Raw genomic sequence first — 72,089 nt, forward strand, 5'->3', positions numbered from 1 at the left:
CTTGGTAGCCTGATGGTAGACTAGAAAAGTGATAGGTAGCTCCCACTTTATCTATATAAACAAATAATATATATAAATATGGGTTAATATTCGGTGCTATTGAAGGCACCAACCTATATGAAACTATTGAACTGAAAATCTTAGGTTTAAATTTTTTTTTTAATTAAATCTTACGAATGTGATCTGCAATGTTTGTTTATGGAAAAATGAATTTTGAATCATATGGATATGGTTGAAAAATAGCATATTTTCAACCCAATTACACATAAAATATATTCGATTAGCTAATCTAAATCTGAATCTATATTTGGATCATTATAAGCTAGATCCAATAAGAATGGATTTGGTAAATGTTCGGATCTAACCCAAGTGCGAGCAGTTTACTTGTAAAGCAAGTGTCAACTGTCAACAACCGGATGGCGTATTGGGTGCAAACACATAGCACAAACATTATGCTACCCGCAACGTGTGACAAATTCATCAACAAAATTCACGACTTGTTGGGCATGTTTTGTGGGATTTCGTGTTGAAGGGAAGGGTGTCAAAATTTTGTTGGGCAACATGATTGCACCTGATCCTGAGTGACCTAACAATATCGAGTCCGGATCGGGTGCAATCACATGGCACCTAATTTAATTTTGTGCATTAAGCACCTCATCGCCCTCCATCAGGCCTTGGGCCCCACAACTGACAGACTTAGGAGGGTGATTAGGTGCTTAATGCACAAATATTTGTGCAGTCATATTGCACCTGATCTTTTCGCAACAATATCAGGGACTGCTTTCCAAAGTTAGCTACAGTTTCAGGAGACGACTTTTCTGACCGGAACACCACAAGCAACCTTGTTAAATCGGTTTACCTTATAGTGAATCCTGTTTTCTGGAAAAACGATTAAACCAATCTGAATCGAGACAAATTGAATAATTTTTTATAAAAACATTTATTTTTAAATTACTTAAGCAAATCAATTTAAGGCATAATTATCTTACTCGCAAGGCCAATTCTGCTGATTCGACCAAAAATAGGTTGATTCCAAAAGGAGGCCTAATTGATCTCATATAGTAAGTGCAAGAGCAATATATATAAATATAAATATAAATATAAATATAAAGAGAAATATTTGCTACTAACGAAGGTAAGAGACTATAAACTAGAAATCATAGGTGCAAGAATCTAACCATTTTGCTAAGGATCAAGCTTTGCATTGCTTTTTTGAAGTAAAAATGTGATCTTTTGAGTTATAAAATTTTGGTACATTGTGGGTTGTTGATTTTTGGCTTTTTTTTTAAAAACTTAATTACTTGTCATAATCACATTATTCAAAATAAGTTTTCTACTAAACAAATCATTTAAATCACATATGTAACATTTAATCTAAAAAAAAATAATTCTACTCATTTGTATCTTCAATAGTAGACAATATTTATCCTATCTCGTATAGAGAGAGAGAGAGAGAGTGGAGGGGGTTGGAGCGCTACTTGGTGGAGTTTAAGAGAATGGCACACGTCACTTTGGCTTGATTAGCGGCCGCCGTGCATTCTCGAAACTGAATCAAGTATAATCACATTGCACAAAACCAATGCGCTGCTGTAGTTCATCACCGTTCATCTTCCTAGAACCTGTAAGGCCCAACAGCTGATGGGTGGTGGTCATTATTCCCCTGGACTTGGTGGGAGGCTTACCTTACACCCCCGCAGTCGCAACCTATAAATTGATCATTCCCGGTGGCAAAGCAAAAGAAAAAAAGAGTTGGGGTCGGACGGAGGGACACACACGACGCAACCCAGAAACACAGAACATTTTTGTCCCTCCCTTCTCCATTTATCTCCCCCTTTTCCACTTTCTTCCTTTCCTCTGCTCGTCTCCTTCCTGGCTAAACCCTCATTCCTCTCTCCTCTATCTCCCTCTCTATTATTGGGAAAATCTTACCATCTCAATGATCAGAGAAACAGAGAGATCCCCTTGATGGTTTCTAGAGCATCAGTGATCATGCGATCCTGAAACGATCTCTCCACAACTCAAAGAGGTACCTAAAAGTTACTCACAGGTTTGTGCCTTCTTTCTCCTGCTTTAAAGATTAGGGCATCGATTGTTGAGTCGTTCTTTCCGCTTGAACATGCGGATGTTTTCCGATTCTGCTTCGCTGTAGGTTGTTGTCTTCAATCCTTTATCTTCTGAGATGCGTTTATCTCAAAGGAGGAAGCATCAGCTTTCTCGTCCCTGTGCTTGTGAGTGCGATCGATCCACGCCTTCCAAGAAACACAAGAAACTCTGCGACATCCATTCCAATTCTCCCCCTGGAAGACCTAGCGTTAGTTTTGGGCAGTCGGCGAGGGGGGAAAACAGGGATGGGGGTGAGGCGTCGAACGATTATGCTCTTCGTAGGAGCTCACGCCTTCGGAAGGCTGTGAACCGCGAACCTTCTGCTCCCTCACCTCCTCCACATCTGCAGAGTGCAAGATTCGATACGGAGAATACGAAGAAAGGTTTGTTGGGTAAGAGACCGATCGATTCAGGTGGTGCAAGGAAAAGAAAGCGGCTGCGGTCGCCTTCTCGTGTGGTTGATGCGGATGCTTCGGTGAATTGGGATCTGAGGCTACGATCCAGGCTTAAGCGGGTTGAGGTTGAGGAAGCAAAGGGGAGTCCTGCAAGTAGGAGCAGGGGAAGGCTGAGGCAGAGTAAAAGGAAGCTTTTGCGTGATATTGATGAATGTATCTCGAGATTGGATGAGACAAAGGACAATGGTTCTTGGGTTGAGAAATCGACCACGCAGCCAATGTATCAATCCATCATCGTTGACAATGACAAGGTTGGTGGGGATGGAAGCGACTCTGATGAATCAAGCAGTTCTGAAGACGGCGGTAGGCAGGCATTGCAACCTGATGGAGGGCGGCCCTCGGGGCCCTCGTCCATGAATAATTGTGATGTTCGCAAAAGTTCCCGTTCCTGGGAATCATCCGATGCTGAATCTAGAGATACTGGTATTGAACATAGTAAGCATTCACCCGATGCTTTAGCAGGAACTAAGGAAATTGCAGGGTCAAAACAAAAGGAGAACTGTATATCTGATGCCCGAACCCTGGTTGACTGTGACACATCGATTGGGAGAAGCGATGGCAAGGGAATCAGAGGCAAGGCACTGAGAACGGTGGGTTTGCAACAAGAACAACATGATAACGATGATGGGAAACATAAATTGAATGAATTGGGAATGCAGCAAGCTGGCGATCCTACTGTAGGAGTTGTACAGGCGCATGATTATGACAATGGGATAGTTAATTTACAGTGTGATCATGGTCTTGATGAGAGCAAGAATCAGAATACTAGTGAATTGGGATGGGATTGCCCCTCCATACAGAACAGAGATAGTTCCCTTGATAAGGCCATGGAGATACCCGAGGGTCAGGATGTGAACAAAGGAGAGCACAATGAAATAGGGAATGATACAGAAAGTTGGAACATTGGGAAGAACAAATCGGACATGATATGTTGCCTTCCTAATCTGGATAACCATTACCCAGTTGACAGATTGGTTGACATCTCTCAAGCAGATATCCAGTTTGATGCGTCTGATAATAACTTTTCATCAGATCCTTCCACAAACATGAAACAACTATTATCCTGCAATTACACTGAGATACATGCGTCATTATATTTAGATAACCATGCAGATGCTGCAAATGGAACAGAACATCAGTATGATCGGTTGCACCAGGTTGATGTTTTGGTAGAAAATCAAACAAAAGCATTGCCACTGGACAATGATTCCCAAGTTGATGAGCATAATGCTGCTTTGTCTGCCACACCTGTTGCTGGTTCAAAGGCAGACATGGTTGAAAAGGCATCAACAAACGTTGTTTTGGGTTCTAATGTTGGAACTGATTTGCTTGAGAAGGATAAAGTGGATTGCAGCATGCTGCAAAGTAATAAGCTTGAAAGACAGGGTTGGATAGAAGGCCGAAGATGTGGGCTGTGTGGTTGTGGTATTGATGGAAAACCTCCAAAGAGGTCCCAGGATTCTCCTGGGAGCGACAATGAGGCATATAGTTTATTGACTTTGGAAGAGCATAACTACAACATATGGGATGGATTTGGTGATGAACCTGGTTGGCTTGGGAGACTTTTGGGTCCTATACTTGATCGCATTGGCATTGCGGGTGTTTGGGTCCATCAACATTGTGCTGTTTGGAGTCCTGAGGTTTGTATATATCATGTTCTGTGGCTTTCATTGTTGAAGCTAAATAACTTGATATTGTGCAAAACAATGGATATATGAAAATATAACCACATGGTCTCTGCCTTTGTGCAATCTGTTGTGCCTCCAGAACATACGCATGCACTGCGTTCTTCCTTGCCTTTAGGAAAATATCTATTGGATGATTGCTACTGGTATTGCTCATGTTCTTGTGCATCTTTTCCATCCTGTAAAGCCTTTTTTTTCCCTTTTGATAGAATAGACTTTCTATTTACAGTTCACCAAAGTAATTAACTACTGGATTGCCACTGGTAGTGCTGATGATCTTATTTGGAACATATTTTCTATCCTATATACTCGATTTTTTCCTTTTCATTGAGTAGACATTCTATTTACAGCTTATTAGAATATTTCCATCTCAGAAACAAATTTTCCTTAACAAACTATGTTTTTGTTGCTTGATCTTTTTGGGCTAGTTGTGGCTGTTGTGTTTGTTTATGCTTGTCTTGTACAAAGAGGACGAAAAGTTTGTATGGACAAGTGGTCTCACCACTTTGGAAACAGTTAATATGCTTTAGAAATTCATATATTGATGAATGATGGATTCTCTTTTCTTTGAGATTGAATGGATGAATGATGAAGTGTGAACCCCTCATTTTGTCTTGGTGGAAGGTGAAAAGTACTTGTATATGTTTTTTTCATTGCCATGGGTTTGATGTGGCTCCTATAATGTGTTTCTTCCTTGTATTTAGCAACTAAAATCGATTAACTTTTCTTCAATGTCTTATACTTGATGTGGCTCTTAGATTGTGTTAGTTCCATGCATTTAGCAACTAAAAGTGGATAAACATACTTCCTTCTCTCTCTCTCTCTCTATATATATATATATATATATAGTCACCTATGTTGTTCAAGGTATTATCTCGGATAGGGTGTTTCTCAGAGAGATTTTCAAAAGTTGAAAAATCTCGGGAGTTTAAAAAATAGAAAAAATATAAATGATAACAAAAAAGATAAGAAAATAATAAGTTTTGCATTATTTTTGTTCCAAAAATATGAAGAAACAAGATTTAAAGGTTTTAAAATTATAAAAGAAACAAAAAAATAGGAAATGCAAACTTAAAATATAAAAAAAGAGTTTTCCCAAAAATATCGTGAGATATTCCCTTTAATATCGGCTACCTTAAAATATTGGTATTTCTCACGATATTTTTAAAATATTGCCGATATTGGTGACAGTGATATATATATATATATATATATATATATATATATATATATATATATATATATATATAGAGAGAGAGAGAGAGAGAGAGAGAGAGAGAGAGAGAGAGAGAGAGAGAGAGAGAGAGAGAGAGAGAGAGAGAGAGAGAGAGAGTCCACAATGCTTGATGGTCCACTCATGACTCCACTTGGACCAGTCAAGATTAGGGAATTCTCTTTATATAATGGGGCTTCTAGTCATAAGTTCCCTCTTTGTTATAAGAGGTTGTTTAGCACGTATCATATATTTGTTAGGGAGTTTGAAAAGTCAATGATATTTAGGTGAAGCCTGCAAGTGGTCTATGCTTGACTCCATAGGTATCTACTCCTTTTCGGTCACATATATATATATATATATATATATATATATATATATATATATATATATATATATATATATATATATATATATATATAGAGAGAGAGAGAGAGAGAGAGAGAGAGAGAGAGAGAGAGAGAGAGAGAGAGAGAGAGAGAGAGAGTCCACAATGCTTGATGGTCCACTCATGACTCCACTTGGACCAGTCAAGATTAGGGAATTCTCTTTATATAATGGGGCTTCTAGTCATAAGTTCCCTCTTTGTTATAAGAGGTTGTTTAGCACGTATCATATATTTGTTAGGGAGTTTGAAAAAGTCAAAGATATTTAGGTGAAGCCTGCAAGTGGTCTATGCTTGACTCCATAGGTATCTACTCCTTTTCGGTCCTGTTCATGAGCCGATATCTGCCCCATCCTGTAGTAAAATGTGTGTGTGTAGAGAGAGAGTTTATCTAACATTAAACTAGTTGTGTTTAACACTAACTGTGTTTAACTTATTGAAATGATCGAAATACCCTTAAATGCATTGTCGCTTTTTTGGACAAAGTTATTCTATTGATTTGGAGGAAAACACAAAGTTAGACAACTTTTCAAAAAAGTAAAATTGTGTACTTCACAAATTTAAATTTAAAAAAGTACAAGTTACTTTTTTGACCTCAGAAGGTGATCATGTATTTTTAAAAATACCATTGTTTATCTAACATTAAACTAGTTGTGTTTAACACTAACTGTGTTTAACTTATTGAAATGATCGAAATACACTTAAATGCATTGTCGCTTTTTTGGACAAAGTTATTCTATTGATTTGGAGGAAAACACAAAGTAGACAACTTTTCAAAAAAGTAAAATTGTGTACTTCACAAATTTAAATTTAAAAAAGTACAAGTTACTTTTTTGACCTCAGAAGGTGATCATGTATTTTTAAAAATACCATTGTTTTAAGGGTATTTTAGTCTTTTCAATTAGTTGAATGCAGCTAATGTAAAGTACAAGTTTAATGTTAGATAATATAGGTGGAGACTATCCTGTTGAAGCAATGGTGCTGCTTTATTGATTTAGAAGAGCCTTGTCTTCCATCTGTTCCAATTTGGGTGAAACTTACAATAAGGGGTTTGGTCTTTGGGGAAATTCTTTGCTCAACATAATTGCTAGGGATCCACTCGCTGCTCTCAACTGTGAGCAACACTTGTAGAAGCAAGTAGCAGCAAACAATAGTCGTTGCTAACACACCCTTAAGGGATGTTTGTTTATGCCTCATGAGATCATACAAATGAGAGACTGATTCTTATTGGCCCCATTCTCACGTCAAAACTAACATGGGAGAATTGGGCTTGAAAAAATGACTCTCATTTGCAAATCACGTTTGATTTGCAGAGCTCCATATCATATTTGATGTGGAGTTGTGCCTGGCCAGCAAACCAAACTTACAATTAGTCTTGAAGATTATTTGGAAAGCTTACTCATCACATTAGTGCAGCTTCACTACTACTATCAGTGAGATAGAAGTAGGGCATACTACTCACCTTAGAGAGTAAAATGATCAAAGTTTTATAGTAGAGGCAAACGGAATCATACCACCAGAGTGGTTAGTAGCAGAGCTCGACCATAAGGCTTCCACATTGGCAGGGGACTTTGTTCCCTCCTCAACCTCCCCTATCTTTATCGGCATAAAAAAAAGAAGGGCGTACACAACCAAGCAGTAGGGGACACCTGACCTCAAAAGAGGTACAAAATCGGTAATGCTGTGTCAGCTGTTCGACCAAGGAAGCATTTGACCATCATGCCAACTATTACAACTAATATCATAACAGGTCAGTCTCTAACACAGAAGGTTTCATGGGGATGAGGATGGAGTCTTGTGGGTTGCTTTGCTCACCACCACTCTATATATATAGATGAGCAACACATTTTTTGCTGGTCTGTTAATTTAAAAAATAAAGCAAACTGTCCTTAAAAAAAGTACCAAAAAATAACAAATAACCACTCCTTGGTAGCATGTATGTGGGATTTATGCTACTGCTCCTAGCCATTCTTCTTCTAGTTCTGGGGGCAAAGAATCAATTTGTTAATAAATGTATCGAATGCAGATACTCTTTTCAGTGCAGGTGTTGAATCAATTTCATCTATAAAGTTGGTTGGGAGAAAAGTGGATCACAGCTAAGGCTAATGAATGGTAGTGGTGTTAATTATGTAGTTACTAGTACTCATTCACGGCCATTCTCCACTGGATTTTTCATCATCCCTTCATTCTAAGGAAGCAAGAAAACACAAAACATCTATTCTGAAAACAGAATCTGGACAAAGAAGCGATACAAGGATACCATCATCTAAACCATCTCTCTCGTCACTTAGATAGATAGATATGCTTCAATTTTATCAACATCTCACAACCTTTAGTGTCCTTTAGCATGCTCATCTAATCTTTTGGCCCCTGGAAATTTTCAAATTCTATGGTAGTGCCACACATTAACCACACCTGAGTTGCCATCTTGTGGGAGCTGCCTAAATGAAAGAAGGAATGTGATTAGGCTTCCTTGAAATCTACAAAATTTGAATTTTTATTGGTTACTACATTTGTGTTGCTCGAGTGAAACGAAGGTTGCCAAACTAGGAAGCAAAAGCGGGAAACAATGTGGGAAGCGGAAGCGAGAAGTGAGGCATTTTGAAATTCATAGGAAGCGGGAAGCGAAGTATCAATTTGAAAGCAAAATATAAATAAAAAATGAAGCAATATGGTAACTGAATAGGAATCGAACAAGAAGCAAATAAAACCTAAAATAAAATTGATTATTCTTATATTTTATGACTTTTAAGTAAAAGAGTTAAATTTTTGTTAAAATCTAACAATGATAGTTACCAATTTAGAGAAAGTACATGGGAAGTGAGTGAAAGCGTGAGAGAAAATCTATGAAAAACATGAAAAGAAACGTGATAAAAGCATATAAGAAATATATACCATGTTTGTTGGAAGCATAAAGGAAGCATGGGGGAATCGAGATTCCCATGAAGTTTCGGAAGCGAGTTTTCGGGAAGCGTGCTTCCCACCAACCTAAGAAGCTTCTGGTAATGTTTCGTTTACAAGGGAAGGCCTAATGTAGATGAAAACAATTTCGGTCCTTGATATTCAAAATTTTGCTTTAGGGCACTAAACTTATCACTAATACTAGAAAGCTTCAAGATAAAATAATGGAGCTATATTTAAGAGAAGAATCACATGTTTCTGAATGCCTATTCAGTTGGGTGGTAAGAAGAGCAATAGTAAAGGCCATTTTCTTTGTTTTTTTTTTAAAATAGAGAAAAAGTTCTATTAAAAAGAAAGAGGTGATATTCAGTATCGATTCTGTTATAACCAATCAAAACTAGATGCTTTCCAAGCCATTTTACTTTTGCACACATGAGACTATCCACTTCAATTAATAGGTGTAAAGTGGTCCTTTGGGGGAGTTCTTTAAATGTTTCTCTATTCCTCTCCAACCACATGATCAGCCTGGTTGATATTAGCTACCATTTCCATGCTCCTCTCTATCTTTGGAATCTATCGAGGTTGATACTGTCACGAACCGACGGAGAAGGTGATAGATGGTTTGTTACAAGAGCAACAAGTTGAATACACGCTTTATGTCCACAAAGGAACAAAGAAACACACTAGAAATGCACTTTAAAGTGCCAATACAAGAGCCACTAAGGGCAAAAAACAAACTTTTTACATATCAAAATCCTTACAAGGTGGGCTGAAGGCCCTATTTATAGAGAAATGGGGAGGCCCATATAGCTGTTAGGCCTCCCTAACGGCTAGAAATAGAGTCGTTGGGGAGGTCCCAACGGCTCTATGGGTTTCCCTAAAAAGCCCTTTGTTAATTCCATTACAAAGGATAAAAAAGAAAAAAATAATAAAAACAGAAAAATATGCTCTTAATGAGCACAATATATATAATGGAGTGAAATGACCGAAATACCCTTGACGGGTATTTTTATTTACAAGTACATTTTAACTGATAGTTCCTAAAAAATGTCTCTTGTAGAAGATCCTGCTCTTACTATAATTGCTAGATCTGGCAAAGCAAATTTAAAAGAGTTCTTGGAAGGTGCAGAATACCATATCCAATGGTTTCTTGGTCCGTCCTTGCTGTAACACAATGCAAATGACCTGCAAGTAACAGGCCCTTATTTTAAATATTAGGCACAATATTATTTTATCAAGAGAGGTTAATCAAGCAAACACCTCATCCTGAGGTGAGAGATCCCTACTCCAAGTTGTTGCTTCTTTTCCTTCTCTCATTGTATTTTCCTCTTTTTCCTTTTTGTCTTTGAGAAGGAGACAAAATGAGGACAGCACTCTCATGGATATTGATCACAGGTCACCTTGGCTATAGTAATTTGGTTTTATCAATCCTACCATTTTTTTGTGATAATCTTTTCTCTTTTTCCTGTTACTTTATTCCTATCTTCTTCGTTTGCATATACATGATTTGTTTCTATAACTTGCCTGAATTCCTCATTAAGTTGCTGCGGACAACTGCAAGCATTTCTCTGGGTAAAATTTGTTAATGGCAAGGCATTATTTGATAAATATATGATATTAATTTCATGATAATCTTAACACTATCTGATCTTAAATTCTCCCATATTATTTCATATCAAATTTTAGTGCCTCTGTGTATTTCTCTCTTATGAACATCCACCTGTTCAATTCTGAAGGGCAACTAAGTGGTGGTTTATTACTGGAGATTCTTGGGTGATGGTTGAGAGTGGAATTGTTGGTGTGGCTGGTGATGTTACTAAAGCTATGCTAAAGGGTATGCTAACTAAGTCATGCAGTTAACCGTATAAATGCTAATTTTGCTGAATGGTGCTTCAATTCATTTGCAACAGGAGGCATTTTGTGTTGTCATATTGGTGAAAGCAACCATTAAAGCTGCACAAATTAAACCATTGGCTTCATTTTAACATTGCCAAGAACATCCTCCAAATGCAACGTTATTCTCCCATTTTGTCTTTGAAGCATTTATCTGGGACCGTCAAATGTTTTGATATATTTCTTGCTATATGCGAGCCATGTTATGCTTTTGACCTTTTACCCATCATGGCTACTTTCTTACAGGTATATTTTTCTGACGTGGGATGTCTGAAAAATGTCAGAGCAGCACTTTGCAGAGGAAGAGCATTGAAATGCAGTCGATGTGGAAGGCCAGGAGCAACTATTGGTTGTCGAGTTGATCGTTGCCCTAGAACCTACCACCTGGTTTGTATAAATTTTTTTGTTTTAGGTGTCAGCTTCCATCATGTGTTGTTCGAAATGTAGTATGCTGAGGATGCACACACATCTTCCAGTTACACATGCTGTTCCTTCTTGCAGCCTTGTGGACGAGCTGATGGGTGTGTCTTTGACCATCGTAAATTCCTTATAGCTTGTACAGATCACTGTCACCTCTTCCAGCCTCAAGGAAACCAGTACTTGGAAAGGATCAAGAAAATGAAAGCAAGAAAAATGCTGCAAGAGATGAGGAAGATGTCAACAGGTGCTTGGCGTAAGGATCTCGAGGCAGAGGAAAAGTGGCTTGAGAACTGTGGTGAAGATGAAGAGTTTCTGAAGCGTGAAGGCAAAAGGCTCCATCGAGATCTCTTAAGGATTTTACCCACATATATTGGAGGCTCTGGTGGTGAAAGCCTGTATCAAGGGTGGGAATCTGTTGCAGGTCTTGAACATGTTGTGCAGTGCATGAAAGAGGTTGTCATATTGCCTCTTCTGTATCCTGAATATTTTAGTAACCTTGGGCTGACACCTCCTAGGGGAGTTCTTTTGCATGGATATCCTGGAACAGGTAAAACACTTGTTGTACGTGCATTGGTAGGGGCATGCTCCCGTGGGGATAGAAGGATAGCCTACTTTGCTCGGAAAGGTGCAGATTGTTTAGGAAAATATGTAGGTGATGCTGAGCGACAACTGAGATTGTTATTTCATGTTGCAGAGAAATGTCAACCATCTATAATATTTTTTGACGAAATTGATGGTTTAACACCTGTACGCTCCAGGCAGCAAGATCAAACTCATAGTTCTGTTGTATCAACGCTACTTGCACTACTTGATGGCCTAAAATCTCGAGGCTCAGTTGTAGTAATTGGTGCAACCAATCGTCCTGATTCCATAGATCCTGCATTGAGACGGCCAGGGAGATTCGATAGGGAAATCTATTTCCCTCTGCCTTCATTAGAAGATCGTTCTGCTATTCTTGCTCTTCATACTCAGAAGTGGCCCAAAACTGTGTCTGGCTCTTTGCTATGGAAGATTGCTGGAGAAACTGCTGGGTTTGCTGGGGCTGATTTGCAGGCCCTTTGTACTCAAGCAGCAATGATTGCTTTGAAGAGAAACTGTCCCTTGCAGGAAATTTTAACTGCTGCTGAGAAGTACCCATATAATGGTACTCGCTTTTCTCTTCCATCATTTGCAGTGGAAGAAAAAGATTGGTTGGCTGCTCTTGCATGCGCTCCTCCTCCATGTTCTCGTAGAGAAGCAGGCATAGCTGCAAATCATGTGATCACCTCCCCTCTTCACGTTGATCTTATTCCATGTTTAATGAAGCCTTTAGTGCAGTTTCTTATATCCTTGTATCTTGATGAGTGCATTGTCTTGCCTCCTCTGCTCTGTAAGGCTGGAAAGAAGCTCAAGCATATACTTGTTTCTGCTACGGAAAAGAAAAATATTCCATCTAATTCATGGTGGTCCAGTCTTTGTTATCTGATACAAGAACCAAGTACTGCATCAGAAATTGAGAGGAATCTTTCTAAAATGGGCTTGCTTGGTGGCAATATCTTCTTTAGTGCCTCTGAAAAATTAAAATTGGATGATGATGATGATGACCTTGATACATCTGATATTTGCAAACTGAATCATGTTGATCTTCATGTATCTGGTATTTCTTCACATACCACTCACCTTTTTGGAAAGAAGAAAACAGGATTTCATGTGTTAATTGCGGGAAGTCCTAGGTCCGGTCAGAAGCATTTGGCTTCTTGTGTTCTCCACGGCTTTGAGGGCAATGTTGAAATCCACAAAGTTAATTTGGCAACAATGTCACAGGAAGGGAGAGGAGATATAGTTCAAGGGATAACAAACATTCTGTGTAAGTCTTACAGCATTTTCATTTCAGACACATAATCCCTGAATCAGTTTTCTTCTTGCTTACCTTCATGGATCCAGTTGCAGTAGCTTGAAATAATGCAAATCATGATTCTTATGTGCTTCCTGAAAACCTTCCAATTTTGAAGAAGCATTTAACACTTAAGATTCCTGCATTTGAAACAAGTTTTCTGCTAATGATCTTTCAATTTTGAGTAGGTAAGCATTTATTTCTGGTGAGACAATCAAAGATGGCCACATCCCTAAAATGCATGATAGGAGATGTCGTTGTAACGTTTTCACTTTTCTCATTATTCTCAAAAACATTTTTACTTTAGCACCATCATTTCCATTCTTGCATTAGGAATCTTGTGCATTGGTGATCTGCTAGTGTCTTGACTCTTGATAGAAAAAAAAGACAAGAAAAAGGAAACAAAAAATTGCTTTGCTACATTTGCTTGATGAAGTAAGCTTTCTTACCGCATGTTACATTTTGATGACAGTGAAATGTCAGAGGAATGGCCCATGTATACTTTACATGCCTAGAATTGATCTATGGGCAATTGACAACCACAATACTCAATCTGTTGAAAAGGAAATAGATTTCTGTTTGACTCATACAGAACCAGGAGAAACAGAAGGAATCAATGTGGAAAACAATGCCTTGAGCACATCAGAGGCATGGAATTCATTGGTGGGGCAAGTTGGCTCAATGTGTTCTACCTCATTAATTATTCTGGTATGCTTTTGCCTTGGTTTATTTACTCATGTTAGGAAATATGTAATTTTTCTTCACTATTGTTGCTTTTGTGTTTCTGATGAATATCTAAGTTAGAGACAAATACATATGCAAATAGTACATACATGTGTGCATGAATATGGGCATATATATACAAATAAAGCACCTTTGTTGATTAGTGCTTTCACATTGAATTTCATTAGGTATTCAAGTTTTATATTACAATAAATTATTTGTTGGAAAATACTGATTTTGTGATGGGTTTAGCTATTCTTCTTCTTGTGTTTCCACATAGGATAAGCTTATAAGGTACTAAACTACTTAAATTCATCATAATCAGTGGTGCAGATAATTTAACAGCAGAAATTTCAAGTGATGGGGTTATCGATGGTAGATCTATATCAATAAAAACTAACTGTGCTGCTTGTTGGTGAATGTAATTTTTTGATACTTTTTGCAAGCAGGGAAAGGGAGCATGTTTCTCCATTCTTTCCGATCTACAACTATAGCCTCAGCCATTCTACAAATTTTTATGTCCTCTTGTGACCTCGCTCTAAGTCTTCATTGGTTTTCCTCTTTTTTCAAGTTCTTTCTAATTGCACCATCTCAAGCTTTCTTATTAGTGCTATAATAGTTCTTTAAGTAATATGTTTAAAATTTAGACAATCTTAGTGTCACGGGCATAGAATTTTTCGCAAACCCGCAACGCGGCAGACTGCACAGTTTGAACAACCCAACGGCCAAAGGCCACGCCACAACACTTTTCTATGTGCTGAATTATTTTTATTGGCCCTACGCACCACCTCGTGCGTAGCTGCCTAGCGGAAGTTGATCAAGCGCATCTTCAAGCACGCATTCCATGTAGTCCATGCCGCTTAGTGCATAGCTGTCCCATACCAGCTATCACTTTCAAAAGAGGCACAAACTTTGCCTTAGACTTGCGTGCCATGAAGTATCTTGCGGCCCCATGCGCACGATATAGAAAACCCCACCACTGAAGGGACAAGACCTTGCGGCCCCCAGTCCGAAGACCAGTTGATGATTGAACACCATAGCAAAGAGCACCACCCAGACTCATTCACTGATGCCTAGGCATTCACTCGCCTAGCCCCGAGTCATCATACTCGGTTGGAATCACCTAAGGTGATTCCTGGGAGAATTAGCCCTAACCCATGCGCACCCTCGTGCATCCAACCGCTATGCGTGGGAAACTCCAAGTCGAGAGGTCTATAACAAAATCTCCAAAGACAACATCCTCTGATCCGTTGGCACTGCATATCCAACCAACGCTCTACGTTTGAGCCACCACCCAAAGGTGCACTAATGCCAATATCGTTGCTTATCGCGTGTGGCGCTATCACCGCACGTCATCGATCAAGCCAACGCATACTGCGCGCTGCTACATCGATGCGTTTACCACTCAGCAGAGCTCCGCACTGCACATGCCTCACTCCGAAGGCTCAGTCTGGGACATTCTCCCCCACCCAAACCATTGTCGTCCTCGACAATGTCGGTGCAAGTAAGAACACAGTCTTAACTGATATGCTAATTTCTCTTTAGATTCATCTTTGGTTTACTCTTTTCTTTCCCCTACTCAGTTTGTTCTGGTTTTCATCCACCATCGTCGCAACCTTTAATACGCCAAGTCTCATTCCTTAACGCGCCTCCAATTACTTAGACAGTGGTCTTTTGCTGCATCAACATCGAACATCATTTGCTTGTGGAACCCCAGTGAAGTCCCAAACTTCAAGTAGGTCATCCTCGCCCGCACGATAAACTTGTCGTCTTTATGCTCATGGTTGGGGTGCTTTCCAACCCCAGCAAGGGTAATTCCAAACCCTCCGTGGTGCACGCAGATAAGCATGACCACCAACGCGTGCCATAAAATATCAACTCTCTTAGGCGCCCACTTGCGGTTTTTCAATGATCCAAACTAGTCCTCACGTAGGGGACGCTTACTTGCGTAACACCCCAAAGCGGTTCATCCAAGCGTCTTCTTGGGCACTCGTCCACACAAAGGGCAACACCGCCCAACGTTGCAACTCTCTTCCAGAGCCAGCAAACGTTTCCACAGGAACCAAACCGACGAGCCACGAACCACAACTTTTCAGCACACACAATCCATAGAGGAACTCTCAACTCAAAGGACCAAATCAATGAGCATCTTTGCTCATCATGGGCACTCCGCTAACCCACAATCTTGGGAGAGAATCTAAAAGTTTTAATTGAGTCTCCCATGTCCTAAGGTGCAAATCCATCCAGTCGAATCCAACGTGCATTTTCTGCATGCACAAGGCAAACACCATGCTCCACCTATGAGCCTAACACATAACTGGTAGGATTCTTTGGCTCATCTACGTTCCCTTAAACAACTGAACAACAACCTTACATATTTGCTTATCATCGACAAGATGTTCCATAACATCCTTCCAACATCCTGCTTCTGTGCTCGGTCAATCACACTCCAGCTGTGCAAAATTATGTAATCAAGATAAACCATCGTTGTTCTCTTCAGTGTCACACACAATGAAAAACAAGGTCTCCGTGAATCTTTCTACTTTGATGCCAATTTGTCACGAGCATAGAATTTTTTGCAAACCCACAACGCGCTAGACTGCACAGTCTGAACAGCTCAACGGCCAAAGGCCACGCCACAACACTTTTCTATGTGCTGAATTATTTTTATTGGCCTTGCGCACCACCTCGTGCGCAGCTGCCTAGCGGAAGCTGATCAAGCGCATCTTCAAGTGCGCATTCCATGTAGTCCATGTCGCTTAGTGCATAGCCGTCCCATACCACCAATCACTTTCGAAAGAGGCACAAACTTTGCCTTAGGCTTGCGTGCCATAAAGTGTGTTGCGGCCCCATGCACACGACATAGCAAAACCCCGCCACTAAAGGGACAAGACCTTGCGCCCCCCAATTCGAAGACCAGTTGATGATTGAACACTATAGCAAAGAGCACCACCCAGACTCATTCGCCGGCGCCTAGGCATTCACTCGTCTAGCTCCGAGTCACCATACTCGGTTGGAATCACCTAAGGTGATTCCTGGGGGAATTAGCCCTAACCCACACGCACCCCCGTGCATCCAACCGCTACACGTGGGAAACTCCAAGTCGAGAGGTCCATAACAAAATCTCCAAAGGCAACATCCTCTGATCCGCTGACACTGCATATCCAACCAACGCTCTACGTTTGAGCCACCACCCAAAGGTGCACTAACGCCAATATCGTTGCTTATCGCGTGTGGCGCTATCACCGCGCGTCACCGTTCAAGCCAACGCATACTGTGCGCTGCTACACTCGATGCGTTTACCACTCAGCAGAGCTCCGCACTGCACATGCCTCATTCCGAAGGCTCAGTCCGGGACACTTAGATCACATTCTTTAATTGTTCTTTCATCAGAATTTCTAATGTTCTCCAAAAAAATAAGAAAGGAATTTCTAATCTTATCCTTTGTTATTTCATATGTTTACCTTAACATATGCATCTCTGCAACATATACTCTCTTTTTATCTTGTTTTTTAGTTGCTCAACATTTAGCGCCCTATGACAATGTTGTTCTTTCAACAATTTTATGGAGACATTCTATTAATCGTAAAGACGCTTGTTTATCATATAACATTTCTCTAGCTGGTTGTATTTCATCCAATATACACAAATCTTACTAGTGATATCCTCCTCAAATCTACCATCTTATTGTATTGTGGAGTCTATCAAAAATTTTGTTGTATTGCAGTATCTTTTACTAGATTTCTTACTAAACTTGCGATATATATATCTCAAATAATATTTTTTGTGTTTTACTAACTCACTGAATTGTGTTTGTGTCATAGATGTAGCACGTAGAGATTGTTCTTTCTTTTATCTATGTATGTATCCATTTATGTATATGTATATGTGTATGTATGTGTGTACGCGTCAAGATTGTTAGGAAACAAAATCATGAAAGCAATAAAGTGTAGAAAGAATGTCCAAACACACACTGATCATGTTTGATGTGTGCTAACCCTCGACATGTGGCTCAAAAGTCAAAATCGCATTCCAGGACATGCTTACAGTTATAAATGTAAGGAGAAACATAATGGATGCACAAAATTCATCTAGTGAACACACACATATATCACCACCAGTATTTGTGTTGGCAATATTCCAATGAGGCAAGCCCTCTTAGCTTAGTGGATATTTTTGGAATCTTGGCAAAATCTCGGTATTTAAAAGAAGAAAAACTAAAGTTAGTACAAAAGAATTGGAAACCATTGATTCTAGTAAAATCTTCACAGCATTGTAAAAATTTTGTTACTTTTATTGAAGTATAGATGTCACAGTTACAGGATATTAGGAATGGAAATAATTACAGGGTATAAGGAATGAAATTATACTGATCATAAAAAACAATTTATAAAGTTCCATAAAAATATCATGATATTTCAAGCCATTATTAATTTTGTCTAGAGAAATGATGTTTTGAAAGAATTGTGACATTTTATCTTTTAAACCCCTTTTAGTGAATCATGAAAATTTCAAAATATGGTCTCTATTTGATCACCCATGCACATGGTGTAACTGGAAATGGTTAGTGTTCAATGACGAAGGTTGCTTGTAGTCTTTGTAAGGATTTATTTATACTTGTGAAATTAGTATTCACGAGTTCTATGTGTAGATGTGTTTTTCTACCTAGTAAAGTTTTATCTTGTTATTGGCATTATATTTGGAATTCTGACATGGTTTAGAAAGCCGATGGTGTTTTAACTCCTAAGTCCTCTTTGCATTGCTAACAATTCATATCTGATGTTATATTTACTTCTTCAGTTTGGATGTAAATAATACTGGAGACTTATTTTGGAATCCCTTTATTGACAGGCTACTTGCGAGATACCCAGTCATGTCCTCCCTATCAGGGTAAGGAACCTTTTCAAAACTGACATGCTTACTGTTGCATCCCTGTTGACTTCAGCAAGGAGACTGCCACATTTTTTGGTTAACCTTAATGGAGATTTTGACTGGGATATGATATGTGATGCATCTGCTGAAAAACTATCTAGGGATTTAGTTTGTATGTATGTTCAGAAAATCCATAACAAACAACATCCCAATGTTGTGTCCATGGGATCAGAACATCTTGACACTTCAGGGGCTATTATTGCATATCACAGATGTTTGTCAGAAACTCAAAGTGTTGATGGAATTGTTCCTGCAACACATCCTGAAAGACTAGCTTCAAAGAGTAGCGAACATGATCTTGCTAAACAATGTGGGGATTGTGACAATAGGTCATCTCAATTGGTGGGATCCTCTGTCGAATCATGTATTCAAGCCCATGAAGAATCTGATTTAAGGGTTTCTTCTCAAAGGCCAACTGTCAAAATGAAGTCTGCTTTGCAACTGGCAATTGCTACATTTGGTTTTCAGATCCTAAGATACCCACATTTTGCGGAACTCTGTTGGGTTACTTCAAAACTTAAAGAAGGTCCATTTACAGACACCAATGGGCCATGGAAAGGTTGGCCATTCAATTCTTGCATAGCACGTCCTTGTGGATCACAGAAACCTGTTGCTCTAGAGGATAAATCTGCCAAACATAGAAGTGTAGAATCTAATTCTGTCGTGAGAGGCTTAGTAGCTGTTGGTTTGTTGGCTTACAGAGGTGCATACAAGACTGCGTGGGAAGTTGCTTTCGATGTTAGGAAGGTTCTTGAACTTTTTGTTGGACAGATTAAAGCCAAAATTCTTGATGGGAAAGATAGATATCGTTTCATTGGTCTTTTGTCTCAAGTGGCTTATCTGGAAGATATGGTCAACACCTGGGCATATTCTACACAGAGGTTCTCCTTTTTCATACTTTTTTTTATTCTGCATTTCATTGTGTATGTGTGCATGTGGGCGTGGGTGTGTGTGGGTGTGCGTGCATGCATGCATGTGTGTGTGTGTGTGTGTGTGGTGCATCTGCATGCACAGGAGTTGGCGTGGGTGCTTGCATGCATGCATGCATGCTTGAGTGTGTGTTTTTGGTTCATCTCTGTTACGAGATTCTTGTTATTTTGTAGGTTAGAGCTTGATGGTCAAATCTTGGACACGGATTCTCGACCATTTTCAAAAGGAAGTACTTATGTTGATACTCATGTACAAAGTAGGAGCTTGGCTAATGAAGCATGTGTTTCTAAAGTTGTTTCTGCCAACTGCCAAGATAGTCACCTGAACATAAATGAACATAGTCCCATGGAGGACGTAAAGGAATTTAGTCCTGCAAAGACCACCACTGAGGATAGTGTAGGTGCAGGGCTCAACAAGGGAGCTAATGCCAATGATGATTTCAGATCTAATATTGGAGTGTTGGCCTCGGATAAAGGGGAGATGCCTAAGGAGATGAATTGTAGAGATCCTTGTGATTCTGTTTTACCTGTTCAGAGTTCTGGTAGCAAGAATGCTTTGCAAGTCATTGAGACCACTTCAAATGAACTATCTGAGATTGATAATGTGAAACTTAGGGAAGATACTACCGCTTCTTGTGAGATGGTTACCAGTAATCTTGAATTCTCCAAACAATCAACTGTGTTAGCAACCAGTAGTTGCAGATCTGAGAATGATATTGCTAGTTGTGCTGATTTATCAATTGGGCGTACAGAATCTACCTCGAAAAACTTCAGCCCTTTCTCTGCCAGTTCCAACAAATTGTGCGTATATGAATGTTGTCCTGAGTGCTTGCATGCAGTCCATGTTTTTGTTCATGAGTTTCTAATGACTTGCTGGAAATCTGCAGTCCACTCAACTTTAGAAGATGCTCATGATATTGTTGCATCATGTTCTGCAAGTCTTCTGGCAGCGATAACAAAACTTTATGATAATGAAACTAATGATGACATGGAAGATGTCTGTGGTGCCGAAATAATGGGCCGAATCCACAGTGAATACTGTGTGTGTCAAATAGGTAGTGACATCAATTCCAAGGGGACATCAAGTTGGCCCAAAAAATTCGAAAGAGAACTTGTGCCAACTGAGTGCAGTTGCCACTTGAAAGATAACAGTTTTGTACGTACAAACGCTGATAAAGTTACTCAATGCTGGTCAGGATTTAAAGTTTTCTTTAGAGATTATGCTCTTCTACTTTCAGACTCAGGGCAAGATGTTGACTTCCACTGCAAATTTGAGCATATTTGTCTCTGCTCTTTGATTAGGCGGCTTTTAGAGATCAATAATCCATTGTGATTGTCTATGTTAGTATCAGCTGCTTAGTCATGCAAGAGAAGATGCACTCTCGCTTAATACAGTATGTGCTTTCTTTTGGAGCTTGAGGTTTCATGCTCTTTAACATGACTTATGTTTCTCATTGCATGGGCTATCTTCTGCACTAACTATTTCTTTTTTACTGTACAGATTCCTCTCATGAAAAGTTCAAAGGATTGCTGGATTAGAATTATTCTTTGCCTTGTAAGTGTCACCTGAGATTTGGAGCCCTCTCTCTATATACACCTTATTGCCTGTATGGGCATGTTCCAGTTAGGTTGTGTTTGGATGCAAAGCCGTTCCTAGGTATGAATGTTGAGCACGTTGGTGTCTAAGACAAGCTTCTAGAAAGTCAGTAAAGAAAAATTCAGGAGTCAACAACAGGCATATTTGTTCTTGATACTTAGATGGTTAGATGTCCTTGAATTTAGGACAATGCTAAACTTCATGGACAACATCAGTCACGTCCCAGCAAACTAATGTGCAGCCATCCAGACATGACCTTAATATCTTAATGGACTTCTCCTGGATGTCATATTTTACTTATCAGGTCACTTTTTTTTTTTTGAAAGAATCTGATCAGATCTTTGAACTGTGTACTTACTGAGTATGATAGCTGACCACTTAGTTGGGGTCTTGGTATAAAATCAGACCAGTTGGACTTTCTTGTTCTTTACCATGTTTAATTGAACGTTGTTGTTATACTCTTATAAAATTGGATCTCTGATTATCCTTTGGACTTAATTTGCAGGAAGATGGCTGTGTAGAAAGCCAGGCAAATGACTGGCTGGATAATGAGGGTGTCTATGACTTGAGTCATGGATCTATGCTTAATAGGGATCAAAAGGAAGCTCAGTGCTTTTACAGATATAACACACTAATGCATATTTTGTTATAATTTTTTGGCACAGAGCCTATATTGGTCACCGAGCAGGCAGAGGATTAACCCGCTGACCACTGGAAATTGATAAAGCAGAAGGCAGAAGCGTTACTGGCTATGTTGCCACATTAAATTCGGGTCTAATAATAAAGGAAATTCCAATTTGAAAGGAAAAGATTAAAATTAGACTAGAAAATTCATTTTGGATTTTACAAGTATCAATTTGGTCTTCATTTCATACGTGGACAGCATACACTGTAAATATAGAAAATAAAACAAGTTGCTGCTTTGGTGAAGGAAAAGCAGATATATCTTGCATTTGGTTGAAAAGTGGCTCCTGTACGTTTTCATTTTTGGGAAGAGGTAATGTAGATGACTACAGAAGAATGTAATGTTTATAAGCTTGTCCAAAAGCATCAACCATGTTTTGGCTTCTCTGATCATTTAACTTGAAAGGCAAATTGGCAAATTGTGATGTTCTGTCTGCACCCTTTTGGCTAGGCAGACCTTGCTTTGCAGATGCACCCACTTCATAATGTAAGGAACAAGATTGCCTGTGATCAACCATCTCTATCTCTATCAGTCTGGCTTTCCAAAGCAACATAAGAGATTCTTATTCGGTTTATAAACCAAACTTGGTCAGTTTTACATAGTGAAAGCCTACCAAACCATTGAATTTTGATCTGCTTCGTTTGGTTGCGATGATTGATCCTGTTACGTTCTGATTCTTTGTTTGATATATTTGATCTAAAAGTTTGAGAGAATGCTTTCTTACTCTCATTGATGGACGCATTCTACTTGTTGGTTGAGAAGGTGTGCATAATTTGATTTACCACTTTGATGGGTGCTGCTTGTTGTCATATAGATCAGTTAGAAACGAATCCGACTTGTGATAAGCTGGATATCATTGATTTGTTTTACTGCCTACCAAGCTCCAAATGAATTTCCAAGATTTCTATATATATCTCCATCAGACTATCCATTTGTGAATTGGTATTAGCTATTAGAGGCAGTTCCAAAACTATTTTCTTCCACAACGTGCTTCAAAATATGGTAATAAGTTTTTAATCTACATTTTTGGTTTAGGAATATTGTGTGATTTTATTTTCTCTGCGTTAAAAATCAATAATATGTTAATGTTTAACTTCTCTTTTGTTCTAGCAAACCTAAAAAGAATGTAATTCTACATTCCTAGTGCCCTCTTTCAACACTTGACAAATGTATCAAGACTTTTTAAGAGCACCTTCTTTCAACAATCAGGGTATTTGGAGTTTCTTAACCTCCAAAAGTCATGACTATCTACTTTAATGCCTATGGTCAGCCAAATAAATGGAGCTTCTCTATTGAAAAACAAAATCAGAAAAAGGTTAACATCTTGAAATTATATATAACCTCAACACATTTATTTTTTTTGACAACCTCAATAGAAATTTCAAATAAATCGACTATTATTTTTCAAAACTAAAATTTTCAACGTGTCACATGATCTTGAGGTTGCTTGTCTATTAATGATGAACTTATGTTATGATGAGCTTCTGTCAAAGGCTATTACATTCCCTGACCAAAGGAATGCCAGACATGAAAAGAATTGGCTCATTATAAAAAGAGAAAAAACTGAACATAATATCTTTGATCTTTTATTATGGCAAAAGAGAAGAATGAGCATGGGATTCTAAGCATGCTTGGTAATTTACTGTAGTTCTTTGGAAAAATCGCCTCATTGCCAAATCTGTAGTCGAGTTCTTCATATAGAAAGTGTGTGTGTGTGTGTGTGTGTGTGTGCGCGCGCATGCGTAGTTAAACTTAATTTAAGTTTTATAGCCCACAAGTCCAAATAAAAACATGCAATAATTTGATATGTACTGAAAGGAGGGTTTAGTACTCTAATCTACAACAGTTTGTCACTAAAAAAATAAAAAACTTAAAAAAATATTAAATATAGAAAATTGAAAATCAGGTTTTAGGACTAATTTGCTTTCAGCTTGAATGTATCTTTTCGATACATATAGCTTCCACATGTCAGTGTAAGAGATTCTCTTTTTCTAATTAAAGACGAGATCTACTACTAGTGATTTGAGTAAAACTATGTTTAGTAGTTTAATCAAAGTTATAATAATTGATCTATTTTAGTAAAAAAATACATCAATTTTCCTTTAAAATAGATCCAAACTTTACTTAGATGAGATGATGTGTGTAGCAGTTCAACTTTACTATTTACGGCAAATTTAACTTTGACTAACCTTAAAAAAACCATTAAGCAGCAACTTGAAGATGGTTGTTGATAAACTTCATTGTTCAGTTAAGCATAACCATTGAAATAAGCTTTAGCACCTGCAAGAGTGTGTGTGTGGAAGAGGGGGAAGGGTGGGGGGTTGGCAGTTCAACTTTACTATTTACAGTAAATTTCACTGTGACTAACCTTAAAATGCCACAGCAACAACTCGAAGATGGTTGATAAACTTTATTAATAATCGTTCAAATAAGCATTCGCGTGTGGGGGGTAGTTCAACTTTACTGTTTACAGTAAAATTAACTTGACTAACCATTAAAACCACTAAGCAACAACTTGAATATGGTAGTTGATGGACTTCATTATTTGGTTAAACATAACCATTCAAATAAGCTTTAGCGTGAGTGTGTGTAGGGGAAGGTAGTTTTAATTTTCACAGTAAATTTACCTTTAACATTAAAGTACCACTAAGCAACAACTTGAAGATGGTAGTTGAAGCTTCATTGTTTGGTTAAATATAACCGTTCAAATAAGCTCAGTAAAAATCACACTTACTGGCGCAGTTTTAGCGCCAGTAAAAATCACATCTACTGGTGCTGTGCTTGTCTGGTAGGAGCAGCTAGTGCACGTCATCTTGTGTTGGGACGTTGCAAGTTCAAATTTCAATGGTATCGTTGTATAACTGATAGGGGTCTGCCTAACCCCAGCTTGCCTTTTAAAACAAAAAAGTTTGGCTCCCACAGGGTGTGCGGGTGCCTTTAACTGGTAAGCTCCTTAAGAGCTTGGGTGTTGGTGACCCCATCAGGGGTTGACTTCGCGGGGCGGGCTCTTTAAGTAACACACACACACACACACACACACACACACACACACACACACATATATATATATATATATATATATATATATATATATATATATATATATATATAGAGAGAGAGAGAGAGAGAGAGAGAGAGAGAGAGTCTTGTTCAAACTTTACTAACGTTGGGAATTCATTGGATTGATTTGTTTAGCAAAGCATATTTCTTTCAATAGGCCAACGCGGCGTGACGGTCCTTCCTTATCGCTTGCTTGCCAGTCGCGGAAGCTTGTAATCAGCGAGCAAGAGAGAATGGAGGGAGAAGAATTGCAATCACAAGAAGCAATCACAATGAGGGTGAACAAAAGAAAGCTCAACGCATTTGATTCATTCATAATTTTAGCCCATAGGCCTCTTACAGTTCAAGTATACGGGTTGCCCCTTTGGGGTATTGATTCACTTGAACCGGGTAACTTACATTAGACCCAACAAAAGCAAAACAAACTCTAGACGCAACTTTACAATGTAAGTCACAAGAGAACATGCTCCCCCCTTCAAATCATGCGTTGTCGTTGACGCCATCTGTTTCATGGCAAGCCCTGACTTCAGCCGGGTAGCGGTTGTTCATCCGAAAAACCTGCTCCCATGTAGGTTCCGATGTTTCCTCCCACTGTACTAAGTATTTTTTCACTTCGCCCAAGTAGTTGACCTTGTGGTGAAGGATCTGATTGAAGTGCTACTCCGCCCGCTGTGTTGTCGGGGCCCTCTGCATGATGGGAGCATGTTATGGCACACTATGTTTCGGATCTCCATCATCTTTATGGAACTGTTTAAGGTTGCGCACGTGGAACACCGGGTGTACCTTGAAATCTAGGGGCAACCCCAGCTTGTACGTCAGTTTGCCCACCTTCTTTGTGATGGTGAATGGTCCTTCATACTTTCTAATCAGTCTGCGGTGTCGCCCGCGGAAGATGCCTGTGTGATTAGGATAAAGCTTCACCAACACTTGGTCCCCAACTTGGAACCCAACGGACCGACGATGCTTATTCACCCACTTCTTTATTCTCTTTGTCGCCTTGTGTAGGAATGTCTTTGCCAACTCATTCTACTCGTGTCAGTCTCCAACAAACTGATAGGCGAATGATGGGCTTCTTTTTTCTTATACGGCAAGGGTGTGCGGGGTCAATGGCTACTGTCCCATGGCTATTTCAAACAGGTTATGGCCTAAAAATTCATTATTCTGCAGATTGTAACAGAATTGTGTCACGTCAAGGAGCTTTACCCAATTTTTCTGGTTGGCACTAACAAAGTGCCTAAGATAGTACTCAAGTATCCCGTTGATGCGTTCTGTTTGCCTATCAGTCTATGAATGAAAGCTTGTTAAAAATAATAAATCAGAGCCAAGTAGTTGAAATACTTCATGTCAGAACTTGCCCATGAAGTGAGCATCGCGATCACTCACAATGCTCTTTGGTATGCTTCAGTGCTTCACCACATGCTTTACAAACAACTCTTCAGGGCACTCCTTAGAAACTGAGATGAAGCTTACATACTTTAAGAAACATTCCACCACCACCAGGATGAACCTGACGCCATCTACCTTCGACAGACTAACAATAAAGTCCATGAAAATGCTTTCCCAAGGACGTTCTGAAATAGGCAGAGGCTCAAGGAGGCCGACAGTCTTCTGGTTGGTCACCTTGTCTTGGTGACAGATGAGTCATGTTCGCACATACCCTTCCATATCGTCTTCCATCTGCGATCAATAGTAGCCGCGGTCAAGAAGTACTAAGGTTCGCTTCTGACCAGGATGACCGGCCCATAGTGTAACATGACACTCCTTAAGCAATTCATGACGGAAGCTTCCCCACTACGGCACGAAGACACAACCTCCCTATGTCACGAGGAGGTCATTCTGTAGCCAAAATCACAGAGTCTTTCCTGCCTACGCCAGAGAAACAAGGTGTTGTATCATCAGATCCTGCTGTGTATCTTCGCAGATGCGGCTCAGCAAAGCGCCCTCCAAATGCACTTCGGAAGGCTCTGCACGCGCAACAGCCAGTTCAGCCATGCGACTCAAGGCATCCGCAACTACATTAGTCTCCCCAACCTTTTACTCTAAGGCAAAGTCGAACTCAGCCAAAAATATTTGTCACCGAGTTTGCTTAGGCGTCAGCTTCTTTTGTGTCTGAAAGTAACTCGTGGCAACACAGTCCGTCTTGACGATGAACTGAGAACCTAGAAGGTAGTGTCGTCAGGTCCTGAGGCAATACACGATGACTGTCATCTCACATTCATGCACCGTGTAACACCTCTTGTCATCCTTTAGCTACGACTCTCATATGTGATCAGATGATCGTCCTGCATAATAACTTCGTTGATGGCAAAGTCTGAGGCATTTGTGTGGACCTCAAAGGGTCTCGAGTGATCAGACAGTCGTAGCATTGCTTTCCTTATTAAGCCTTTCTTTAAGACGTCGAAGGCATCTTGGCATGCTTCTATCAAGAGTCATATCTGATTCTTCTTTAACAACTCAGTGAGGGGCACAACAATGAGAGAGTAACCTTTAATGAATCGTCGATAATAATTCACCAAACCAAGGAATGACCACAACTCTTGCACTTTACTCTGCAGAACCCATTCTTTGATGGCTCTTATCTTTTGCTCATGCATGAAGCACACCACACCTCACAATGTGGTCGAGGAAGTTGATATCCTCATGTCCGAAGAGACACTTCTCTTATTTAACATAAAGGTTATTCACCTTTAGCACCTAAAACACTGTTCGCAAGTGCTCGACATGTTTCTCCATGTTCCTGTTGTAGATCACGATGTTATCCAAGTAGACTACCACAAAATGGTAGAAAATATGATTTATTAGGGTAATGAATGTGGCTGGAGCATTCGTTAACCTGAATGGCATTATTAAGAATTCGTAAGCACCATAGCGGGTGACGCAAGTTATCTTCGGCTTATCGTCATTTGCAATCCTCACCAGCCAGTAACCTGATCTCAAGTTTAGCTTTGAAAAGACTCAGGTACTGCCTAACTGATCGAACAAGTCCGCTATCAGTGACAATGAGTACTTGTTCTTTATCATGACCTTGTTCAACCCACGATAGTCTACATATAACCGCTTGGAGCCATCATGTTTCGTTCAAAATAGGACTGGCGCACCGAATGGGGCTTTTGATGGACGAACGATGCTTACATCCAACATCTCGTTTAGCTGCCTGTGCAGCTCTTTTAGCTCAGCTGGCCACATGCGGTATGAAATCAATACAGGAGGCTTCGCTCTTGGGGTCAACTCAATCTTATGGTCGACCTCGTGTCTAGGTGGTAGACGCTTCGGCATTTCCGGAGGCATCACCCCCCGAAACTCCACCAACAGTAGGGCTAGGATCGATGACACCACTGCTTGCACATTCCCTTCTTCTGCGCGCACGACAACTAAGAATGTTTGCTCTCTATGCTTGACACCCTTCTTCAATTCCATTACCGACAACATTGAACTCTTGCCTTTCTGAGTAAAGCACTAAACTGTGTGTGACATGTTTGGCCCCAAAATCATCAATGAGTTAAACTTTGCCAACATCATCAAATTTTAGTTGCGCAGAAACTTCATACCCAAAATCATCTTAAAATCATCTAGGGGCACTACAGAGAAGTTGGCTTTGCCGACCCCAACTCCTAATTTGGATAGCCACATCTCTTGCCTCACCAAGGATGGGCTTGGCCTCAGAGTTCACTGTTTTAATGGTTCTCTGTTTTGGCTCGAGCTTCAAGCCCAATCGCTCTGTCTCTTCCTGCAAGACAAAGTTGTGTGTGACCCTGGAGTCTACCATTGTTGAAGTACACTTTTCATTCGTAATGATCTCTAGGTACATGAGTTCCTTACTGATCTGTATGTTTTTAGCTATGCAACTTCTAGTTGTATTAATTGATCGCATGACACCCATCCTTGGTTGCATGGTCTTAGTATCACTGTATTATACTTGCGATGCATTGGCATGCTTGGCGTCCTTCACGAGTCGCTTTGGGCATTGCCTTACGATATGCCTATCACCACAGAACCAACAAGTAATAATTGCTCTCTTGTTGTTGTTGTTGTACTTTTTGAAGTTTTGTTTCTTATCAAATTAGTGGGATATCGATGTCTCACCTTTGTTGATGTGTCGTTTATCCTTCTTGCCTCTGTAGTCAGGTTTCTTTCCAACCTTGGTTGATGGGGTGAAGGACTTACGTTGAGTGTTAGCTAAGCGCTCGATCGTCACGTATGCATCTTTCAAAGTACTGGGGTTGCGCTTTTCCACTTCAGACTGGGCCCATGGTTGAAGTCCCACAATGAACTAGTTGAGCTTGTCCTCGTCTAGCATATTAGGCACCTCAAGCATAAGCTTTTGGAATGTTCTTACATAGTCTTGCAAAGAACCAATATGTTTAAGATTTGCCACCATCCTGTAAGCCTAACTTTGTGCATTCCTCAGCATGAAGTAGTTGCACAGTTCTATTTTGAAGTCGTCAAAAGTGTCTATCATGCATTGACCCCTCTCCATGCATTTCCTTCTCCACCAAGCGATAGTATCTTCATCCAGTAGAGCTGCTGCAGCAGTGATCTTGAGATCTTCAAGCATTACATTCTGAATATTCAAGTAGTCTTCTACTTGAAATAAGTTCTCAATGGCCTTACTGCCACGAGAACTATTGAACTTTGTTGGTCTTGGCACATCAATCTTTGATGGCCTCCTACCATTTTTCCCATTTAGGGTCACTGTCTGTTGCAATGTGCGGTTCTTCAACTGAAGTTTTCCTACTTCAGTCTGCAAGTCGGTTATTGTTGTCATAAATGAAGTGACTTATTCCGTCAGCAAGATCATCTGCTCATACAGGCTCACCACCACATCATTCAGACCACCGAATGATTCAACTACACGTGAAATTGCTTCTTTGTGCGAAGTCACATCTTCCACCAGCTTGTTGACAGTTGCAGCCATCTGCTCTTGGCCCCGAGGTAAACCCATCTTCTCAACTCTGACAACTGTCTTGTTTTTGGTGTTACGCAAGTTTTGATAGGACATCACGATATCTTGCTCACAAATCGTAGTCTGTCGATGCGTCTGTCGACACCGACTCTGGAGTCCTTTATCCAGCATGAGAACGAGCTCTGGTACTACTTGTCACGGACTTATTTCCTTTAATAGGCCAGCACGATGCGACAGTCTTTCTATACCGCCGTAAGCTTATTTATCGCTCGCTTGCCAATCGTGAAAGCTTGTAATCAGAGAGCAAGAGAGAATGAAGGGAGAAGAATTGCAATCACAATGAGGGTGAACAAAAGAAAGCACAACACATTTGATTCATTCACAATTTTAGTCCGTAGGCCTCTTACAGTTCAAGTATATGAGCTGCCCTTTCGGGGTATTGATTCACTTGAATCGGGTAGCTTACATCAGACTCAACAAAAACAAAACAGACTTAGACACGCAACTTTACAATGTAAGTCACAAGAGAACAAGTAGAGAAGTGTGATAAATGTTTATGGAGCAAGGAAACGTAGGCTGTCTTTTGTGTCGTTTCCATTTGTGGCTGACTGCTACTGTTTGCTACCCACTTTCTTGCTCCAAATGGAGCTGTCTTCTTCCTCATTTCACGTTGCCATTTGCATCACAAGCGTGCCCACTTTGAAGCTTCTTACCCTCCCCGAAAACTACCACCTCTGTCAAGTGCACATCTCCCTTGAGCTTCGTTTCCTCCAAGATCCTCTTGGTAGACTTGTAGAACGTTGCGTACAGGACCAGCTGCAACAGACCCAATATGGAGCCTATCCCATTGGGAATCTGCACTCAACCATAACAAATTTTCAGTGCTACCTCAACCTGAATCTACAAATGCATGCAAGTCCTATGCACTTTTTTTTTAAATGATGATGAACCCAACCAGAATCTATGCCACAAAGATCCTGGTTGAACTTGAACCCGACTCGTGACATCAAATTTAACACACGAGTTCAAAAGTTTTCTTCAAAATAAGATGACATATTTTAAAAAAATTTAATCAATATTTTTTTGATATTTTGATGTTTAAAAAAATGTCTTTTGAAACTTTATTAAGAGATTTTAAAAAAGTAATAAATAATATTGAAATAATATCCACGTGTTGGTGTTGGTATCAATGTGTCATGGCGTGTCAGTGTCATGTCAAAGGGACACAGCCAGAATGGTGTGTTCGTGTGACATAGTCCAGAATCGAGCCGCATGGAGCCCACCCAAGTGTATGGATACTCAGGATTAGGCCCACAATTATGCTCTTGGTAAAGTCGTGGGCACACCTTCTGGTGGTTCGATCTCAAGACATCGGGAGCCTTTTTGACTCTTGACCCTGTCCCCCAGCCAAGGCCACATCCAACCCAGAGCAGATCCAATGATCTGGGCCGAATATTTTACAGAGTACTTGGGCCACGTAATGATTTTCTCTGTTTTGTATTATCAGAGAAAATCACTGACTGCATAGCGATTTTCTGTATGTGTGTTTGGCATAAAAACTCTCCGGACGCAGTAGCGATTTTCTGTGTGAGTACTTTGTAAAGTACTCGACCCGATCACCTAACCATGTAATGCATGTCTATGGTTGTATATGTTATGTGCATACCGTGATAAAAAGGTCGAAGCGTATAAGTGCATAAGCAGTCCAGCATATTCCATTGGCGAAGGAAGAAAGCGAGAGGAAGAAGGGCATGTACTCTACACTCTTGGTACGGATCACCATTTTCTGTGCAACACCACAATCTCATGTCAACAACAAATTAAATTCATGATGGTCGGCCATAATATGCACCGTAGGGGTTGCCCATGTAACCAGCAAGGTTGTTGACAGGGTGCTGAGTTGAAGGCAGGCACCGGATCAAACCCTGCCGGCGCACGGGTGTGTCAGTAGCGTTCAGAGATGGGCTACATAAGGCAGGCTGGTTGTGGGGCTCCACCCGAAGTATTTCTCGCTTCAGCGAGGGTTCCTTGTCATTAAAAAAACATACAAGCTCTCTCTCTCTCTCTCTCTCTCTCTCTCTCTCTCTCTCTCAACAAATTATATTCATGATAGTGAACCATAATAAATAATCTCTCTCTCTCTCTCTCTCTCACTTACCATGACTGACAGGGGAGCTGCATACATCATGGAGCCAAAGAAAACACAGAGGCTACCAACGATCAGCGAGCGTCTCTCGTAGGTGTGAGCCAGCATGATCACCACGAGGGAGACCACCCCCACGAAGGAGAACTCCAGCACCAAGTAGATGGTGATCTTGGTCCTCTGCTTCCTGTCCGAGTACACAAGGAAGAGCAGGACGTAGGCGAGCTCGATCAAGAAGCCTGAGCCGTTTATGGTGATGACGAGGAGGCTGTGAGGGTGAACCATGGGAAGCCCATACACGATCCAAAGCATGCAGTTGAGGAGGGTCGCCAAGTATGGCAGTGGGGAGAACTGCTCCACTGTACCTTTCTTGCATATCGTCACAAAGGTTGGCCTATTATGTTTTTAAACAAAAAAGAAAAAAGAAAGATGAGAGAGATCCTATTAGTAATTTAGTATATTTTTAAAAGCAATACATTTTTTTAACAGGAACAAGAAAAGAAAAAGCTTACATTGGTGAGAAGAATAACCCAAATGATATGATATTCCCTGCAGCAAAAAAAGAAGAAGAAAAAAATACATGAAAATTGCTAAAGGAAAGATACAAAAACAGCTGTTGCATGGTGATGAACTTTTTTTTTTTCATCTATTACACGGCGAAATCACACTCAAGATCGGAAACCTAGTCATGCTACCATACTAACGGTCACTGGGCACTATCCTTTTTGACAGCTTTTGAGTGCCGTTCATCTAGATGATGGACGGCATTCAAGATACCTTGGACAGAAAACTGTCCAAGGTCCCTTGGACCTGATCCGCTCACACCCCTTAAATATTTGAGGGTCATCATTTCTCACCTAAGATGCCAACAAACGTGCGAGCAGTATCAGGGGACATCATGTTAACTGCTGAGCTAAAACTTGGATGAACTCTTTAGGATGTATTGGGGAGGGGAGGTGGTGCGAGTACCTGGTTTATGGGTCTATATATAGTGAGGGGGGACTGGGGAAAGGTTCGTAAAAGCTGAAACAGTATATCCATAGCGGTAAAATACAATTGGTTTAGGCTCTCCTTATCTTTTTCACTTTTTCCTTGTTTTTTTCTCCTTTTTTTCATTTTGTGTTTTGACATCGATCTGGATATATGTGTTGATGTCAAATGCCACAGATATGAGGTGAGATAGAGGTGAATTAAATGGAGGGTCGTGGCACTAGTTTCAAGAGCCTCAAAGCCCTAGCCAAGGCTCAGGCTTTCTTTTACACTTATCCATTACTTTAAAAGAACCAATTTAAGGCTCATGCTTTGATTTACACTTGTCCACTACTCTAGAAGGACCAATTTAAAGAGAGAGTGGCAGAAAAGACATGGCGTTGAGGAACGATTTGTTAGCTTGGAGGAATTTATTTTTATATCATAAAGCGACAACCATGTTTGCTAGGTTCATATCTTGATGGAGTGATGTACTGGAGCACCTTGGTCATCTCTAAAGCAAGAGTAATTTACATATAGGCACCTAATGTATGAAAAAATTACGTTCAACTGCGTCACCCTTTAAATATTTAACATAGAGCCTTCTTTTTTAAAGAAATTTTGCATACGTCCACTTGAGATACTTGTCTAAACCATCAACATCGCTTATTTGTCTCAACTCTAGTTAGGAAAAGCGGAAGTTACAAAGCTGATATTCAACTATACTAAAAGAAAAGAGAAGGTTAAATGGAAAATGATCATGTTGTACAACAAAAATAATGTATTTTTCGAAAAAACTTATAATTTTTGAAAAACTGCCCGGTGTCTAAAATCGTAAATGTTCGATGTTAAAATAATTATTTTAACCTTCACATCGCAATTTTCCTTTACCTATGTGATTTTTCTTTCAAATATGTGACCAAGTATTGCATCCAAGATCTCTAACAGGCTTTGTCAGTAATTTTTGACCCAAAAAATGAAGAATTTTTAAAAAATACAAAAAAGAATAAAGAAATTAGACAAAAATATATTTTCAATGATACTTTATTCGTTGAAAAATGATAGTTAAGATGCAACTCTGATAACATTCTTAAAATAGGAGAACAGGTGAAACTGCTCCAATCTTGATTATTCTATGCTAATTTTTGGTCATATGCGTCAAAAATCTAGAAAACCAATAAAAATGGCAAAGATAGATCAGAGCATTAGCTTTCTGATGCCATCAAGATCAGCTTGATCTGGTGAGCGATTGGAGAGAAATGTCATCTGAAATATACACTGTTTGATTGTTTTAGTGTGCAGAACATGTTTATATTATGATTTTGGAACTAAAAAATGAGAACCCTAGAGGGGTTTTCGATTCTGACTCAAAAAAGAAAAATTATAAGTCGATGTCTAAGCTTTTCAATAACTATAAAAACGTAGGTTTTAACATCGGATTAGAAAGATACAAATCTGATAACAGATAATGTTCTATATAAAATATGCGAATATGCACATTTTCTCATAAATGTGTAAATTTCCTCCTAAACATGTGAATATCCTCGTGTATATACGATTTTTTATCTCAAATATGAAAATTTCTTCCTAAATATGTGCATTTTTATTAAATATACAAATTTCCTTCTAAACATGCAATTTTTTTTTAAATATCTAATTTTCTCCTAAATATTTAGGAGAAAATTCACATATTTAGGAGAAAAATCACATGTTTAAGCGGAAAATAATATATATAGGAGGTAATTCACATGTTTAGGAGGAAAATCACATATATAGAAGGTAATTCACATGTTTAGAAGAAAATTTACATATATTTAGGAGAAAAATAACATATTTGCATAGTTTTTGCATAACAATCTTTGTTATCAGATTTGTATTTCTTTTATCCAACATTGAAAACCTATGTTTTTATAGTCGTTGAATATAATTCTATAACTTTTCTGTTTTGAATGAGAATAAAAAACCCTTCTTAGATTTCCATTTTTGAGTTCTGAAATCGAAATAGAAACATGTACTCTGCAGACTGAACAACCAAACAATCTATCTTCTAGATGTTGTTTCTCTTCAATCGCTCATCAGATCAAGGTGATCTTAATAGAGTTGAAAAGCAAATACTCTGATCTATTTCTGTCGCTTTTTATTGTTTTTTGAATTTTTATGACAGGTAGCCAAAAAATATAATAGAATAATTAGGATTGGCGTAACCACGTACCCTTGTTCATCTCCTATTTTAGAAATGCTACCGGAACTATATCTCAGTGTTCGTTCATCTTTTTTCAACGAATTAGGTGTTGTTGAAAATGCATTTTTATCTAGTTTCTTTGTTTTTCTTATATTTTTTTTAAAATCTTTATTTTTTGGATAAAAAATCAATGACAAAGTTTAGCACAGATCTTGAATGTAATTCTTGGGCACATATTTGGTAGAAAATTCACATATCTAGAAAAAATCCTGTATGTAAAGTTTAAAATGGTTATCTTAATGCCAGATATTTATGGTTTTAAACATTAGACAGATCTTAAAAAATTGTAAGTTTTTTTTAGAAACACATCATTTTTAGTATACAATACAATCATTTTTTGAAGGTTAAAAGTATTATTTTAAAGAGATAAAAGCCTGTTTGGAATATGTAGCGGGGATGGTTGTTTATAGAGTTTATGCATATGAAGAAGTGGCAGCTGCCGAATCCATGATTTAGTGTAAATACAAAATAGAAAGGGCCTCACTTCTCATCCCAAATGTATAAATACCCATTGAAGCGTTGAGATTCCAAACAAGACCACCAAGATAGTTTGACCAAGATTTTACCTCGAGACCACCAAATGCATAAACACCTAAGTACCTTTAGGTTATATATCACTTGAGTAATTTCTTAAAAAAAATTGCTGTTAATTTAAATACTTAAAAATTGAGGCAGCTAAACTTAAATTTACCATATGTTAGGCGTTTATATGCCAATTACTACCCTCGAAACAAAAAAAAGGACATATTCCTAGTTTTTGTGATCCTCTAGTTCTTTTCCAATTATGGAAAATATGGAAGGAGGGAAGAAATTTAGGTTCCTTCAAATTCTACTTAATTTGACTATAACGCTACCTCTAGATCCTCGGTGAGGGTGCAACACGTAGTTCGAGGACTAACTTTTCAACGTATACGTGGTTTGTTTGTCTCGTTGAATTTTGAATTTTCACCCTATTGCAATTGGCCATGCCAGGTGCCAATTCAACTCTCACATCCGTCCATCGTAACAATCAACGGATGATGGGATGCAGAATTTATTACATAGGACTAAGAAGAACAAAAAAGAAATGTATTCTAGGTCATTATTATCATCTAGTGGTGGGCAACGGGGTGACCCAACCCGATCAGTTTGATTTGACCTGTCGGGTTTTGAGAGTGACCCGGTCCAAAAGAATTTTTGCTTATTGAATGCATTTAGGGCTGGGAAACAATATGAGCCGCTCGTGGCTTGTTTTTGTTCTGCTCGTAAAAAGCTCAATCAAATTCATGAAATAGGGCAAGCCCACACTTGCAACAAGTGTTCTGCTCGACTTAGCTCAGCTTAACTAGTAATAAATTTGTTTAACATATATTTCATATCATAAAGCGTTAATGGTTGAAGCGTCTGGCTTGCAAGCAATAGCTTTAGAGTTGAAATTCTATTGTTTACAGCTTTGAAACAATGTGTTTAATTTGCAGATGAGCCAGTTTGAGCTTGGCTTTCTAGATTTAGAGTCTAAATTCTATTATTTTCAATTTTAATACTTGTGTTTTCTTTTCTTAATGAGCTAGCCCGAGCTCAGTTTGTTTAATTCAGGCTTGCCACGAGCTCAAGCTCGACTTGGCTCACCACAAGAATGAGCAGAAATTGAACACTCTCAGTTCGGTTCGACTCTTTTATCAGCCATAAACGCATTGTTTGAGAGTGTGTGTGTGCGTGCATGCACCACACTCATGTGTGTGGAGGAGGACCGAGTCAAAATTTCATCCGACTGTTTGTTGCACCACTGATTGGATGGGGCTAGTAATGGCATATATATCAAAACACCTCTCTTTTTATGAGAGATAGGATTTAACATCGATGCGATAGCGTACCTTTAGATATTGTTAGGCAATTTTAATGTCGTTCATGGTCAGTTCAAAAAGACATTTCTTCTATAGGTGCTGAGTTTGGAACTGTTCCCAAGAATTATTTGCAGACTCACTACGAAGATTTTGACGTTCGAGCTTCAATGAATTAGGATCATGGGACGATCACAAATATAGCCCCCACATAGATTTAGACTAGGTTTTGTGCATGAATAAGGGTGCAAGCAGGTCTAATATGTGATGGATCGTTGATGATCCAGACCTACATAAAAAATTTAATCAATAAATGCAAATCTGGATCTGGATCCAAACAAGATACAATGAAGTAGAGTTGAGTCCAGGTTCAAATTTTAAAATTTTATGTCAGTGATGGATCTGATAGTTAGAAAAAAAAAAAAGCTGGACAAAAGATTTGATTTGGATCTAAATATAGATTTAACAGAAAAATAAGGATTTGAATCTAGATCCAAATCCAGAAAAAGTGCTATTAGATAAGTTCTGAATCTATGTGGATTTGCATTTAGATCTTATTATAAGAGCTGCATTTAAGGATAAGCTGTTAGATTTGGATAAAAGGACTGGCTGAATTTGATCAATATGCATCCCTATGCATGGATCAGTATTTTTTTTTTTTTGAAATTGTCAGAACTCCATCATCCGCATAATCTTTAGAAAGCATATTCATTCGACCAGACTATTAGTACAAGAATGGTGCCAAGCATTTTTAATAATGCAGTGACCATTTTTTTCTTATGAGAATCTGTGGGTTTGCATACAAGAATTGAGAGTTGTGACTTTTCTCCATGTAAAAATTCATAACATCAACAAATTTTCTTGGAGGCAGTTTTCCTTGTTCATCCAATAAAACTAAGGTATGCTTAAAAAAAGCCAACTGTTCAACCACCTTTTCAAATTGATTCGTTTGACTTTAACTTGCAATATACAGTACCATATCCCTTTTCCTAAATAGGATTTGAAGATGAATTGAAAAAGCAACGTTGGGGAATTTAGCAAGCTTTATTTAAATGTAAAACTTCATTAAGTTGTAAGACATAACTCACTTTATTTGATAAATATATGCACTTAATCTAATAGTTGAATCAAACCAAACTCGAAAAGGGATATCTATTGGTATGATAGAGGTTATTATTGTAATAGCCAGACCCGGGTTGGTGGTTACGGCGGATTTGGGAGGATGGTGGAACCCCATGTTGCCCAGCATCGATTCCCCCCTGGGATCATACTCCTAGGCAGGTTCCACATCATAAAAAGAAAAGAAAAACGTGGTTATTGTATTAGAAAGAAAGAACAGAGATGAGTCTGGAATTTGATTTCAAATTTTCTAAAATTCTTGACTATTTCATTTTATTTTTTTAGCTTTTAAATAGCAGATCTGGGCTCGACAAACACCTTATTCATCCAACTGAAACCCTAAATGTGATTAGGCTGCATCAAATTATGTAGAATATAGTAATCACAAAAATTCATCCTGAATCTATGGCTATCAACGGGTTGGATCAGTCAGGTTTAGTACTTTCATTTTCATTGATGTTCAGGTTCGGTTAATTATTGGGATGAAAAAATCCATACCCAAAAAAATATTCTTTCCAAATTCTCAAAATAGGTTTTACCTCAACAACAGGTCAGATTGAAAGTCAGTTTTGTTGAATTCGAGTGGGAAGCGTACATTAGCAAATTCCTGAATCAGTATGGGAAGTGGAGAAATGGACTTACTGTTTGGGACCAGAAGGGTTGGCTCCTATGCATTTGGTTGGATCGTGGGATTATTCACAGCAGGAGATCGGAAGCGGATGTGGTGGCAACGGATGCTAGGTAGGAGTTTAGAGAATAAAAATTATTATAGAGATGTACAGGAAAGATGTGGCCCAAGTGTTTAATAGGGCAATGGAAAGATGTGGCCCAAATGCCAGGCAGTAGAATGGATAGGGACGTATATGATTTTTTCATGGGCTCTCCACTGTTAAATGTGCTTGGATTCCCAAAGAGTGTAGTCATCTTCCAAAGACTTCAATAAAGCTAGAAATCCTGAACTGAGACAGCGTCTGGCGGCTGATTGGTTTTCTTCGGCAAATATGATTTCATTCTAATGCAATACTTGTAACCTGGTAGGGCTCGGACTAACACCAGCTTACTTGTCCAAAGATCACCATCATGAAGGCAGATTGACATAATGGGATTTTATATTCTTCTGGTACACAGAACGTGAGGTTTTTCAACACAATATACCTCAGATTTAACCCTGTTGAGTGTTGACAGGCCTACCTGAATCCAACATATTTACATTCGTAATGCCCTTAAAAAGCACACGAGTTTTCAAATTTCTACTGCTGCTATATATAGTGATATAGTGAGGAGTAAGTGCCTCCCAAAGTTAGGAGCCTACTATGTGCCAACGGGTTTTTAAGGTGTTTTGCAAATTAGACCCCACAAATGTGTTAAGCATTGTCAATTTGCTAGAAAATGATATTTGGATTGTGTTTTTTGGATGAAAAACATGAATTTTTCAGTTTGAATATTTATGAAAATTATAGACTGTCTATTTTCAAACCTTATAAAAGCCAAATCATGTAGGGAACATCTTATATATATATATATATATATATATATATATATATATATATGTGTGTGTGTGTGTGTGTGTGTGTGTGTGTGTGTGTGTGTGTGTGTGTCATATATGGCACAATGCTAAATGAAACATTTTATTAGATTTTCAATGTTTTTTCCAAATTCTAGCAATACACAGCATGATTGATTTACTAGAAATCTGCACTTAGATCATGCATTTTGAATGAAAAAATGGTATTTACAGCCTCAAAATTTTATAAAAATTGTACACCGTTGATTTTTAAACCTTATAAAAAACCTATCCACGCATCAGAATCAAATCCTTCAAGAACTGATTCCTATAAAAACAAGCATATAGATTACATTATATATATATATATAGAGAGAGAGAGAGAGAGATGCTTATTTACATTAACTGAATGTTAACTGCAATGAAATGGACACAATACTCTTAAACGCAAAGCAATTCTTAAAAATACATCAAAATTTCACATTAGAATGAATTTTCTTTTTAAAAAGAAACAAAAAAGTCAAAACACTATAAAAATATTAATTATACTTTTTCAATTTGATCTTGAAAAGTAAAAAACAACTGTTTTGACCCAAAAAATAATTATGTATTGCTTTTAAAGGTGTTTTGATCATTTCAATCACTTGAATGCAGGTATGTTGGTATAATTAATTAATATTAGATAAACCCATATATTAAGCAAATGTGACACTATGTATAAAAGTACATTTCCGTGATCATAGCCCTAGGAGCACATTCCGAGATACAAAAGTCCTTCATGCAACATAAACAAATTTATAGCTGGGATGGTCCAAGATATTATCCAGTGGAAGTTAAACGACCATGTTTGCTTCTCAATCTAGTAAATGGTAGATATTAGTACATATTTCAGACAAGGCTACTTACCGCATCAATCATTTGGTTTTGGCAAGATGCTTCTTTGGAATCATGTCTATAGGTGTTGTTTTGAGCAGAAAGAGCCTCTCAGCACGCTGCTCTAGAGTGCCCCCACATTTTAAGCCTCTTACTTGCAGCTCAGATTTTAATCTCTCCATGCCAAGGACCTGTGCCAACAAATGATCAAAGTCAGCGATAGAAACAAAATTGAGATTTTAAATCACACCAGAAAAATTCTGCAGTAGCGCTCCCACATTTGGGAGACCACAGCAAATGGGAAGGTTTTTTTATAAATGGGCTCCTGCTCTAATCTTAAAACACAAGGCATTCCACTTTTTGTGGAGAAACCACATCCGCTGGATTAAATGCATCTAAATATTGGAAATAGTAAAACAGCCAACCATGAAAAACAGCAGGGAATGCTGGAGAAACCTACCTCCATGTCTTTCGATGTCTGAAAATCGTCAAAATTGAGCACTCCAGAATCAGACACACTTTCCCCAACATCTTCCTTCACCGCAATATCAGTGCTTGTGGTTTCCATTTTTTCAGGTGCACATTCAAGTTCACTATCCACAGGTTTAAGGTTAGATGAAGCTGGTGTAACAGGAATGACATTTCCATTGCCAGAAGTTTCAAGAGATCCTCCACCTCCGAGGTCTTTAGTTGTCACCATTAAAGATTCACACTCAACAGAATCAATGGTGACAACAGAGCCATCCGTTCTCTGATCAGTATGTCCAAATGAATCAGGCAAGCCATTTTTTGCTGAGTCACAATCAGAAGAAATTCCTTCAGTACCGGGACTACTAGAACCGCTTGTACCCTCTGTTCCTAATCCAGAAGCCCCAGAAAGGGAACTGGGACTTTCATGGCCATCTTGCTCAGCAGCTCCAATTTGATCAGGATTCCCTTCATTGAGAACAACAGACTTCTGGTCAGCACCTTCATCATCATCCTCATCTTCTTCCAGGACCCTGTGGTTGCCAAATATTTATCAGCACGATATGCAAGACAGGATCAACATTATGATACGCATTTCCAAAACTAGGCTTTCTAACAAATAGAGAATTGATTATCCAATGACCAACAGATGCATCGAAGCAACAAAAGATGCAGCAAATACTACCTACAAAACATATAAGGACACAACACACCCAAAAGTCTAGACACTATAAGAATTGCTGCCTTCCTGAGAACTTAACTAAATTGTGGTAATGGAAAAGTACCCAGTTCAGGTTTCGAAAATGTTTATTCTAAATACAAGACGAGAGAGAGAGAGAGAGAGAGAGAGAGAGAGAGAGAGAGAGAGAGAGAGAGAGAGAGAGAGAGAGAGAGAGAGATGATGGTCTTTTGTGTAAGAAAGCGAACTCTTTACAGTGGAAGTAGAAATGATGGTAGATTACTAAAATGAAAAATGGAAAGCCTCTATGATGCCTTGTCAATTGTGAAGAATGAACGAAGATCATGGTTTCACACAAGGCCATGTTGAAAAAATTCATTAGTCAGGTTTCAAAAACTTCTAAAGCCCTTGTTTACTTCCAGAAACTCTTGAAAACAAAAGGAAAATGTGGAGACATGCCAAATTCCGCTTCCCCATTTCTACACATATCACAACATCAATTTGTCATAAAATAGGCAGTAACCAGGATATCCTTGGGCATAACTAGGGATGTAAATGGTTTGAATTCAGGTCGGATGTGACCAATACCAGATCTGACTAATTGGATGTTGCCTAAAAGGACTTGGAATTGGAATCAGACTCTGATGGTGAAGAGTTCAATCAAATCTGCCTTTTACATGTAACAGGATTCAAATATCCGTTAAATTCAGATATCTGTAAGATTTGGTAGCAAAATATCAAAACCATATCCACATCCAATTATAACTGGATATTGACTAAACGAAGTCAGATTTGGTCGGATATTGGAAAATCCAAACCGTTGACATCCCTAGGCATAACTAAAATTCTATGAGCCACATATAGAATATCAGCTATGTAACACGGACTCTTCTAACAGGGAACTGCATCCGCATTGAACCAGCACCCCATGCGGGTGCAGCACTTGGACACCGCTTCCTTTGTGTCACGTGAAGTCAACCACATTGAGGTCCATTTCTGTCCAAAAGTAGATTTAGTTAACCCTAACCAAGTCCAGATTTATCTATATTATATATATACATAAATTTACACACACACACATATATATGCACCTCTGCAACAGTGGTGTTATTTTTTATTGATGAGGAATAGCAATTGTAGATTATTAATTTGATTTATTGCATGAATTTATGCATGATGAATTGATGATATTGTAATTGTTTTTATTTCATTAGTGTTAACTTAAAACTATTAAAAATTATATATATATACCCTCCCCGCAACCCCACACCCAAGTTTTTTTAAAGTGCCGCAGCCGTGTCCACATCCGGACCCGCACCTATGTGACATAGAATATCATAGATTCCTATATATCTCAGACTCTGTCATATGGGTGCGGGTGCGGGTGCGGTGCGAGGGTGCGGCACTTTCAAAAAACTTGGGTACGGGGTGAGGCAATATATATATATATATACATATATATATATAATCCAAAAGTTGGACATAAATGACCCTGGGTACATTGACCGCACCCGCATCACGTCGGGTCGACGCGGGTGCGGCACCCAGTTGGCCGAATCCCTGTGACATAGCTCATACTACATAAATGCTACACCTCTTATAGATAAATATAGCTACATTTCAACGCCCAAAAGCTATATTTTTCTTTTAAATAGAAAAAATACAAAAAAATTTCTCATAACACGAGTGAATCACTTATAAACCTTTTAATGGACATTGCATATGTCCCAACCGTAGTCACCTGTATCGTTAAAGGTAATTTCTCGACAAGGGTATTCCTCGGAGAGATTTTCAAAAGTTGATAAATCTCGGGAATATCTCGAGAGTTTAAAAATTGAAAAATATAAATAACAACAAAAAAACTAAGAAAATAATAAGTTTTGCATTATTTTTCTTTCAAAAATATAAAGAAACATGTTTTAAAATATAAAAAAACAAAAAATAGGAAATGCAAACTAAAAAAATAAGAGTTTTCCCAAAAAACATCATGATATTATCGTGATAATTGTGATATTTTGTCTTCTAGCAATATTTTGAAAATATTGCGAGATGTTACCTTCAATATCAACTACCTTAAAATATTGATATTCTCGCGATATTTTCAAAATATGCCCATATCGGTGATAGTGGTTCCAACCAATAAATCATAGGGAAAAAATATATGATTTGGCCCGATATTGCTTGTCAAGGTGTGAACTGATCCCCAAAAGTTTGTTTTATGACTTTTATACTTCATGCAAGCAATTTTGGGGGGGCAATTTTTAGCCCCCAAAAGTCATTTGACCCCTTTTTTGCATGTTTTCCCTCCTTAAACCCCTTTTCTAAGCCTATGCATCCTATTTTGAGACAAAATTCACCCTAAAAATTGGGGCTTTTGTTAGATCCAAGCCCTAGAAGTGTGGTTTGCCTTAAATCTCACCCATTTGCATCCTACCCAACCCTTTTTTGGCTTCTAACCCTAAAAATCAAACCCCAAATCCCCTCTTTTACCTTAAAACCCCTCATTTCAATAGTACACTTGTTTTTGAGCTTCCAGCTCTCAAAACTGAGTCATAGTGGTTACAGTAAAAAACTAATTTCCACACATACATTTTTTTAACTTTTAAAGTAGGGGTTTGATTTGTGTGAGATTGAAGTTGGAAGAGGGTTTCAAGCATCAAAACCAAAGGTAAGCTCATTTCTTTTGATTTTTTTTATTTAACCCTTTTTCTATTCTTAAATGTGCTGTTGATGTTAGTTTTTTTCTTTTTTCATCTTAAATAACCTATTTTTGTATTATTAAATATCAAAATCGTAAGCTAAAGGTCCAATGGACGGTGGAGGTTGCGGCTCAAATGATCAAGCATGAAAATATTGCAAATCTATGGATTTAGGGACCCCTTTAAAAAAGGTAGTAATGTGTAACTTTTGTGGTTTTGTAATGCATGGTGGATTTTATAGATTTAAATGTCACATCGTAAGGCATCACAACTCCATGATATGGTTATATACTCACTGTATTCCCTCTGATGTTCGATTTAAGCTTCTTACGAAACTCAAAGAGGATGATAACCAAAAGGCACGAGTCCATGCAACATTTGTTGGAGAAAATTTGCTAGAAGTTGTTCCTGATTCATAAGATAAAGATAAACCACCATTATCTCAAGATAGTGATGGCTTATATTGCAGCAACTGAAGAAATTCATTGAGCTAATATATATATATATATATATATATATATATATATATATATATATATACATAAAAAGCTTAAATCGAACCCTCGTGAGGTGCAGTTCAACATCAAGTTGGTGTCGAGTACTGTGCCAATTTCTAAGGCTCCATATTGGATGGCGTCAGCCGAGCTCGAAGAGCTCAAGAAGCAGTTGCAGGAGTTGATGGATCAAGAATTCATCCACCCCAACGTCTTGCCCTGGGGAGCTCCTGTCTTGTTCGTGAAAAAGAAGGATGGATCATTGCGGTTGTGCATCGATTATCGGATGCTCAACCAGGCAACAGTAAAGAATAACTACCCGTTGCCACGCATCGAGAATCCGTTCAACCAGTTGCAGAGGGCCAAGATCTTCTCAAAGATCGACTTTAGATCTGGGTACCATCAGCTCAGAATTAAGGGAGATGATATCTCCAAGACGGCCTTCCGGACCAGGTATGGGCATTACGAATTTACGACCATGCCCTTGGGACTCACTAACGCTCCTGCAACGTTCATGGATCTCATGAATAGGGTGTTCAAACCCTTCTAGGACACCTTCGTGATCGTGTTCATCGACGACATCCTGGTGTATTCAAACAACTGAGAGCAACATCGTGAGCACTTGAGAGTTATTCTCGAAACCTTGCGAAAGGAGCGTTTGTTCGCTAAGTACTCTAAGTGCGAGTTTTGGCTCGAGGATATCATGTTTTTGGGACATGTTATCTCCAAGGAAGGTGTGTCTGTGGATCTAGCGAAGGTAGAGGTTGTACTCAGTTGGCAGCAACCGAGAAATGTTCGTGACATCCAGAGTTTTCTTGGATTAGCTGGGTATTATCGAAGATTTATCCAGGACTTTTCTAAGATCTCTCTACCCATGACGAAGCTCCTGAAGAAAGAAACTAAGTTCGTGTGAAACGACAAGTGCGAGAGCAATTTTCAGATGTTGAAGGAACGTCTTACGATTGCTCCTATTCTGGCCTTACCTTCGGGTCAAGGCGGCTTCGTAATTACCACCGATGCTTCCGGGACAAGCTTGGGTTGCATCTTAATGTAGAATGATAGAGTGATCGCCTATGCATCGCGCCAACTTAAAATACATGAGAAGAATTATCCGACTCATGATTTGGAGTTAGCAACGATGGTCTTCGCATTGAAGATATGGCGACACTATTTGTACGGGAAGGGGTTTGAGGCTTTTATAGATCACAAGAGCCTAAAATTTTTATTCTCGCAGAAGGAGTTGAATATGAGGCAGCGGCGTTGGCTGGAATTCCTTAAGGATTACGACTTTACCTTATTCTACTACCCAGGAAAAGTGAACATCGTGGCTGACGCTCTGAGCCGCAAGTCTCCCAGCGTTTTCGTTAACTTGTTATTCGTTGGGTGAAAGTTGATCGAGGATCTGATATCGTGGGAACCATTTGCGGTCACTCAAGATTCGATCAGTCTTTCCAGCATGGTAGCTCAACCTGAGCTATTGTCAAAGATCTTTGTCATTCAGAAGATCGATGCGCAATACGAAAAGTTGAAGGCTCAAGCGCAGCGGGCTGATACCTCCTTCCGTCTGAGTGAGGAAGGAAGTGTATGGCATAAGGATCGTCTTTGGGTGCCAAAAGATCCTATTTTTAGAGATGAGATTCTCGCAGAAGCCCATAAGTCCAAGTACACGATTCACCCGGGCGGCACGAAGATGTTCAAAGATTTGCAGTGCAGGTATTGGTGGAGCGGAATGAAGCGAGACGTAGCCGAGTATATTTCAAAGTGCTTAACTTGTGAGCAGGTTAAGATCAAGCACCAGCGACCAGGCGGAATGATGTAGCAGATGAAGATTTCATAATGGAAGTGGGAGGATATCACGATGGACTTCATCGTCGGTTTGCCGAGGACGCGGAGGAAACACAATGCGATTTGGGTGATCGTGGATCGACTCACTAAATCGGCACATTTCCTCCCTATACGGCTCAATCAGTCATTAGATAGCTTGGCAGACCTCTATGTTAGAGAGATTGTGAGATTGCACGGTGTTCCTGTGTCAATCATCTCCGATCGTGACCCGAGGTTCACCTTCAGGTTTTGAGGGCAGTTGTAGCTGGCCTTGGGCAAGAAAGTGACAAAACTGAAATTCAGCACTGCCTTCCACCTTCAAACCGACGGACAGTCAGAACGCACGATTCAGACTTTGGAGGACATGCTGCGATCTTGCATGATGGACTGGAAGGGAGAATGGGACTCTCATACCAGATTGGCAAAATTTGCGTACAATAACAGTTATCATGCGAGCATCGGTATGGCCCTATATGAAGCCTTGTACAGAAAGCCTTGTCGATCACCTGTCTACTGGGACGAGGTTGGTGAACGGACGCAGGGTTCACCAATAGTGCTACAACACTATACTCAGCAAGTGCAGATGATCAGGAAACGTCTGCGTACTGCGCAAAGTCAGCAGAAGTGTTATGTTGATCGTCGACGTAGAGAGCTCGTGTTCTCAACGGGAGATATGATTTTTGTTAAGGTATCTCCTACTAAGAGCGTTTTTGGGTTCGGGAAGAAGGGAAAGTTGAGTCCCCCATTCGTCGAACCTTTTGAGATCCTTGATCGGATCGGTGAGACGGCTTACCGTGTTGCGTTGCCTCCTCAGTACGCTCAGATCCACAACGTCTTCCACGTATCTATGTTGAGAAGATACGTTCACGACCCATCGCACATCATTCATTACGATGATGTGGACATCCAAAAAGACTTGGCATTCGAGGAAAGACCTATGGCAGTCGTTGATCGTCGAGACCAAGTACTCAGATCGAAAACGATTTCTCTTGTAAAAGTATGTTGGCAACACCATGGAACAAATGAACGTACATGGGAGCCTGAGTCTGATATCAGGGAAAAATACCCTGACTTGTATTTTGACCAATATATGTAATAGAAATTTCGCAGACGAAATTATTTTTAAGGAGGGTAGGATGTAAAACTCAAAAAAAAAAATTAAATGACTTTGGATTCGGGTCGGATCCGGACCTTGACCCGAACCGGACCTAACTCAAGCACCGCCTCCCTCGATGTCTCTTAAAGACAGAGGCAAAGGGGGGGGGGGGGGGGGGGAGGTTCTCGAAACCTCCCTTTCCCCTCTTTGCTCTCTCGTCTCTTCTCTCTCACCCTCACGATCCCTCGACTCTCTCCCTCACCGACTCTCTCTCGTCGCTCTCTGCACTCTCCGCCCCCCCCGATTCTCTCTCGCCTCCTCCCTGCATCTCTCTCGGCTCTCCTACTCTAGGGAGCAAAGCAGGCGACCGTCGACGAACCACCGCCACCGGGGACTCCCTCCGATGTAGCCGCCGGCAACCACCAGGTACGGCTTCTCTCTTTTTCTCCTGTTTCCTCTCCTCTCCCCCTCTCTTCCTTCTTGTTTGGCTCGTCGACAGGGGGCTCCGCTCCCCTTGTCCCTCTTGTTTTGCCGGCAGGGGGTCTCTCTCTCCCTTGCCATTGTCCTTGGTTGGTCGACAGGGGGTCAAAGCCCCCTGCCGTCACCTCTGGTTGACAGGGGGGCTCCGCTCCCTGTTCCTCTAAGAAACCGATAGGGGCCTTTGGCCCCTGTCTCATTTCCTTGTTAAGCAAACCGATAGGGGCCTTTGGATCCGACCCGGACCCGACCCAGACCTTGACCCGATGCCCCCTGCCTCCTCTCCCAAAAGCCGCAGGGGGGCTGTTGGCCCTTGTGCCTCTCTCTCTGCTCATTTTCCTGGCAGGGGCCATTGGCCCCTGCCCTTTGTAACTTTCCAGCAGGGGCCATCGGCCCTTTCCCTTTGTACCTTTTCGATAGGGGCCGATGACCCCCTTCCCTTTTTAAATTTCCAGTAGGGGCCGAAGGCCACTGCCTTTTTAAATAACCAGCGGGGGCCGATGGCCCCTGCACTTGATCTTTTGGCGGCAAGAGTCGTTCGGCCCTACCCCAGTCCTATGCATCGAAGAAGTTGAGCCTTCTCCTTGTTTTTGCTTTTGTCTTGGTTGTGTGTTAATATCGCATATTTGCAGTTACGACGGATTTTGCTCGCGCTCCGCGACCCGAGCCGTCAATCATTTACACTCGTAGACGCCAGCAAGCTTGCAACTCTCTGAGGTAGGGGAAGATTGCACGGAGGACTTGGATAATTGAATTAAGTTTAATTCAACTAAAAACGACCATGAAATATATATATATATATATGTATGTATAAATATATATATATATATAAATATATTTATACGAGTATGCACTCAACTCAAGGATGCGGTTTCACGATCCTTGTCCTTTACTTTCTGTCATGTCTTTACTTGCCGTCGCGCATTGCGTCGAGGCCTTTCGTTGCACTCCTGCTTACAGTCTTTATTTGCCCGTCGAGCATTGCGTCGAAGCCTTTCGTTGCACTCTTGCTTACAATCTTTACTTTGTCATTGCGCTTTGCGCCCAGGCTCTTGCTTTTGCATATGTGTTGTTACTGCCTTGCTATTGCAGATGACGTTCAGGTTTTCGCTCATTGCATATGCTTTAGAAGCATCCTCGTGGAGGATGCAAGAGGCATTTACTGCTCTCCATCTTGCGACAAGAGTTGAGTCAGGAGCTTAGTGATTCATCATCGTCGAAGAAGAGGGATCCTTAGCAGGGATTCGAGTTCTTCGAGTACGCAGTTCTGCAGACGATTTGGGGTTCGAGCGAACTTCTTAGCGGGGGTTCTGTTGAGAAACCTGTATCCTGTCTATCGAGGCCGGTATCAAGTCATGCGAAGCATGTAGATACCCCGATAGAGGATGAGATTCTAGAAAATCGCATGCCAAATGTTGACACAAGTTGCTAGCGGTTTCAAAAGATAAAGAATGTCAAAAGTAAAGTTTGATAAACATTACATCTTTGTGAAACACTCTTGTTGAGGCTTCTATTGAGGAGCTATACCCCCTTTATCCTAGAGTGCTTGTAGTTGTGCACTACACGCTAGTACTGCGATGATCGGATAAGACGGTTGTGCGACCTCGAATAGTGCTAAATGCACAATGTTGTAATCACTTAAATGGGGACTGATTTGCCTTCACATGCAAAATGCTCGAGTGGTTTAAAGACCACAACATAGAACGAGTCGCTAGTTAAGCAACCCCTAGCGCACACATTCGCTTCTTGTTATCTATCAAGGAAGAAGACATAGCGGTACAAAACTCCAATTGACAGATTGTTAACAACCACCCCACGGGCAATGATCCGTCCGGCCTCCCCAGTCATTGGAGTTAGGGAAAATGGGTTACACTAGCTAGCTCAACACTTCTGCAGAAGTTGGATGCATCTGTGGCAATGTTTACCTGCCTTTGGGGAATCCTCTCTTGGCTAAAGTCGTCCATTTAGGAGCGGACTCAACTAGCTATTCGGGTTATTGAAAATTCATAGAATAACAAACGCCCGAACTAGTCTCAGTTGTTTCTACGTTTTGCCTGCGCGTACCCACAGGCCAGTAATATCGAAACATAAAGTCTATTCACACTGGTTGTTGAGTCGTGAGACTTGTTGTGTGGTAGTTCACAGCTTACGATCAAATGAATCGTCTTGCTATGTTTTGACAGTTGCACTACTTACGTGCTTGCACTACCTACTCGCTTGCACTACTTACCAGTTTGCACTGTTTACCTATTTAACTGCATATCTGCTTTAAACTGCTTAGCATACTGAATTAAATGTACATAATTCAGCTTCTTATAGTCTCTTTTGTGCACCTACTATTTTTCGCGAAACTAACCCATTCTATGGGGTACAAGTGATGTTTAGGTACACCACGGGCGATGGGGCGATGGCAAGATGGCTTCAAGACTTTTTTCTTCCTGCTCTTAGCTCGCGTCCTGAACGTTTTGGGTTTTGTAACGGATTTTCTTTGGGATATCCGAATTTTGTATTATTTGGAAACTTTTTTTAATGGATGTGGCTTTTTCAAGTGTCTTGCAAGTAGCATGGTTTGTGCGTTTTGGTTCTTTTAGCTAACGCGCCCAAAGTTGTCAACTTGTCTTTCTGAATTTAACAAAAGAATAGTCTTCCGCTGATTTCATAAATAAACTCTGAAGGAAAGAGATATTTCTAGTCTCTTGCCTGTTTTCTGAAAAGGTGAAATTTGGGGCGTTACAATAAACCTCACTTAGGGTTTGCTTTTTAGATTATGAAATGGAACTTAATTTTAGAATTTAGCTAAAGTAGCATAGCTCTCTCTACTATATCTACTACTCCCTCTCATTTCCCTAATGATTCGCCACCCTCCATTGGAATTCAAGGGCCTTCTCACAAGAATCTGAAAACCTTTGAGCTTGTGAGAAGATTCTCAAGATTTGTGAGCTCCCTAGAGACGTGAGGGGAGGTTGTTGAACTCTTTGAGGAAGCCCCATAGCCACCAAGTATGCTCCTCCCCTTATGCGCCTCTCTATTTGTTTCTATTGCTCTCATTGTGAGGATTTTTCCTATAATCGACTGCTATGGGTAAGGCTGAGCATTAGATGCTCTAGACAACTGACTTGGGGTAATTGGGCAGTCTCCTAATAGGGGTTGGTCCCCTCCCCAAGTTCATAAGGTAGCTGATTTTCCCTCGCTAGCCGACAACTCTTGAGTTGGTTGGGCACACACCATTTCTTTTGGCAATTGATGTATGAGGATGCCCAATGCCTAATCTCTCAGACCCAAAGTCAATATCTCCCTCCTTCATTTATCTAGAGCAAAGTAAGTAAAACTGGACGTGAACTCCAAGGTAGAACAAAGCTACAGTTTACAAGGTGTTTGCTATGAGGACTTAGCCAAATTTTGGCTTCTTACGGTTTGTAAGCAGAAGGCCCACTTGGGAGGAGTGCCCCGCACAATCTACCCATGTGTATTGGGTGTGCTGTTAGGGATTGCTAGACATCATATCCCTCCACCAAAAAACCCCGTGCACCATCTAGAGAATCGTACTTGGTGAGGCACAATAGGAGCCCCAAATCAGCCTACCGTACAACTGCACTCACAGTCTACTCTGGAGCCTACATGGCCATGCCCTCCAGCACAATTGACTCGTGTGCTTGGACTGAGATTTGGTGGACATCATCTCTACATATAGGGATCTTGAAAAGTTTCATGCACCACCCCCAAATTCCTCCTGTGCACAGCGCTACAGAGGCTCCAAGTTGGGCCAGAGCACTGTCTTGGCCCTGTCTTGGCTTGCCGCAACCAAGGGGTGCATCTACCGCCACCGCACGCACTCCAATGCTGCTGCCGGCCCTAGCTCTGAGCAGCAACCTCTCCAACGAGACATAGAGGTCTCGGAGGGTCCAACACGTTATGTCTGATCCAAAGACGGGTCATTAGACTCTGTGGCCACCAATTGCATATTACACATAATATGCAGAATTCAATTCCGCAAATACCACAACCACCAAAAAAACGATATCGGTGGCAAATACTGGAAAAAGAACAAGCACAAATCTGACACTGATAATAACAAACATATATTGGAATAAAAAACAAAGAGGGTAGGAAATAAATGCAACACATAGTGACTCCCTTGATAAGTAGGCAGAATATGATAAGGTTTCTGTCTAAATAAGGGATACGAGATTAATAAATCGATAAGATCTTGCTAGCCTTACCACAGCTTCAAACGCTTTGATCCCTGGGCTTCATCATGCAAACCCTTTCGCTGCCCCTTCCCACGGAGACTGCCGATCGACTCTTGAACCGCAGCCCGCACTTCCTCGATCGACTTGGAGTTTTCCTCCCTGTACTTCTCCAGATACTTCTCAGCCTTGTCGCCGATGGGCCTCTTCTTGTCCTTCTTCGACTGTTTCTTCAAGAATTCCGCCGCTATCTTCTCGAGCTTCCGTTCCTCCGCTTCGGCCTTCCACTCCTCCAATCTCCGCTCGGCGTTCACGTGACGGAGCCTCCGCCCGCTCATATCCCTGCAGGCGTCAAAATTATTCGTCTTCTTCTGCCCGGCCTTTGTCGCCGCGCCTCGCAGGAGAGATCCGAATCCTCCCTTCCCCCCGCGGAGGCGTAAGAGGAGATTAACGGAAGGAAATAGCCCGGAACCGTCTGGTTTCAGCAGGAACTCATCCGTGATTTCTTTGATTCCGGTGACCAGGCGTTGTACCGATGGGGGAATTAGGGTTTTCTCGTGGATCCTTCGCTTCAAAGAGAGGCCGCTGATATCGGGACCGTCGATTTTGAGGCAGAGCGTACGGCCGTCCAAAACCCTCACGAGTACCTGAGCAGAGAACGCCATGACCGGAAAACCAATTTCTCCAATAACGAAAACCCTAGAATTTGGGATTGGAGCAGAGAGACAGAGAACGTAAAAAGCGTTTAAGATGGTCCCTTTATAATGTGAAAAAACTACCTGAAATACTCACTCTGACGTGTTTTTTCGTACGGATGTCAATGGATCGGATTTAAGTTAAATATCCAATCGAATCCAAAACCATTTGACTGTCTTTGATGGAGCAAATAACATTATGTTAATAATCAGATCCGATATCGAATCTTATCTCAAATAACATTTGACTGTCTTTAAACTTAAAAAAATGGCAAAATATATGTAATAAAGTTTTTGTGCATATATATATATATAGGCCTCCTTTATAGTTAGGTCTCGTTAGGCTCCTTCAAAATTTGTAGTTTTAAGAATTTTGTCTCACATTTAGCACCCTAGATGTGATCTATAGGTTTTGTTTAGTTTGAATTGGCTTTTGGAGTGATGGAATCTGACCGGGATACAGGTTTTTTCAGTGATCCAAAATCAATGGCCACGAGTTTTTTCTGGCTCATAAAAATATATTTTTTCATAAAAAAAAACATGATTCAAAAGTCAATTCTCACTAAGTCGAGCATGCTAAACACATCTAACGGTTCATATCTATCATAAAACACTTAAAACCTATGAGATAGAACGAGAAATGGGGCCTAATATGTTCATTTCTCATATATATATATATATATATATATATATATATATATAGAGAGAGAGAGAGAGAGAGAGAGAGAGAGATGAAAACAAATTGTAAATCTTATTGAATTGCATAGTTCAATAATAAGGAGAAAATAAAATGTTAAAAATCTTAAAAAATGTGACATGTGCTCGTAGCTAACTCATGTCTTTATGTGATAGATGAACACTCACGTTAAAATTTAAAAATTAAGTGATTATTGTTAGGTGGTTTAACTAGGATATCAAAAATAAATCTAATAAATCTAACATAAAATTTTGCTCCATCTAACCTGCTTGGTTTTATTCCCCATAATCAAAATCATAAAGATGGATCAAATCATTTACATAGATTAATTTTTTTTGGTTGTGGCAGCTTCATGAATTTTTTTTCTCATGGGGCAAAAACCTTGGGATGAAACTATATCTCTATGTTAGAAACTAGCATCCTTATTTTCCTTTATATGATTGAATATCTACTCGAGACTTAAGTTGAATGTACGTACAAAATGTATGAATTAAAATATATTTTATGTTGTCATGCATTAAAGACACTTAATCAAGATAAGATAAAAGAAATACTCGAGTCATATTTAATGTGAAGATGGACGAGACAAGCAAAGATTGAACTGCTGGATACAGCTAATATCAGTCAATCTGGTGTTGATGAGAAGTGTCACATAGCCTCCCGTTACCAACAACTCTGTAGGTCACTTATGCATGTTGTAGATTTGGCATCGAAAAGTGAAGAAGCCTATATATACATGAGAAAAATGTCAAGGGAGTTACTTGAAAATGTGCAGTTAATTCACCATCAGTCTGTTGCAGCTCATGAAGACCAGTCCAAGAAAATGTGAGCGAACAACGAAGATAAAAATCATGCTTCCCTTGACCCGCATGAGAAGTTGCGCCGAAGCATAAACATCATCTTCAATAAGTCAGGAGTCAACATTGTAGATTATGATGAAAAAAATCACCTAGCGAAGGATATCAAAAGAAAACCTGCTTATAATCGCAGTTGTCGGAGGACAAAGAGTACACTAGAATTGGTTGGCAAGAAAAGCTCTAAGAAACAACTAACCCTTAAGCAAAAGCAATCAAGCCATTCACATGAACATATATGTAATACATTATATTATTTTCTATGTAAATTATATTACGTGTAACTTATAAATATCTAACTTGTGTAATTTTTAAAATACAACAATACCCTACAGACGTGCACTACAACGTTGAAACCTTCAATCCTCCCAACCAGTTTAAGTGGACGATAACATCAGTTTTACAAGTCTTTTGGTATGTAATCAATGTTGGAAGGATGTTTGCATTTCTTGTAAAACTTAATGCAGTGTCTTATATTGTTATGTTTCATGGCAGACTCAGTTCAATTCGAAAGTGAGCTATGAAACACATGAATTGCGTGTAAATTCTGTTTAATAATCTATCCTTCACATGTATAAATTGTTGTAATATCTATCCTTCACATGTATAAATTATTGTCTCATATAGACTGCAAAGCTACAATTTTGATACCGTAGGCAAATCGTCGTTGTTGAGTGCTTATACCATTAGTAAAAATCATTGTCTTACCTAACCTTCACATATGCAAATCGTTAAACATATATTGTAGTTGAATCATAGAAATGATAGACACAAGTAATGCCTGTAAGAATGAGCTTGTAGCTGATACTTTTTCCTTATTTCATAATAAAGTAGAAAGCATGCTTGTCTCAATAGAAAATTTCTTCTTAGCAAGTTATGTTGCATGAAATTTTATGAATTTAATAACTGTAAATGTTGCACATATTTGTATACAGGACACTGAGCACAACATATAAATATAATGCTTCTTACGCAGATAGGGGAGTCTGACCATTCTACATTAAAATTTTTTAGGAAGCAAATGAATGGAGCAATCATGGGTGTCGCAACGGAAGTAGCCATGGGATATCAGTTTCAGTATTCTTGTTTAGACTCTGATTAGCTAGATTTATATTTCAATTATGAGATATCATTAATGACATTAATGCTTTAATTAATGAATTAATGTTTTTAGTACTTCTCTATTCTACCCTGTAATTTGATCGACACTTGGACTTGTCACTTTTGCTATAAGAAAAAAAAATTATCCAAAATTTTACATCCAAATTATTAGGGTGTTACAACTTTGGCATCAGAGCAGGACTGAAAAACATGAGAACATGACTCTTCCAGCGACCGCGATGACTCTGTAAGTATATAGTAATTGAATTAAATTTTTATTGCCTGAAGAAATTGATTTATTGTATGAAAATCGAGAACATAAATATATTGCTATGAACATCATTTGATATACATTGTGATCAAGATAAGTGAGAGATGTATGTTATTTTGTTGTTTGAGTAGATGGGTTGAGGAGCTAGGTGTGACGATCTCCTTGATTCACTAAACAACCTAACTAAGGTTGTGACACAACAAGCAACCACAATGCCAAGTCAGGTTGAATAACAAAGAATCTTTAAATAGTGAACTAGAATAAATATATAATCCGAGAAATTTTGCTATTCATGTTCTTTGGAAATAAAGATGAAGGTTTTGGATTAGAATCCCAATTGAATGATTATAAGTCTTAGCACTTAGATTTGATTAATGTAATTTTTCTTTTTCTTTATCGTATGCATGGATATCTAAGATTTGTCGGAGGTAGGATTCACTCATTCAAAATTGAATCCTGAAACCAACAATAAACTTTAGTTAAATCCTATCAGGAATACAGGGTCTGACGAATCTAAATTAGAGATGCAATAATACCGAACCTAATTGATGTCCTTAGGTCATGTCTAAAATCCTATTAGATAAATTTGGACAAAGATTTTGATATCCTAAATAGGGTTATATACACTATAAACAAGATACGAGATTTACGGTTAGATATTAGTTGCGACTATTAGTCAGTATCAACATATAGTATGATACCCTAGCCCAATCCTTGAAATGAATTGTGAGTTCAAAATTCTTTTTACGAGGATAAGATGAAAACCCCCATGAATTTTTTATACTTTGTAAAAACATTATTCAAAGAAAAAAAAAGGAGACAAGGTTATCTTATCAAAGTGTTACAACTATTGATAGATAAATATAGAGGCAATACAATAGGATTCTGACTCTAGACATTGCCCGAAAAGACTTTCGTAAAATAACATACAAGCAAAAAAAGAATTTAGGGATTAGAATGCTGGAGTGATACCCCAATCCTTTTGTTTAGTCCTTGTATCACGACAAAATTCTATTTTTAGAGGGAAAGGGTGTAAAATCTAAAAATTTTAGAAAATTTTCAGATAAATAAAATTATATTATTTTGTGAAATGAAATGACTGTCAAATCCGATGGAATTCCACTGAATTCAAGTTGGTTCACATGAATCCAATAAAGAAAGCTCGGATTTGGATTCAGATTCAGACTCTAGGGAGATCCGACCTGAGTCACGAAGGTATCTTGAGAAACTTGAATACTTTAAGACTCTGGTGCGAGATCCGAAGTATATTAAATGAAAGTTAATGTAAAGACAAGAAGAATCCAGAAAGTCCACGTGAAAATGATAAAATCCGCCGAATAGTAAAACATCAAGCGTAAGCTTATATAAATTAATTCTGCTAAAACAAGCAACAAGAGGTGAAGTGGTGTTATGGCAAGAGATATTGCCTAGTTGTGAGACAACCCCAATTTAAAACCCACAGTGCGCACACATGTGGTATGAAGGAAAATGTTTTTCCTTTTTACATAGAAATCGAAAATAGGCCCAGACAGGGTTAAGTATAATAAATTTTGCTTTATTTGTAATGAAAATGAATATAGCATAGTGGTGGGGTTTGTTGCCCCTTTGAAAGTAGACCACAGTTCAAAACCCTTTACGCACAAGGTCTTTTTGTAACAAACCACATACGTTTTTACCTTTTTGAAAAAGGTAAAAACATGGGGGCTAAAAGAATCCCTATCTTTTAGCCCTCCCTCCACCAAAAATGTGAGAGGAGTTGCTACTCCTCTCATTTTACCAAAAAAATAGGGGAATCCCACCAAAAAGTGAAGGAGGGGTACCAAAAATGAAAAAAATTAGTAGTTATATAAACTAATCTTCAAATAGAAAGAGGGTTAACATGAAAAGTGAAGAAAGTAGTGGAAATGGTGCATTTTAAGGGGGGTGATTTCACCTTTTCAAAAGGTTTTGAAAATCATCTAACTAGGTGGAGATAAAATAAGGAAAGCCTTGAAAAAAAATCATGAATCACGATTTTGGCTCTCTCTCTCTCTCTCGTCCCTACACTCCCATTGCCAGATGTGAGACCCTCACCTTCCATCGTTTTGACGTGGTGCTTCAATCAAAGAAGAAAGTTTGTCTCCGCTGGCTCGAATCTTCGAACAAGGTAAGGAGTATTGTTTTTGTATGCAAGTGTTAGCACAACTATGCTACAACACCATCAAGGTTGTTTGTGACCGCACCATCAACTTGTGCAGATGGTAGGGTTATGAGGCCACTCGTGTTTGGGCTGAGCCACCTATTAGCCTATATTGTGACACGTAGTGGTCCAGCCAATGGCTTTCACCATGATGGACGGTGAGGGAGTCGTGCGCAGCTGCTACACGCGTGCACCCGGCCTCATGCTAAGCTGCATATAAAAAAGAAAAAGAAAAAGAAAACATGTAACCACGAGCCAACACTTCAGGTGGGTTTCGATTGGTTACTTTATATGCATAGGCATGCACCCGCATGCCCGGTCACTTTGATGGAGTTAAGTATCCCGCAGTATGTGCATGTTGGTTTCAGTATTCTGTAATAAACACAGATCAAGATGATCCTGAAACAACATTAGGTAAAATCTCACCTATGCACAACCTTATGCATGTTGAACGATAACCGTTAATTTCATATGCAAGAAATTGAATAATAACAGGCTAAAAGAGTCGTCACATGCCATCGTGTAACCAGATTAATGCTGGTGTAAATTTGGTATGCATACAATATATATGTATACAGGGGTACTAGGACATAATCACATAGATTTTTATATTTGTAAGTCCAAAAATTTCTATATTTTAAAATAGCACAAATAACTTGTTTCATCCATGTTGTATCATGTTAATGCATAGGACACTTATGGTGATTTTTGTTTTGTTAGATCTGCAATTTAGGGCAGTATTAGAGAAAAACTATATACGTATGTCATAGCATTAGCCGAATGCTCTTTCCTTTACCTATGGATGAATGATGGTTTGTCATAAAGATGCTTTGTTTTCAATCAAAGAAAAAAATGTGTATAGATCTAACTGTGTGAAAATGTGTATGTCAGACCCTTGTGGTAAAAGTGTATCGTTGTGATTACTTTACCTTCATTTGACATGAGATGTTCAGATGCTTTATGTTGTATATAACAACCAACATATATAGTTATGCTAGAATGTCATCAACCATGCAACGATCCACCTTGATGTGGTGTGATCAATGACATTTTGAGAAAAACAAATAGTCAGTTATCTACCTTTACCATTGTTGTTAAAGCCGGTAAAGGTGCAAACCAATCTGACATTGGCTCGTCCACCCTTATAACGGGGCACCCAACACATGGTTGGGATCGGTCTGGTTGTTGTCAAACCCGGTTGGGAGCCTAACGAGTCCCAGCCATGAACCAGACCGCCCTGACGGTCTAGTAGTAGACCGGGTGGGTTGGTGTACATGGGTACCGTTGGCTGATGGCCTGGCAGTGCGACACTGCCTGCTGCCAATGACTGGTGGTCCGCTGAAGCTGAACAGCGGATCACTCGCATTCGTTGACACTGGCATTGCGAGCATGTGGCTGAAACAACAAGCCTGCTGTTGTCATTTTTGGCTGGATGCCGACGATTATGTTACAACCCGATGCGGGTTTGTCGTGCCCAGTAGAACCCCATACATAGGTTTGGGCAGGGGTCAGCTCGACTCCAGCCTTGTTTCGGTCACACCCATGGCCGCAAACCGAGTTGGCCTTGTAGTCGATTTGCCTTCGGGATGCGGTTAAGTATTTTGTAGCCCTTATTGATTAACCGCAACCACGAAGAGGGTTGCATACCTTGGTTAGGCAGCAACCGTGGCCCTGATCATGGTGGTATTGCTCTGTCGAACCATAAAAGAGTATCATGACTTGCCGTGTCAATGGTAGCACTGCACCATGACATCGGTGTAACAAGGTTGGGAAAGAAAGAACCCTTTTTGCAAGAAATTGTTAGGCCTGCACATAAGTGTCAGGTGAACTCCTCAATGAACACTAGCATCGGTTAGCGTATCTCATTCATGGCGTCACTTGGTGGTGGTTGCCACATGGCCATGGCGTGGGCGTGCTTAGGGCAGCCCGATGCAGTGTGTGAAGTCCATGTGACTTCAATTCGAGTACATATAAAGAAAAAAATGTGCATATACAAGATAAACAAAGCTTGCCGCGAATATGGCATTGTTCATGGGTACGAAAGCATACACCATAGCTCAAAAAATAAATGTTTGAATGTGGGCTCTGAGTCTAGCTGAATTCTGAGAAATTTTACACATCTTGGTGGTGCTTATGACGCCCAAGTGATAAGATGCATACAATGTGCTTGAACCTAGACACGAGTTCAGAATTTTAGAAATCCCTCGTGGTGTGATGGCTCACACAAGAACATAAATGAAAGTGATAAATGTATGCATAAATATAAAATTTTTGAGATTTTGGGTATACCTGAAAAACGGTATATGTTACCGGATTCTTTGGGCTTTGGGTACATCTGAAAGACGGTGTATGTTATCGGACTCGTGATCTACTTTGGAGAGGGTTGATGGTACAAGCTCCGTGCGACAGATGAGTTTTTTGTGAGAGCTAGGCGTCTCATCCGGTCCCCAGTCCACGGAGTTAGGGGGGCAAGACTACCAATGCGTCTTAGGTGGTAGATCCAAGTCTTCGGCAGAAGTGTCCAGGGTGCATTCTAATTCTAGTTCTAGCCATTGGGAAGTACTCTCTCAGTCAGGGACTGTCCCATTTAGATATCCGTATGGCTAGTCATACATGTTATTAAATAATAGACCCCTGTATAGTCTCAGTCCGATACGAAGTCGAATGCCTGTGCATACCCACAGGGTAAGTGAAAGATAAACATAAAAGTTTTACATTGTTCTTATAGGAGTTTCTGTGTAAATGTTGTAATCCTTGTATTGGATCATAGAAATGATAGACATAAGTAATGCCTGTAAGAATGAACTTGTAGTTGGTACTTTTGCCTTGTTTCATAATAAAGTAGAAAGCATGTTTGTCTCAGTAGAAATTTTTTTCTTAGCAAGTTATGTTGCATGAAATTTTATGAGTTTAATAACTGCAAATGTTGCACATATTTGTACATAGAACACTGAGCACAACATATAAATATAATGCTTCTTATGCAGACAGGGGAGTCTGACCCTTCTGCATTAAAATTTTTCAGGAAGCGAATGAATGGAGCAATCGTGGGTGTCACACCGGAAGTAGCCATGGGATCTCAGTTTTTAGTATTCTTGTTTAGACTCTGATTAGCTAGATTTATATTTTAATTATGAGATGTAATTAATGACATTAATGCTTTAATTAATGAATGGAATGCTTTTAATACTTCTCTGTTCTACTTTGTAATTCGCTCGACACTTGGACTTGTCACTTCCGTTATAAGAAAAAAAAAATTATCCAAAAATTTACGTCCAAATTATTGGGGTTTTACAGCTTTGGCATCAGAGCAGGACTGAAAAACATGAGAACATGACTCTTCCAGCGACCGCGATGACTCTGTAAGTATATAGTAATTGAATTAAATTTTTATTGCCTGAAGAAATTGATTTATTGTATGAAAATCGAGAACATAAATATATTGATATGAACATCATTCGATATACATTGTGATCAAGATAAGTGAGAGATGTATGTTATTTTGTTGTTTGAGTAGATGGGTTGAGGAGCTAGGTGTGACGATCTCCTTGATTCACTAAACAACCTAACTAAGGTTGTGACACAACAAGCAACCACAATGCCAAGTCAGGTTGAATAACAAAGAATCTTTAAATAGTGAACTAGAATAAATATATAATTCAAGAATTTTTGCTATTCATGTTCTTTGGAAATAAAGATGAAGGTTTTGGATTAGAATCCCAATTGAATGATTATAAGTCTTAGCACTTAGATTTGATTAATGTAATTTTTCTTTTTCTTTATCGTATGCATGGATATCTAAGATTTGTCGGAGGTAGGATTCACTCATTCAAAATTGAATCCTGAAACCAACAATAAACTTTAGTTAAATCCTATCAGGAATACAGGGTCTGACGAATCTAAATTAGAGATGCAATAATACCGAACCTAATTGATGTCCTTAGGTCATGTCTAAAATCCTATTAGATAAATTTGGACAAAGATTTTGATATCCTGAATAGGGTTATATACACTATAAACAAGATACAAGATTTACGGTTAGATATTAGTTGCGACTATTAGTCAGTATCAACATATAGTATGATACCCTAGCCCAATCCTTGAAATGAATTGTGAGTTCAAAATTCTTTTTACTGGGATAAGATGAAAACCCCCAAGAATTTTTTATACTTTGTAAAAACATTATTCAAAGAAAAAAAAAAGGAGACAAGGTTATCTTATCGAAGTGTTACGACTATTGATAGATAAATATAGAGGCAATACAATAGGATTCTGACTCTAGACATTGCCCGAAAAGAATTTCGTAAAATAACATACAAGCAAAAAAAGAATTTAGGGACTAGAATGTTGGAGTGATACCCCAATCCTTTTGTTTAGTCCTTGTATCACGACAAAATTCTATTTTTTAGGGGGAAAGGGTGTAAAATCTAAAAATTTTAGAAAATTTTCAGATAAATAAAAGTGTAAAATTTTGTGAAATGAAATAACTATGTCAAATCTAATGGAATTCCACGGAATCTAGGTTGGTTCACACGAATCCAATAAAGAAAGCTCGGAATTGGACTCAGATTCAGACTCCAGGGAGATCCGACTAGAGTCACGAAGGTATCTTGAGAAACTCGAATACTTCAAGACTCTGGTGTGAGATCTAAAGTACATTAAATGGAAGTTAATGTGAAGAGAAGAATAATCGAGAAAGCCCATGTGAAAATGAGAAAATCTGCCGAATAGTGAAACATCAAGTGTAAGTTTATATAAACTAATTCTGCTAAAACAAGCAACAAGAGGTGAAGTGGTGTTATGACAAGAGGTATTGCCTAGTTGTGAGACAACCCCTGTTCAAAACCCATCGTGTGCACACATGTGGTATGAAGAAAAATGTTTTTCCTTTTTACATAGAAATCGTAAATAGGCCCAGACAGGGTTAAGTATAATAAATTTTGCTTTATTTGCAACAAAAATGAATATAGCATAGTGGTGGGGTTTGATGCCCCTTTAAAAGTAGACCACAGTTCAAAAAGCCTTATACACAAGGTCTTTTTGCAACAAACCACATGCGTAAAAAGGTAAAAACGTGGGGGCTAAAAGAATCCCTATCTTTTAGCCCTCCCTCCACCAAAAACGTGAGAGGAGTTGCTACTCATCTCACTTTACCAAAAAAATAGGGGAATCCCACCAAAAGTGGAGGGGTACCAAAAATGAAAAAAAAATAGTAGTTATATAAACTAATGTTCAAGTAGGAAGAGGGGCAACATGGGAAGTGAAGAGAGAAGTGGAAATCATGCATTTTAAGGGGGGCGGTTTCACCTTTTCAAAAGGTTTTGAAAACCATCTAACTAGGTGGAGATAAAATAGGGAAAGCCTTGGAAAAAAATCAGGAATCACAATTCTCTCTCTCTCTCTCTCTCTCTCTCTCTCGTCCCTACACTCCCATTGTTGGACGTGAGACTTTCACCTTCCATCGTTTTGACGTGGTGCTTCAACCAAAGAAGAAAGTTCATCTCCGTCGGCTCAAATCTTCGAACAAGGTAAGGAATATTATTTTTGTATGCAAGTGTTTGATGTCCTGTACATATAAAGAAAGAAATGTGCATATACAAGATAAACAAAACTTTCCGCGAATATGGCATTGTTCATGTGTACGAAAGCGTACGCCATAGCTTTGAAAATAAATGTTTGAATGTGGGCTCTGGGTCGAGCCAAATTTTGAGAAATTTTACACATCTTGGTGGTACTTATGACACCCAAGTGATAAGATGCATACAATGTGCTTGAACCCAGACACAGGTTCGAGATTTTAGAAATGCCTTGTGGCGCGATAGCTCGCACAAGAACATAAGTGAAAGTGATAAATGTATGCATAAATATAATTTTTTTGAGATTCTGGGTATACCTGAAAGACGGTATATGTTACCAGATTCTCTGGGCTCTGGGTACGTCTGAAAGACAATGTATGTTATTGGACCTGTGGTCTACCTTAGAGAGGGTAGATGGTACAAGCTTCATAGGACAATTGAGTTTTTTGTGAGAGCTAGGCATCTCACTTGGTCCCCAGTCTACGGAGTTAGGAAGTCAGGACTACTAATGCGTCCTAGATGGTAGATCCAAGTCTTCTAAAGAAGTGTCCATGGTGCATCCTAATTCTAGTTCTAGCCACTGAGGAGTACTCTCTCGGTCATAGACCATCTCCTTTGGATATCCGTACGGCTAGTCATATGAGTTATTAAATAATAGACCCCCGTATGGTCTCAGACCAATACAAAGTCGAATGCCTGTGCGTACCCACAGTGTAAGTGAAAGATAAAAATAAAAGTTTTACATTATTCTCGTAGGAGTTTCTTTGTAAATGTTGTAATCCATGTATTGGATCTTAGAAATGATAGACACAAGTAATGCCTTTAAGAATGAGCTTGTAGCTGGTACTTTTTCCTTGTTTCATAATAAAGTAGAAAGCATGCCTGTCTTAGTAGAAATTTTCTTCTTAGCAAGTTATATTATATGAAATTTTATGAGTTTAATAACTGTAAATGTTGCACATATTTGTACATAGGACACTGAGCACAACATATAAATATTATGCTTCTTACGCAGACAGAGGAGTCTGACCCTTCTGCATTAAAATTTTTTAGGAAGTGAATGAATGGAGCAATCGTTGGTGTCGCAACGGAAGTAGCCATGAGATTTCAGTTTTTAGTATTCTTGTTTAGGCCCTGATTAGCTAGATTTATATTTCAATTAGGAGATGTAATTAATGACATTAATGCTTTAATTAATGAATGGAATGCTTTTAGTACTTCTCTGTTTTACCCTGTAATTCGCCCAACACTTGGACTTGTCACTTCCGCTATAAGAAAAAAAAATTATCCAAAATTTCAGGTCCAAATTGTTGGGGTGTTACATTTACTACCTGTGCATGATCGTTATTAAATCGCTGCAACTTAATTTTTATACCATTAGTAAATCGCCTCTATGATGATTTATTTGGTATATAAATCGTTATACCATATAGTGTCCTATCGCGATTTACACAATGATGTCTATGTCAGTCACAACTGGATAAAAATTGCATTGTGTATGAGTATAAATCGTGGTAAAAATTTAAATACAAATTGTTGTCTCATCCAACCTTCACATATAAACATCGTTGTACATATATTGTAATTGAATTGTTCCTTAAAAAGTTGTTCTGTAAATAAACACTATTAAAAGTACCAAATAAATTTAATTAAAAAATATATATGTAAATATGTATCTCTCTCTATAATAATAGTGTAGACTGGGTTTGGATTTGATGAGAGTTAAATGGGTCTCACAACCAACCCAATCCAATCACTCCCCCACCTAAACCCATAAATACAAATCAACATAAAATTCAATGATAAAAATCAAGGTAAATTCAATGATACATATCGATTTACAACATGATACCGATTTACGTTTTATATAGAAACAATATTTTAGTAACAATTGCAAATCGATATGAGTAAATCGCGATATTACATATCGATATCGTTCATAAAGACAAACAAAGATATAGCGTTGTTGCGGTAGCTTCTTAAATACAAATCAACATGATTTACAACCATATTCATTTACCAAAAATATGAGTATCTAGTTACAATACATCATGACCAATGGTTTGGCCATGAAACGATTTACACAATGACTGATTCATAAAAGGTGGAAAAGAAAAACAATAAACAAATCGACACAATGTTTAGACTTAGTAAAGTACAAATTGAGAATAATTCAATTATACAAATCGAGATTACTTCATAAATATAAATCAATTTCGTTCATAAAGACTAACAAAGATATATCATTGTCGCAGTAACTTCAAGACTACAAATCGATATGATTTACAACCACAATCATTTATGAAAAAATGTAGTCTTTGTTTACATGACCACAATGGTTTGACTTAGATAAAATGCATGACCATCATCATCAAAGAAAAAAGATATCATCACCAATAGGTAATTATTGGGACATCGAATTATATTTATGAAGTAACTGCGATAACGTTATGTCTTTGTTTGTCTTTATGAATGATATCGATATTTAATATCACGATTTACTCATATTGGTTTGCAGCTGTTACTAAAATATTGCAAACGAAACATTGATATCAATTTACAACTGTTACTTAAATCGATTTTTACTTTACTAAGGCTAAACATCGTGTCAAATTGTGTATACATGCGTAAAACCTAGTATATGTAAAACCCTAATATAGATCTATGTAAAACTCTATTCTATGTAAAACCCTACCCGACCCGACCCGATCTGTTGTCAAGGTCTAAAACCCTAATCTATTGAACCTCTCTTCCTCTTTTTTGCAGCAACACAACTTCTTCTTCTTCTTCCTTGTATTTTTCTTTCTTCTTTATTCTTCTGTGTTCCTTCCACTTGTGCTTGATGGATGGGGTTTGATACTGATAACGTAGTTGTTTCACGCCATGTGGAAAGATCTGTATAATCTTCGATGATGATTATGGTGGTTATCTTCTGTGTATACATCAATATATTCATGACATATACAATTATAGCGTATTTGTCATGAAGTATATCGAAGTTTACGTAGAATATAACAACCATAATCATCCTCAATCATTGCCGCCATACCGAAGCAAGCACATATATTCTATATGATAGACATGGGGTGATGCTGATGACCATCTATTTAATCTATTTCTACTGTCGGACCCTTCATCGTTCGCAAACCATACTTCGCAGTTGAAAAAATATTTGACTAATCTTTGATATACTTCAAGACAAATATATTGCAGTCGTGCAAGATTCATCTTCTTCATGTGTTGGTATCTCATACAATCTGCAACTTTGAAGCTTTCTGCACTAGCAAACTGTATTTCATGCACCCCTGGATTATATTCGAAGCACATCACTATTTCAACGTGGGTTTCATACTGGTGATGATATCTATTTTTTTTATGATGATGGTCATGTATTGTATCTAAGTCAAACCATTGGTCATGATGTATTGTAACTAAATACTAATATTTTTTGTAAATGAATGTAGTTGTAAATCATGTGGATTTGTAGTTAAGAAGTTACCGCAACAACGATATGTCTTTGTTTGTCTTTATGAATGAAATCGATTTATATTTAAGAAGTTAATTTGATTTGTATCGTTGAAGTTACCTCGATTTGTACTTTACTAATTCTAAACGGGACGTTGATTTGTACTGTTGAAGCAATCATTTTGTAAATCATGATAGGAAATATCGTTGACATAAACAAAGCCCGTAAAAGTAAATCGCGATAGCATATAGCCTTCAGACTTATAAATCGTTTCAACCTTTTATCAATCATTGTGTAAATCGCGATAGGAAGACCACAAAAGCAAATCATAATTTCCACTATACACAATGCTAATTGCTTTTACGTTTTTTATTTACGAAGGCCGAACATTGCAATGATTTGTTTAGTAGCACTAGTGTTTTACACTTATTAAAAAAAGAATTATATATTTATAGAATTTTATAAAATATTGTGAACAAAATATAGAATATCAACTGTTACTTAAATCGATTTATACTTTACTAATTATAGAATGTCCTATCGTGATTTACAACTACAAACGTTTCATAGATACATCGTGACCAATGGTTTGACTTAGACATAATACTTGACCATCATAATCACTGACCTGACCCATTGTACAAGTCTAAAACCCTAATATATTTAACCTCTCTTTCTCTTTTTTACGGCAGTGCAACTTCTTTTTTCTCCTCTGCCTTCATCTTTTACTTCTCCTTCTATTTCTTCTTTGTATTTTTCTTCTTCTTCTTTAATCGTTGCCGCCGTACCTGAGTAAGCACAAATATTTTGCATGATATACAGGGGGTGATGTTGATGACCATCTATTTGATCTATTCCTAGTGCCAAACCCTCCATCGTTCGCAAACCATCCGTCGCATTTGAAAAAATATCTGCCTAATCTTCGATATACTTCATGAAAAACATGCTACAGTCGTGCGACTTCATCTTCTTTGCCTCTTTGGATCCCATACCTTATGCAGCTTCGTCAGCTCTACCTCAAAGCTTTCTGCACTAGCCCGCAAGCATGAACGAAGGGCTTGGTTGCCTGTTGGTCATATGAAGCCTTATATGTGCGCGATCTAAAACAAATGAGGAGACCACGACTGTGGCATATTTGTCATGAAGTATATCAAAGTTTACGTAAAATATAACAATGACAAATATGCTACAGTCGTGCAGTTCAATCTTCTCTGCCTGTAGAAACATATCGTTGAAGTAACCTCGATTTGTATCGTTGATGTTAACTCGATTTGTACTTTACCAAGACTAAACATTGTGTCAATTTGTTTTTTTTTCTGCCTTTTAAGAATCAGTCATTATGCAAATCGTGATAAGACATATCATTCACATAGACAAAACTCATAAAAGCAAATTGCGATAGGACAAATACTGTTATTCTATAAAACTTAAAGAATTGTGGTTGTAATTCGATTTATATTTATCAAGTAACCTAGATTTGTAATTTACCAATAAACATCATGTCGATTTGTTTTTTCTTTCTCTTTTTCTCCTTTTATCAGTCATTATGTAAATCGCGATACGACAAATTATTGTACATATACTATATTTTAATCGTTATACCAGATAATGTCCTATAGCAATTTACATAATGATGTCTATATCATGTGGCAACAATTTTCGTTTACTACAAATAACAGTCTAACCTATCGATGTGTTTGGTCAAATCGGGGTAATTGTTGATTTTTTATTTCAACCTAGAGAGATTTATATAATTTGTATACACACTCTTACAAAATTTGTATACAGTCTTACAAAATTTGTATACACAGTCTATAAAATCTGTTACAAATCTTTGTACATCATATTACTCCTGGGGGTCGCGTCCTTCGTTGCCTTCTAGGTATTCTTTCCGTTCAAGATTTTTTCTCTTTCGCAATTAGAAGCTCCATTAATTTTTTACATAATTATGTGTGAAATCCTGGTATATTATCCTGCAACAAAAAGGTAATATGAAACCAATTTATAAATTGAGTCCCTAATAATATAAGATAATAAAACATGTTTAAGTATAGAGCATACAATGTCAAAATGAGGTTCTCGTTCATTGTATATTGCTTCAATATACTTCATTACAAATACACCACAATTGATGCCATTATTTTGTAAAGGAGCATCATGTGCGCAGTGAAACCTCCACTCGCCAATGTCGACACCCAAGTCTTCTTTGACGAATCCCTCCTGTGGTTAATGCAGAAGTAAGTAAATTTCGGGCCACCATACAAGATATGATACACTTATAGATATAAACTTACCAAATGAATAATGTCACATTGTATATCAATGTGAAAGTCCAATAAGTTGTAGCACCATATTTGTTTTTTTCGTAAATCCATCACGTATAAGACCCAATGCTTATAAGATTGCCACAATGTAGGAATCAATATCTGCAAATCGATAATAAAATATCTTACAAATCAATATAGAAATTCATACTAATAGCTTAGAATCAGCATACAAATCGATATTAAGAATCAAAATAATGTCTTAAATCGATATAATATCTTGGACAACAGGTTTCTTCACTTACCTTTACACTTGACCAAAAGTCTCAGCAATGATCATCGTTACCCCAACATTTTAGTTCATCTTGAAATCCAATGGCATATGATAGTCGATGGACAAAACTCTGTTGAACAAACCAATGATAATAGTAAGGTTAAAACACGAAGCAACAAAAGTAAATAAAAAATAAAAAATAAACATATAAGAGAACCGATATATCATGAAATAAGGGGTGACAACACGTCTAGTATTGGTTGTTGCGTTGCTTTGAATATACAAGACAAAATTATATATAATACGTTTGCAACGAATATGCACGTGTTAACATACATACCCATGACATAAGTAAATATATAACTGATAGTGGTTTCATACGTACAAAATTACTGATTGTGTTTCTTTCTGAAAATTCATCTTGTAGCCGGTTGATGTTATCTTGGAGCCCTTTGTTGAGTTTTTGGGCACCTTTTTTTTGGATGTTCCACTGACATTAGCAGAATATTCAATAAATGATATTGCAATTCCTTTCTACAGTACACAACACAAATCGAATATATGCTATACAAAAGATAAATTTTGAATAAACTCGTCACGAGGTTTAGAAAATATATGCTAATTTGCCATCGCTGGCCGTGTAGCTGTCGTCGTCTCCTTTTTTGCCATCGATACCCCCTTTGCGATGAAGCAGGTTATATGTTCGACTTATAAACAAGTCATTTATAAAAAAAATGTTAGTTCGTCTGATTTCTTACTTATAAAGCAAAGCGGAGCGACACTCTCTTAAACTTGTGCGACGTGTCATTCATTTATAAAGAAAACGTCATTTCACATACCACTCATTTTTAAAAATTGCGCGTAAATAAATTGTATTGTGCTTTAATTAAATTAAAAAATGTTGTTTCATCTGCCTTTTATAAAAAAAGTATAACCAGTTGCAAGCCAATCAGTATCAAGCAAAGATATGCCTTTGTTTGTCTTTATGAACGAAATCGATTTATATTTATGAAGTTACCTTGATTTGTACTTTACTAACTCTAAACATCGTGTCGATTTGTTTATTATTTTTCTTTTTCGCCTTTTATGAATCAGTCATTGTGTAAATCACGATAGTGTTACGACAATGAGGTTGTATATGACATTTCTCGAACTAGATTTTAATGATGAACAAATGAATCAACCGTATTTCAGCTAAGGCAATGAAGAAAGATGACAAGAATTGAAGAATTCGATGAAGAATCTTTGAAGACTAGTGTGCAAATGTAAATTTCATTAAATGTCTTAGATTCTTGTAAGAGCCTTACTTAGAGTGCATATTTCAATTGCATTTCACCTAAAAAGTCTTTAGAAAAACTTTTCTAAAAGAACCCTTGATGAAAATCATTTTAAAAAACTCTTTACTTAATCTTTTATGTTTATTAGTCGACCAACAGACTCACCAGTCGACCAACTTTTTCACACCAAATTTTTCTAAGCTAAAATGTCAACTTTCTGAATTAGTGGACTAATCGACTCTTAGCCGATCGGATAAAATGTCTGAAAAATTTAGCAGCAGTTGACTGAAGGTTTTCTTAGTCGACCGGACGGAATGTGTATTTTCAGAAAAATTTAACAGGAGTCGACTGAAAGGTTTTTCGGTCTACTGATGATATTATCAATCGACTAACTTTTCTTTAGCCGACTAAGTTTCAAACTTCAGATTTTAAAATGGCTATGTTAAACTCAGTAGTCGACTGATGATAACTGTCAATCTGCTAATATTTGATTTCAGTTGACTAACTACTGTTCCGGTCGATTAATTTTATCATTTTTCCTAAAACTTTTAAAAGGCGTGTTTTTTCATTTTTCAAACAAATTAACCATTCAAAAGTGGTTGTTTTAACACCCCTTCATACCCTCAATGTATGAAATCTTTTAACTATAAATAAGAGTGCATTCCATACTCAAAAACATCGAATCATATCGAATTACAAAGATCAAATTCTTTGCTTTTCACTTATATTCATTCAAGTATTTATTTTCTCACTTGATATTTTCACTCCATTTTTTCACTCAAATTCTTTTGAGAGATAGTGAATTTGTGAGTTGAGTATTTCAACAACTTCAGAAGCCAATTGCATTTCATTTGCATTTATAAAAAATGCTCGTAGGTTGATTGTAAGTTTGCTTACTTATATTTTTCTGTAAAAGAAAATGACTCCTTGGTTTAAAGGAGTTGTTTGCTTTTAGTAGGTTTGTTACTGAAAGTGGGACCAAATTTGGTCTGTATATTTTTGTGGTGACACAAGGTTGATAGTGAAAATCTCAAGCGGGTTTTGCTTGGGGACTGGATGTAGGCCAGAAAGACCGAACCAGGAT

General features: G+C 38.5%; 3 protein-coding genes across 3 annotated transcripts; 1 reads left to right on the forward strand and 2 right to left on the reverse strand.

Moving 5' to 3' along the window:
• Positions 1-1,760: 1,760 nt before the first annotated feature.
• On the forward strand, positions 1,761-22,048 carry LOC149843613 (uncharacterized). The gene is made up of 9 exons (XM_089999963.1): positions 1,761-2,047; positions 2,150-4,198; positions 10,882-11,022; positions 11,137-12,901; positions 13,401-13,636; positions 18,503-19,464; positions 19,687-20,906; positions 21,014-21,067; positions 21,615-22,048. The coding sequence occupies exons 2-7, from the start codon at positions 2,180-2,182 to the stop codon at positions 20,843-20,845; spliced, it is 6,282 nt and encodes a 2,093-aa protein (XP_089856089.1). The 5' UTR covers positions 1,761-2,047; positions 2,150-2,179; the 3' UTR covers positions 20,846-20,906; positions 21,014-21,067; positions 21,615-22,048.
• Positions 22,049-25,605: 3,557 nt separating this feature from the next.
• Positions 25,606-32,800, reverse strand: LOC149843614 (bidirectional sugar transporter SWEET4-like). Its single transcript, XM_090000941.1, has 6 exons — positions 32,758-32,800; positions 32,413-32,449; positions 31,916-32,294; positions 31,424-31,543; positions 30,471-30,612; positions 25,606-25,682 (listed from the first exon to the last, which is right to left on the reverse strand). The coding sequence occupies exons 1-6, from the start codon at positions 32,798-32,800 to the stop codon at positions 25,606-25,608; spliced, it is 798 nt and encodes a 265-aa protein (XP_089857067.1).
• A 7,413-nt stretch (positions 32,801-40,213) lies between these two features.
• On the reverse strand, positions 40,214-53,093 carry LOC149843615 (Ubiquitin-like superfamily protein). The gene is made up of 3 exons (XM_089999965.1): positions 52,385-53,093; positions 40,888-41,428; positions 40,214-40,618 (listed from the first exon to the last, which is right to left on the reverse strand). The coding sequence occupies exons 1-3, from the start codon at positions 53,014-53,016 to the stop codon at positions 40,469-40,471; spliced, it is 1,323 nt and encodes a 440-aa protein (XP_089856091.1). The 5' UTR covers positions 53,017-53,093; the 3' UTR covers positions 40,214-40,468.
• Between the last annotated feature and the right edge of the window lie 18,996 nt (positions 53,094-72,089).

This window comes from Nuphar pumila, chromosome 3 (assembly GCF_984573655.1).
Source record: "Nuphar pumila chromosome 3, dmNupPumi1.hap1.1, whole genome shotgun sequence".
Classification (NCBI taxonomy): Eukaryota; Viridiplantae; Streptophyta; class Magnoliopsida; order Nymphaeales; family Nymphaeaceae; genus Nuphar; species Nuphar pumila.

Coding starts and splice junctions, on each gene's coding strand:
- LOC149843613 (XM_089999963.1), top strand. CDS start 2,180: ATGCGTTTATCTCAAAGGAGGAAGCATCAGCTTTCTCGTCCCTGTGCT. Junction 12,902..13,400: donor AGGGATAACAAACATTCTGT/GTAAGTCTTACA, acceptor TTTTGATGACAG/TGAAATGTCAGAGGAATGGC. Junction 13,637..18,502: donor CTACCTCATTAATTATTCTG/GTATGCTTTTGC, acceptor CTTTATTGACAG/GCTACTTGCGAGATACCCAG.
- LOC149843614 (XM_090000941.1), bottom strand. CDS start 32,800: ATGATGTCCCCTGATACTGCTCGCACGTTTGTTGGCATCTTAG. Junction 31,544..31,915: donor CAGCTCCCCTGTCAGTCATG/GTAAGTGAGAGA, acceptor GGTGTTGCACAG/AAAATGGTGATCCGTACCAA. Junction 25,683..30,470: donor GGTGGTAGTTTTCGGGGAGG/GTAAGAAGCTTC, acceptor ATCACAAAGAAG/GTGGGCAAACTGACGTACAA.
- LOC149843615 (XM_089999965.1), bottom strand. CDS start 53,016: ATGGCGTTCTCTGCTCAGGTACTCGTGAGGGTTTTGGACGGCCGTACG. Junction 41,429..52,384: donor TCAAAGCGTTTGAAGCTGTG/GTAAGGCTAGCA, acceptor TGGCAACCACAG/GGTCCTGGAAGAAGATGAGG. Junction 40,619..40,887: donor AGACATCGAAAGACATGGAG/GTAGGTTTCTCC, acceptor TTGTTGGCACAG/GTCCTTGGCATGGAGAGATT.